We start from the raw sequence: 72,089 nt of genomic DNA, 5'->3' as shown, positions 1-72,089 counted from the left end.
TCAGTGTGTGCCACGCATGTTAAACTGCCAGCGACTGCGCTGCCTCAAATACCGCAGTTACTATGAGTCCACTGAAAGGACATTTCATAATGAACTCCAATCGCTTCCGTATGCATCTTGTGTACTTCAAATGGCACAGCATGAATATTTTCGTTCATGCTTGTAGAGTTACCGTTCAATAAAGACGCTTGATAATTGCTGAGGATGAGGCATGTCAGTGAGTGTGGTGGCAAGCTTGCGAAAGTCAAGATGGGCAGTAAAGTGTAGAGGTCTGCTGTCGTAGAAATAATGATGTCTGATAATTTGAACATTATCTGTTCCTTCATAGAAGGTATGTAGAGTGCGACATTGAACTTTCATTTTGACACGACCCATATGTGTCAACCTGAATGTGATCCTTTAAAGTACAGTAGATATCATAGTGTTATTGTTTCATTGCTGTCCTGATAGGCAGCATTTACGAGAAACGCCTTCCACTTTGGTTGAAATTTAATGAATGGATAGCAGCCATGGAGAAGATGCAGTTTCTGCTGGCCAAAACTTAACTTCAAGAACAATGGTTCTATAATGTAGTATTGTCGCGTGTACACGTGCACCGTTTCTATGATTTAATGCCAGAAGAAGTGGGTGATCCGCATGCTGTGCTGCCAGGTAAAAGTAATGGCGGCACGTCTCAACAATGTTTAGTGCGAGAAAAACAGTTCGGCATGCCTCTACAATTATAAAGCACCCGCCGTTCCACGTGTTATTGAAGTCATATACGCGGACATCATGCCATGAGACGGTTAAGAGCTTCGTACAAGGAGCGCGATAGGCTGTCAAGGACCGGGACATAATAATCTATTATTTTCTTTAAGATGGCCAATACACGTAAAGCAATGATGAAGAAGCAATGATGAACTTCATAGAAGAAATATCGCCAAGTTATTGTTCTGTTTCATGTATTTCAGTTGCGGGGTCCCTCTTAGTGCTAAAAAACTTTTGGTGCCACATCTGGTTCAGAGGTTTGCCTTTTATCAATAGACTAAACTTAATCCTTGTGAATGAGGGAAAGGTTTCTTGTGAAGGAGGGAACATTTTCTTGTAAATCTTAGAACAGCAGTCTTTTTATGCCCGAGAGCCATGCCTAATCTAACTAAGAGTTCGTTGATGGCATCTAGGCCTTGTTGAAGATTCTGCTGTGCGACATTGATGCTTGAGCCGGCTATCCATATGAACAGGTCATGTGCATAAATTTAGTAGCTCAGGGAAGCAGGCAAGACTTTTACTTTTCCACAGCTTTTACTAGATCTATCCAGAAGATAAGACAACAAGGAAGCGTCAGTGTCCCAGCTTTTTTTTTTTTGCGTTGAAGTACATCGCTCACGCTCCGTTGAATGCTGGGCTTCCTTGAATACATTGCCTATTTTTTTTCCTTTCCAAGTCTTGTGTTTGTCGCCTATGACGCGAATGTATCAATAGAAAAGGAGACTCATTTTTGCCGAATGGAAGATATGTTTTGACCATGTGAAGCTCTCGGAATGTGCAAAATTAGATGAAAGTTTTGGTAAATGTTGAGAAGCTGCGTTAAATCCATTAAAAATTGAAAACCACAGAGATAGACACTTTAGTGACTTGGAGTCATATTCGCGCCTTCAGCCTACCCTTCAAGGCGCAGTGCTTTCACGGCAGGGTAGTTAGGTAGTTAGTCAATACTTTCAGTGTATGTATGGATGTGGGAAGACACCTAAATATCTTAAATATATCACGCTATCCTGGGCTCGAGCCCAAGAAGGGTGCATATACAAACGTTTTTTACATATCTATGGTATATTAATGTATTCGAAGACCTGTTCAAGCAAATGTGGAATCGCGTTTTTTTTTTATTTTTGCAAAGAGCGTCTGCGGGTGAGATTTTTCCACGCATGGATGGTCAAAGTAAGCGGACATTCGCTGACGCAATGAAACGTCATTAATTATTACTTTCTTCTCTCGATTATCTTAAGAATATATTGCATTTGATAATTGATTTTGTACTCCTCACAAAGTTCATTCAGCGATTTGTTACAGAGAATTCTTAAGCATGAAATAATTCGTATCGCTCTGCGGTGGCCCGCCTAACTTTGAAGTACGAGTGGAAGATCTGTCTAGAATTCAGTCACTCCTATAGGCCTAAACATTTGATGAAAACGAACTGAAGCTCGACGCAGCTTTGAATGGAAGCATAGCTAAATCAGTTTAAAACCCACATGGGTGACAAGTTAGGCTTAGTAATGACTGGCCACTTGTACCTAAATAAAGGCATTGCTGTTTAGATTGCCTTTTGAGGGTTCGCGTATCTGTTCTCTAACCAGCATGTTGAATAGGAAAAATGAAGTTCTTCTTTTTCTACGTACTTTGTAATTAGCTTTCAAACTGGCGGTATTGTATAATACATCAATATTAATTCTAGGTTTGTTTGTTCCGGTCGCAAAAGTATGTATTTAAGCAACACATATAATTTCTTCAAATGTTATCGACTACCATTATATTTGTCACAGGTCGCAATAAAGTGTGAGGTGTAATACCTCTTGTGTCCTTGCTAAAGTGATACACAACAATATTTTATATTTTATAGATACCAGCGATCTGTGGTGAAATATCTGCGCAATAGAGCATAATGAATTGCGGAACATAACAAACGGAAATTGGTACGCAAGCACTAGACCCAATTTTTATAATGAAGTTGCGAATATATTAGACGCTGCCAAGTAATAGTTTTCTTACGTGTCTTTTCGCGTGCGCCTTGAAATTTCTGGAAGCAAAGTAGTCCCCTCGGGGGGGCTTTATACTTTGCACTTCCGGGACTATACAAAAGCATTGCTCGGGTATACTGAGACATATCAGGTACGTGTTCACATGAAATGATGTGTGATACTTTGACCCTAAGTGTCAATACTTTCTCTGAGCTTTCGAAGGGAGGAACCGACATATATAGCAACAAAGAAAACAAAGCAGTAGCATCGTTGGCATTACAACAGTGCCATTAGTGTCACATGGGACTATGCGTAGCTTAGCTAGGGCACAAAAATAAGAGCTCGTTCGAGCCCACACTGTAGTATGGTAAGAAAGAAAGGTACAACAAAGCTAACAGCTGCCCGGGATGGTTCAAGTTTATCATGAAAGTGGCACTGTAGCCTACCCCCCCCCCCCCCCCCCCCGCGCTTTCTGTTCTCCCGGAGAGCAGGGACAGATAAACATAGGAAGGTGGCGGCCGGTAGGTGGATGATAAACTTTCGTATTCATCATGTTAGTCCACGTGACGGGTTTTCGCAGGACCTACCTGAACTGGCCTTTGCAAGTAAGTTCTGACGCGGGGCCGTGTTTGTAAGACAAAATGCCAGCAAATTGTGATATCGGACATATTAGCCAAGGCGCCCTGCCAATGACAAAGAATGTATACGAATAAAAAGCTGTCTTATTTCGAGCCCTGGTTAGTCGCCCGATTTTATTTTTCACTACGACCGCCATGCAAACAGGCTAAATTCACAATGCTTTGCATTCGTAAGTGCTCCTTGTCATTGGCTGGTTGGCTTCGCTAATATTATATCCAGCGTCACCACTGCCCGCAATTTGCTCTTACGAACAATTCTAGCGTAAAGGTTTTGTGAATACGGGCCCAAGTTATGTGAAATTTGTGGTTGCGTACCGTCGCAACTACAATAACTTTTTGTGTAACGGCCACACTCCTTAATCGGCTTACAAAAGACTCTGCTCTCTTTCACTAAAGTTATTACGCTAAAGTACTTCGTAAGAGAAAATATAATAAATTCTGATGCTGGAAAAATTAGGGATGGCAACCAGTCAAAGGAAAAGAACACTTGCGAATACAAAGCCTTGTGGACTCAGCCCCTGAGTTTTGTTATCGCGAGTTTCCGCGAGGTGACGTTATGATAATTTGATGTTCACGGAGTAGAGAATTGGAATAGGTTTAGTGATTCTAAAGACAGTATTGTTTCTTAATTGGCTGTTAATGGGAAAGAAAGTGCTACTTGTGAAATGTAAATACTTTCGGCAAAAAATAAACTCTGTGCCCCGGTCCTGTCCTACGCAAAAGCTGAACGTCTACAAAGGCTTCGTAGCCAGCCTGGGGTTTAGGACTTGTATGTAAGCAAAATTTGGTTACCTAAAGCTGCTAGAAAAGACAAGTGCCGCGTTCTATCACGACGATGATTGTGTATACCAGAAACAGCGTGTGTCAATCACCAATCGCTCTACGAGTACCCTGTACTGAACAAGTGACCAGCAGAGCATTTGACTTTTTTACAGTTTAAATAGTGAAGATGGCAGGAAGTGCGGTGCCATTTTTGATTATGCAATCCAGTCTCATGCACTTCCCGCGCCAACAGTTAACTAATCTTTGGAAATAAAGTAAAGGTTGAACAGGATACCCTCGGTGCCATTTTGTTCTCTATTAAGCTCAGCAATCAAACAGTGCACTGTGTTACAAAAATGACAATTAAAATTTGAAACTTGTCCTTCAGGAGTTCGAAGTGTTAGTACTATAGTTAGTGTTCGAAGCCACGCCTTACTGCAGGAATGACTTACTACAAGAAACATAAGTTATCTTCTAAGGCTATAGTTTTGCTATCTCCAAGTGCCGGAAGGCAATTGCTTGAGGCAAAAACATGTCATTGTCGTGATGTTCGGGATATTGATCATCAGTAAATGTGAAATAGATGGCCGCTACCAAAAGGTGAAATCATAGCGCCTTTCGCCGTAATCAAGCCGTGCTTCAGTCTGGTGCGCTTGAGATACGCCTAATTAGTTTCATAAAGCTAGCCCACCTTCATCACATTATACATTGAGTGAACGAAGTCGTGCCTGAAGTATCAAACGACTCCGCGTTATCAAGCTCTGGGGAGGATCCTGTACCGTGCAATTATTCGTCACTCGTTTGCGAACACGGAAGATCTTCAGGGAGCAAGTTTGGGCGTGTAAAGCTACTCGCGCTTCATAAAGTTTCTTCGTCCCAACTATAGCGGCAGTGTTTAAACCCTACCATCTAGTTGTGGTTACACTTGCATAGTTCCCACGAGGTCGAGTTCAGATAATTAAACGGAATACCGATTTAGAACGTTCCTTACGCTGCATATTTCTCTTCTGTTCTGACATGTGCGATGCATGAACATTGAATGGGGATACACGCAGCTATAAATAAAAATATAAACACAATTCGTCGCATCGCATTTAGCGGTATTCCAACAAGTTTGCCATTTCATAATAGCTTCTTTTCTCCTAGATTTCAATATCAGCAATTGATCTGCATTTCTGTTATGGCGATATCCGCCTTGTGCGCTGCTGCAATCAGCTTAACAAATGGAGCCACCTACGGCGATCGGTGGCGAAAAGCGTAAGTTACCCATCAACTACGCATTTTTTTTAGCGATTAGCGTTCCTTGCCTAGCTCAGGCATTTTGAGCCTATCTATCTATCCATCTATCAACTATCCTCTTTACGCTGCTCTTCCCAGTAACTGAAGTTGTGTACTATCGTGGACCACTCAGTATGTTCCATGCAAAATAGCCTACTTGTAGGCTATCTGACCTAGTAGACAACTTGGGTCACTGGGTATGGTGCCCGATTCCACTTACATAATGTAACACAAATACATAACATAAACCTAATAATGCAAATATCTATCAATAATAAATTCCCACCACCAAATTATATCTACCATCACATGAATGCGGAACGCATTACCATAGTTATTCATCCCCGAAGAACGTGGCCTGCATAATTTTATTCTTACTCTTAGTGTCAGATCGACATTTGTAGGATTATTTGCACTGTTGATCCACGAATACTCCTTGGTATAGTCAGTAAGAAAGCCCTAGAAACACTGCGACAATTTTAAAATAAATTGCATACGGTGTGAGGTGATCGTCTTCCGTTCCAAGACGATTACATGTAAATGACATCGTCACCCACAAATGGCCCAAATCTTTTCCCCAAAGGAAATTGCCAACATTGATTTCACACTTAGAAACGACCAGCAGGCGCATGGCACATTATTTTTATCTATGAAACGCCAGAATGACGGGTTACATCTTTCTGCTTAGGACCATTTATTGTGTGTTTTGCATTAGCTGCTTACTGAAAAGTTCACTGACCAGCCATTCCTGCGGGAAACTTCCAACGGAAGAAAAGACCGACAAGAAACACTAGCAGCAAGTTCCAAACCGTGTACATGGCACACCCATCTACAACAAATGTGGCGATGAAACAATGAATGACGTTACCTAATTGACAGCGTGACGTGGATTGTATAGTGCACGCTCCGGCAATTCATTCTAAAAGGAAAGTTAGCAGCACTCCTAGCACAAAATCTCTTCATTCTTACTGTCTTTTTTGGCTGTGTGGGAGCTTCACGGCACAGGTCAGAGATGGTCCGCTGAAGAATTTGCGCCCCGAAGCAACAGCTGCAGCAATTGGCCACAAAGTCAATTTCTAGAGAACAAGTAAGAGGACAAAGAACGTAAGAGGCGACGACAGCATCTATGGGCTACGTCGGGAGTGTGAGAGAAAGAGCACTAGCACTTCCGTTCGAGTGTGCCTGATGTGTCACCGAAAGGCACAAAGTAGACGTTGCAGTTGGTCAGGGACCAATGGGCTGGGATAAAAAACACGCCGGTGGCAACCGCTGTAAATGTTTTTCTTCCCACACAGCCACCTGGAAGGAGTGGTGCTGCCTTAACTATAGCGCGCTTCTTTTGTTTCTGAGGTGACTTTGACTGCCAGTTCAAGCATAACGCAAGCCCCTCTGCAATGCTCATGTTTATTTTTACTTATATATATATATGTGGTTGGCGCTTGTCACTTTTATCTTACGGCGCCTGTGACTACCATTCTTAACCATCACAGTCTCAGCATTTCTCTGCTCCACTAAAACTGCAGTATTCTTTTTTTATTTGATTTCTGCTGGGCTTTAGGTACATTTATGTTTTCAGAAGAAAGACCCGTCATAGGCGACAGCATGCCTAGTGAAGTCACAATACCAAGTTCTCCAACATGTTAACATGCTTCCTTTGCTCCAAGCCTGTGTCTCATCGCACTGATGTTTAATAAATCATACATTTATATTTCCACTAGCAAGAATTTTACTCCTTACTTTGTTGTGTTCCACATTTTACCATTGACTTCATTTATGTCTTTTTCCTCGCAGTGCGATTGCGAACAAATCTTAATAAAGAAACATATTAAATCGATGAAATAGGTAATATACATTCAGGTTTCAATCTTTACGGCGAAAGTCTTAGATGGCTCAAGGAACGAATAATATGATGGCTGGCGTAACAACTCCGTCCGGCGTTACGGCACCAAAATTCATAGGGAGTTTAACCCTCGACCTTGCCTGGTAGTCGAACCCACTACTTGTGGTGTTGAGGCGAATTTAATTAAGACCCACGATCTTTGGTGTTAATTAGGGCTAATTAGGCTATTAAGCCGAGGCGAAGAAGCGTCAGCACGACCGGTGGTGTTAATTAGGGGAAATAGAGACAAGCATGATTTAGTGTGGTGCTGCAGGGAAAGTGAATTAGGCGCAGTTAATTAAGGTAGAATTATTAAGGCAATCAAACCCACGACCTTTGGTGGGAGTCGAACCTGCTTGGAGATATTGGCGAACCGGCCATATCTCCAAGTTGGAATCCAATTGACATCGGGAGGGAGGGGAGTCAAATTCACTACCTTTGGTGTTAATTAAGGCGAATGAAGGCACAGCTAATTGAAATAGAGTTAATTAAACCACCTTAACCCATGACCTTTGGTGGGAGTCAAACCCGCGAACTTCGGTGCCAATTAGGGCCAAGTTAATAAGACTCAGTTATATATATATATATATATATATACTATATATATATATATATATATATATATATATATATATATATATATTATAAATATACATTTATATATATTTTAATAAAAAAATAAGGCAGAGGTAATTAGGCCACTCAAACACATGTCATTTGGCGGGAGAAAACAATAGGAAGTAACAATGCATTAGAATGAAAATGTCAAGTAATGCAATGAATGTCTCGTGAGCGGGCAGGCTTTCGCCTTCATCCTGTTTAGCCTATGCTAAAGGACCGTCAATTTTTTAAAATTATTTAGTGGAAGAAGACAGAACAAAACACGGAACGGACGTACTGATGGAAGCAGTTTTACAACTCGATCTGTGTGCGCCTTTTCAAAGTGGTGCGACATTGACACATTTCTGGAAGATTTAAGGGAAGGACAAATCATGAAAATGACAAGTCACCGCATAGGGCACGGTAGAGATGTCTTATCAAGTACACTGCTATCTTCATAATCAAACCTGAAGGAATAGTGACACACTTGCCGCCATGCCCTGAAACCTTGGAAAATGGAAAACCTTGGAACACCCTTCGTTCATGCGCAAGTGTGTTGTATGCAGCCCACATGCAACTCTTGTTTGAAATCTTACTCGCAAAGCAGCGCAATTTGCCTGAAACACAAGACTAATGTTCCAGTTTATCTCTGCTCAAGAAAGCATTATTTTGTCGTAGTGCAGCGTATATTGATGTCTTAGTGACACGCCTCACCTGATGTAATATCGAATACAATTCTTTGCGAAAGTTGACTTTGCAAGCATGTCGTTTATCTTACAGCCGCCCTCAGTTACAGTGATGACACCACACTACACACGACAGCGTTCTACTCTGTCTAGACGTTTATTCTCCAAGAAATGAGCAAACAACATAATGACAGCTTTTCACCAGTTTATGCACAAGAAAACACTTCCAGACAGCTTTCAGGATAGAAGCGTGCCCGGACGTATTCAATAAAGCAGTGCCCGAATTTTTTTAAGCCGCGGAGTCTTAGCTAGCGCTGCGAATAGGTATTAACTAAGTTTTCTTTCTTTTGGCTTTGTATTCCATATGTTATTCAGCCACATGAATGTTGTCACCATCTCATACGACGTTGTCGGCTTCGCAAGTATCCGCTCTGTCGCTGTGTGGGAGCAAATACCTGACGTGGCAATATTTGATCTGACTCTACGACGCATTGACGTGAGTAACTTCACCCTCAACCTTGCCGGTGGCTTTTGTGATTTGACTCTTCCCATACTCCGCTAGCTCTTACACAGGATACACTCTACAAAAATATCAAAGACTCTTTGGCATTCAATAAACCGGCTATGCAAACCCAACCCTACTTACTTCTAAGCTGAGTGCAATAAAATAAAAATAAAAATAAAGAAATAAAGAAGGATGGGTATACAGATAACCTTGGATTCAACAGAGGCTTACCGACTGCGATGAAGTTCACCATCCCAGATGCTGCTGTTGCTGGCATCTGGGATGAATATGATCCTTTGCCACTGTGCTAAGCGTATGTGAAGCTGATTTTGATGTCGCTCAAACATGTTCGCTTTATTTTTTGCCCGTCGGAATATTAATAACGAAACCTTTACTTTTCTGCAGTCTACGTGTCGATATCACATCAGTGCGCCTTACAGAAAGCTCGCGCGGCTGCTATCTATAGGAGTTTTATCACTTGCGCGTTTTATATTTCACTGCCCTTATTGTCACTCCTCGTAACCTGCGCACTCGTCTCGTGCTGTATGTGCGCTACAGCAAAAACTTAAGCAAGGTGATAGCATTTTTATGAAGCTGAGCTCACATGTTCAAGGCACACGGCGCGGGTTACTTGGTCGTTTTACGGCGCTCGCTGTCATGACGTTTCCCGATGAACCTTTGTTCTACAGCATTTTGTCCATCGGCCGCGACTCTGCGGGTTCCATGGGTACTGTGCCCAAATAAAAGGCTATAAATATCACTAACATCTGCATGTTTAGGGTGCATGTTTTATACGAGTGCCACTTAAAATAACTGCGCGCCTCTAGAAACATCTCATTGACATTAGCGCAAGAATGCATAGGACTCTTAGGGCCTTCTTCAGCTCATGAGATACTGTTCTTTTCTGTGGTCCACTTAACGCTTTTGTGACGCCACGGAATTTACTGAGTCCGATGGACTTTTATCTATGAAGTTTAGCAGATGTTGGTACCTTTATTTGGAGCCGCTTACGCCTTTTCAGATATAAATGCAAGCAATGAAGGCTACGGGTATACAAAATTTCACAAAAACACGCTCGGACTTCAAGACCACACACAGAAGTAATTTATACACATATAGTCGAGCCAAAGTAAAAATGCAACACACTCTGTCCTTACGTCAACTCACATAATCACGCTTAGAGAGCTCCCAAATAGTATCACATAAAAAATTTGTGAAGCGCAACATCCACTCAAATATCCTGGCACAGAGTAAAACAAAGGATAAGTTCTAAGGAAGGCATGTGAGCTAAGACGCCGACTGCAACAGTAAAAATAAATCGATTTGTAGTATGGTCACCTTACAATTCATGATGATCTGTCTGTGCTACAGCCTTCACTGCTAGCACGCGACTGAATAATACTGCCTGAAAAGAATGTGTGAGGTTTAGCTTGCGCTTTAAATTACATGGTTAAGCAGACATTCCCTGACTGAGTTCTCAAGCAAACATTTTAAAGCAGGCGTATACGGTCAGTACTAACAACTGAGTCATCCTGATTACTTACATGTGTTATAGCCTTCTTTCAAGCGACGTTGCCAGTATATAAGAAAGTAACCATCACGTGAGCTACAGCTGAATTTTATGCTCCACCAAACATTTGCTCTCAGCACAATGTAGCAGCTCTAGCTGTAGCAGCCTGTTCCATACAGGTGCAGTATGTAGGTGCCCATTTGTCATATTCGCACTGCAAAAGTCATTTCGTCTGAGCGATGTGTGCAAATCGAATAGTGGCACAGAAAAAGAAAGAAGACGACTTCGCAGCAGGCAAAGAAGCAGAAATGTTCACGCTGCAATAATGCTGAAAGAAAAGCTAGGTTCACTTAGACTTGCTTTGCGCTAACTGTACGTTTCTTGTTTCTTTGTTTTTTTCGGGATGTTTGCTAGGTAAGTTGGAAGTTCTTCGATGGTTGTTTGTTTTCATCACCTCAGAGCAGATGACGAGACAGAATATACTGGGCGGTGCGTGTGTGTGTGTTCGTTTTTTCTTCTTTGAGGAACCCGGTCAGTAGCACATTACCTAGTAACCCAAGTTGGCGTCAAAAAGGTTCGTCGAAGAGCAGCACATTCCCAGTGCACTCGTGCGTTTTAATGCGAAAGCATTTTATGCCTTATCACGCGAAAATCTGTCGTAGTCGGTGGCGTGACCGAATGATTGTGCCAAAAACAAGTCCCAAATTGCTGAGATGGAGGTGAAATTTATCAGGGACGTTCGTGTAAACAAATCAAATAATGGCTTTGAAAAGAAAATTCGGTAAATTTTGTTCTGGGTGAGAATTGAATCCGGGATTCCGGGGTGCGAGATGGTTTAGGCTGACTAAATATGTGCCTAGTGCGCGCGTCATTGCACACGTCATGCACGTCGCCGCTATATGGCTGACTAAAGGTGTGGCCTAGTGCGCGCATGATTGGGCACGTGACGGCGCAGCCAATGGGAAAGAGGTGGCGGCACGTTTCGAGTGCACAGAAGGAGTGTATAAAATAAAAAAAATATGGTCCAATTGAACGGCGCTGAGCGGTCCTTCGAGTTATAGAACTCCTCGTGGGCCAGCGAGCGCGTTGAGGCGCTTGGTGCCTTTTCATTTGGCCTTACCGAAGCACAGTTCAAATGGAGGCGAGAGCTTGCGCGGAAAAGGAACGCACAGACAATAACTTTTCCCCAAAGAGACTGCTAATCATTTCGCATTCCCACATTTAAGCAGTCTTCAGTGTCATTGCCGAGTTCTTTTTTTTTTGCTTCATTGAACAGCAGCACATACCCACTAACATATGTTGGCTATCTGGAGGCACCAACGATATTCGATAGCCAGCGTGCTTTTATTTTTTCATCGGAGAATGGCACATAACCAGTGACTCAATTAGCTGTCCGGAAAAAGATTGATTGCAGAGCGGCATATATGTAGATGTAGATCCTCGGGATATATTATCCTGTGCATCCAAACTTTTTTCTTCATTGAATAGTGGCTCATAATCAGTCACCCAGTGGACGTGAAAGGGGTTTGTTGACCCCCAGGACATACCCAATGTATTCTTGGCGCAGGGAACATACGCATACGTGGTACGAATCCTGTTGGAACTCTGTTAGGTTGCACATGTCCTTCAAGAGACCAATCATTTGAGCAAACACAAATTTCTAAGAAGCAAAAGGCTCAGCATTTCGGTCCAACATGCGTGTCTTTTATAACCTATGTAGTGAAATTAGGAAAAATAATAAATTGCAAGTCATCTTCATGGGGTGCAAGAAAATGTTGCATAGTATGCTGATTCAAGATAAAGTCTTTCTTTAGAGTCCTTTTAAGCACATGCCACAACAATATTGCATCTTTACAACTTATGAAGCGATGGTTGTGGTTTCAGATACATGACAAGGGCGCCAATTCACACAACCTCAAGTAATAGACAGCGCCAGAATATACACAGGACCAAACGACGAGTAACGAGACAGACACAGGGCGCATGATGAGTCCTGTGTTAGCATGCCCTCCGTCATACTCTCGGATAAGGATATCAGATTCCTTACTAGATCCCCATTTCGCGCGCAGTAGGCTTGGCGATGTGATGCAAGTGACAGTTTCCTTTTTGTGTTTATTCATGTTCAGCCAGTATACATATTCTGCGCTTTTTGTGAATAAACCTTCAGTATAAAAAATAAAAAGATGCGCCCTGTGTCTGTCTCGTTACTCGTCGTTTGGTCCTGTGTATATTCTGGCGCTGTCTATTACTTGATGATGAAGAACCAACTAGCCCAAAAACACGTCCTTACCAATTCACACAAGTTACAAAAGTACATTTTAGTGCAACGAAGTTTTCTATCGCAGCGTTGAACTATTCGAATTAAAGAAAGTGACTTTGTGCATAAGGTGAAATGCATCTTGTGTACCCCCTGCACAACGACATGTGCTGATACAGCAGAGAATGTAGAGCTGTAAAGGGGTGGTGGGAAAATATATAATAATAAATATTTGTATACGACTTTTCTAAACATTATATAGAGATATAAAGTAGAAAACAGAACCAATATGAAGTGCACAGCGAAATCTAGTTCATATATAAAACCCCACAAACAACGTCGCTCAGAATATTGGGCTGGAACTGGTAGGCTGGGCAAAGCCTTGACGAAATCTCCTCGCATTAATGATCGTAATACTGGTAGTGAAATGTCACGGCAAAAGAAGAAACGACACAATATTTGTCGCACACGCACACACACACACACACACACACACACACACACACACACACACACACACACACACACACACACACGAAAAAAAGAGATTCACCAGACCAAGTCCACAAGCGCATTCGGGTCTAGAGATGTTGCCTCGCCTGATAGCTTCATATGTAGAAGACCACACAAAAGTAACCAATAGTCTATGAAAACATTCAATGTATGTCGTGGCACAAAAGTTGACAGTTACTTTAGCATAGCTAAAAGGATGAATGCGAAAGCCTGCGTGGCCATGAAGACCCTGAATAAATTAATTTGCGTTGTTAAATGCGTTGTTAAATGCATTCAATGTATTTTCCTTCCTATTATTTTTCTCTTCCCTTGTTCTCTTTTTAGGTTGCCTAGACATCGCCACAGGTTGTGCTTGGGTAATGTCATGTTAAACGGTTGTGGCTTGCTCTTTCATTTTCATTTGTCCATTTTCTTGTAACGCAGGCAGAATGAGAGTGACACAGAAATGCAGTTAGACAAATGCACAGCGCTAACTTTCAACATCAGACTTATTTCCAGTTCTCGCAGGCGTACTTATACTCCTCAAAACGTCATAAGGCACATGTACATTACTCGGCAAATATGAGAAAAACCGGAAAAACCACACGCAGACACTTTTGTGGTCACCACTGGCCACAAAACGTACGTCCTTTTAAGCACGTACGTTCAATGCGAACAGATGTATACGAGCTCTTTTATTTATAAAGAAATTTATGGCTTACTAGCACTAATTGTGGCTATGTTCGTAGCTTCCATAGTCACTTCAAGCTTGCTTCTACTGATAACAGTGTGTGAGACATCACCTGAGACGTCACTTGAATTTTGGTGTGATAACGCCGGAGGATAGTCGGATTTTCGACCCAAGAGCCATCCTAAGGCTTTCGCCTTAATAAAATATCTGCAGAAAAACAAAAACAAACCTATTGTTGGCGCAGCTCGCTAAAGCGTGTGGAGTTACGATTGGCGTATAACACCCCGTGCAAAAAGGATGATCGAAAGACCATGCCTAATCGAAACGCTGAGTGGATCCCAAATTTGCTATGGGTGTCTCGGGTGGTTGCCGGTCTGGTTGGCGCCCGCAGTAATTACGGGCCCCTATGTATGCGGCGTGACAGGAGGGGGGTGGGGCGCCTTCCGCGAACTGTGGCAGTCAAGGGGCGACCCCTTGCCACAAATCAAACGGGACCCACGGGTTGCCGCCACCAGAAGCAAGCACTTGCAACGTCACCTGGGAGAGAGGGAGCAGCCGCATGTATCACCGACCAGACTCAGCACATGTCATGTAACTTTGGCGTGATTATTGGCATCGAATAGCCAGTGCATCGAAAGGCCAGTCACGCGGAAATTTTGCGTGTGTTCGCGAGCTTCTTTCAGGCTCGAAAAAGCACTATTAAGTAGCACGTATAGAGCACCAGAAAGCTGTATCAGAGTTTTTCATGTTGCTCTAAAATTTTCACATTGACACTTTCATAATTAGGACGGTACTTCTCAAATTAGATAATTAATTACCAATTGCCTAATTAAATCTCAGTAACGACAACATTACTGGCGGCTACTCCACTGTACTGGAACCAATGTACACTAGGTTTTCTTCGAGATACGCAAATGCTCTTTTTTATTTTGGCTCATGATAGTTGGGACATCCTGTATATAGTATAAGGTTAGTTGTGGTAATAACGTAAACATTGTCGTCTGCAAATAATTCATTCAATTTCCCTTTCAATATTCGGGCCTACGATTCACCATGGATGGTAGCCCCAAAATTTTTGTTTTCTAGTCAAATTTTCAGCTGCTCAATCACCGTAATGATGGTAACCCTCTCTCTCTCTCTCTCAATCTGTGCAAAAGCTGGTTAATACATTTTATGCTGCACGTAAACGCGAAAGAAGTGCCGGCAAGTTTAGACCGTAGTCCTATTAGGAAATTGATGGCGACGTGCTTCTGCCATTACTAAGAAATATCTCCTTATTACTATTGGCAATAAACCCAATACTTCCACTATAACAAAGGCACTCTGTTGTCATATTTTGCCTGCTGGAGTCTCGCATTTACACTGTGCAGTAACATTTTACCATTGCCTTTCCATCGCGATAACATGCTTGCGCAAATACGCATTTCGCTCATTATGGTACCCTTTTTTAATAGCCTAAATATTTATGCCCAATAATAAGTATATCACAAAACATGTGCATAAAAAGTCCCACCATTTCCAGCTTATTTACTTTGAGCACCCGCAACTTGAGTTAGGATCAAATTCCTTAAATAAATCCTAAGTATTGCATTTCATTACAACATTGAAATGGAAAAAAAATTGTAAAGTGCGGAATGCACGAATATTCATCTATTCATCGTCACCGACGAAAGGGCAAATCGCTCATCCTTCTGATAGAATGTTTTCAAGGTCCCAGGCATTTAGGTTCGTTATCCTTCGTAAGGCCATCTGTTGCCTGCTGCTGGTAAAGTTCTTTTCTTCAAAATAGTGTAGAGCAGCACACCTTAATTGTCATCTTCAATCTAGTTAAATCCTCTTTCATCAGAAAAATTTTATACATTCATTGCGTTAATACCTATATTGCTCTGTGCACCTGGGTCAATTTGATTCAATATATTTTTTCTGCATTTGCTTTCAGCTTTTATTTGGAAAGTAAGCCCGGTGCTTTTCTTTGAACAACCATAAAAAGCAATGCCATGCATCGCAGTGTGAATTCTTATGATGGCAACCGCAACATAGCTGGTACCTAGTTTATCCGGTATCTTATAGTAAAACTCGAATGATATGGCGATGTCACTATCGTGTATGCCTTTGTATACAAGGACAGAAAATTTGGTTATATTATACGCCTCTATGGTAGACAAAACACAAGAAAACAGGACAGCAGAAGTAGAACGCATGATTGTTGACTTCAACAGATTTTTATTCACGAATAGAAACACATCAAAACAGCATTCAACCAGAAAATGAAAAGAAAATATAATAGGATACCACAGTGCGTGCCCCAGGACAAGGGAAGGTATAAATGCAATATTATATAATGTCCTCAAAAAAGTCACTACACTGAATAAAATTTCCTCTAAGCATGAATAAAGAATGCGGAGCTCAAATAATAGATGTTCGAAGTCGCAGCTATTTCTCTAGTCTGTCTCGGTAATAAAATATAATAGAAGAGAGAGAGAAAGAGAAATACGTTGATTAAAAAATTTACATGTAATAAACGGCAACCCCAGTGGTTTTTCCGGTGAGGTGCCTAGGTTAGGTTAATTGTTTCGCTCCTTATAAGGTATATCGCAAGCTGTCATATATAGCTTTGCGGTGTTCGGGAGTCCCTCTTGGAAGGATCCAGTCGTTTGGTATGAAGACTGAGCCCTGTAGCACAGCAAGACAGACTCGTTGCTGTGAGGATATGCCAGAACATTTCCATAGCAGATGGTGTGCTGAGGCTGGCGCACCCATGGTGCAAGCTCCACAGGTGAGGTCAAGCGACTTGTCAATGTTGTCAATTGACTTGTCAATGCTTGGAACGCAGGCGTGACTGCCAGGCCGGTGCGTAGACGGCGGAGTGCCACGCGTTCCCGGCGTGGAAGCCCTGCAGGGAGGATGTCATGTCTTTCGGGCTAAAGCGCTTGTAGAGCAAGCTTCCTATGCTGTCGGAGCTGCAGGTGAGTATCGACAGCGTAGACATCTTTTGCCGATCGGGCTGCAATGGAAACGGGGCAAGGAGAATGGGAGTGGGTAATTTTGCTCCCCGCGCAAATGATGGTAACACCTTTGACTTTGTTCATTTCCTCCCACGTTGGTTGGAGGGGGGGGGGGGGGGGCATCATGCGCAGCCATGGCGCCGAAGGTGTCGGGAAAAGAGGAGCTTGTGGCTTCCGACCAACCTGGGCGAGTATTCTTCGTCCTGAAGACGTAGCGTCTACCCTGAGCACCTGGGCACATCATGCGTCCTCCATTAGTTCTTCAAGCGTGTAAAATTGTGCCTCTGAGTAAAGCACAATTAAGTTGGAATATGCTTCGGCTAACCATACGCTATGCATATACATGGACAATGAGCTGCTTCGAGGCGACGACGCATCGTTAGCGTGGTTCGTGTGTAAGGGGAGCCGTACAGAATTTTCAATGTGATGATGTTTTTCGTCATTATAACGAGGGTGTCTTCTCTGAGGCACCACTTACGACTGGTGAGTCTTCGGAGGAGCCCTTGTGTTGCTCGGCAGCGGTTCAGTGTCTGCTAAGTCATGACGTGTGGTTGCCTGTGTCCGATATAGTGAGTCCAAGAATTCTAAGGTCCTGTACTTTTTCGATCGGGCTTCCTTGTATTTGCGGCACATTCGATAAGCCTGCTGCTTCTTCCCTCATCTTCATTGGACCAAGAACAATCTACTGTGTATTTTACGGGGAAAGAGAGAGTCTAAGTGCTGAAAGATGACAGTTGTATCTAGAGCTGCTTGGATGGCATCTTGCGGCTCACCACGTGACCCTCCCGTGGTCAATACTGTGATGTCGTCTGCGTGTATTGAGTTCTGCAACCTGTCTATCTTTGCAAGATGATTCTGCAAGAAGAGTTTTATGACGTTGGTTTGCACCCTGCAATAAATCAAAACGAACGGGCTTTCGTTTTACTATTTAAGCTAGTAAGCAATATATGCTCACGCACATATTATGGTAATAAAGCTTTCTTGTTGACTACTTTATTTCATGTTACTCTTGTGTTAGCAGTTAATGTTCTACCTAATGGTAGCTCTACAATTGAAATTACGTCATTATCTTTTGATTTCATGATGTTCCTCTCATAGTTTTATGGAATTACAACTTCTGTTTATTTGATTTCAATGTTATCTAGATATTGTGTTTGGAATAGTCTTCTAGCTGCGGCGTGAAATATTACCGTTTATTTCCGACCGGGATTGGCACGCGCCGGTTTATTGAAAAGAGTTTGGATCTTATGCTGCGTATTTTGAGCATTTCTGTCGTCGCGTCTACTTCGCAAGGTTAGATGACCACACGAATTGTTTAACAGTATTGTAAGCTACAGTATTGCGAAGAAATACTGCAGCTGCAGCAAATATTTTCAGCTGTGAATACACCTAACATAGAAACTCCTATTAAGCGCGCTGCAAAGCTCTAAATGAGACTTGAACAATATAGCCTTACATGGCTGTTAACGCGTCGCTCATGTATTTACTGCTTCCGTGAGATGTCGTACCAAGGGCTCACTGGCTTTAAATCTCTCCTCGGCGTAGCTGAGAAAGCTGGGCGTAGCGATGAAATATGTAGAAAGCTCGTCAAGAGTGCACGTGCGCGGTGGCTTAGCGGATATGGTGTGGCGCTGCTAAGTACGCGTTCGCGGGATCAACTCCCGGCCACGGCGGCCGCATTTCCATGTTGGGGAAACGTAAGAACTCCCGTGTCTCGTGCATGGATGGATAGATGGATGCTATGAGCGTTCCCTTTGAAACTACGCGGTAGGGCACGCCACCACCCTCTTGTTCTTATTTGGCTTAATCTCCTACCTATCTTTAAAGAAAAAAAGCACACACACAAAGAGTTGTCAGCATGAAACTTTCTGAATCCCTATTGGGAACATTGTTTTTGTACGCCTCCATTGTTCGTGGACTCCGTACTTTTCTGCCTCAATTCGCCTCTTACTAATCTCTAAAGTTGACATGTTTACTCCCCCCTGGTATCCCTCAACCCAAGTGCTTCAAGGACGCCAGAGGAGCCTAAACTGACTGCTGGGTCGGTTCAGGCTGAAGTTTAGACCTTCACATTCTAATAGGACATGTTCCATCGTTTATCTAGTTTTACCGCAGCAAGCACATGCTTCTTCTCCCTTGGTAGACATCACTTTATAACTACGCGTTCGAAGGCATCCTGTTCTCGCTCAGAAAAGTAATGAGCTACCCTTTGAGTTATCGTAAATTGTTTCTTTCCTGATTTAGGTATCTCCTCTTAGGCAGTTACGCTTAGCAGTTTTTTTCCCATTTCCGCCACCCATCAGGTCGTCTCAGCCTCTGTGACTTTGTGTTTGACGTCCTTTGTTGAAATGCTGCTTACTATACCGGTCGCATACTTGCTGGTTTGCTTCCTAGTTCTTTTCCTCCACTTCGAGTCAATGTTTTTTCTTTAAATGTACCTGAACTCTCGCGCAACCCATTTACTTTCTTTGATATTCATACATTTTTTTCTTAAAATCGACTTTACTCGGAGCTTCCAACACTTCAAAACTCATCCAGCCCATATCACCCTGCACAGCTTAATTTGTAGTATTCCCATGTGTGCCAATTGAAGGCGTCCCACTGACCTTTGGTTCTATTGAGTCCTGGTTGTACCCCTGACTTTAAGCAAACAGCCGCAATTGTAACGGTAAGTCTTGGAACCATTAGAGCAAAATTAATCACAATTAATCCGGAGTAAAATGATCAAAATTAATCCGGAGTCCCCCACTACGGCGTGCCCCACAATCAAATCGTGGCTTTGGTCCGTTCATCAGTTCATTTCGTCATAAGTGAGTAATGGAAGACCCATCATGATATTTCCTAAAAAGACCACGACGACTTCATTAAATCAATGATTATGATTTGTATTTTTTTCATTATATTCTTATCGCCCAATTAGCAGCCAGAACATATGCAACGCACTGCGCTCTGAAGCTTATCTTCGTCAGAAGCGCATTTTCTCTAAAAGGACGTTTCTTTCTCAGAATGCTCACAAAGTGCCAGCAACTCAAAAAAAAAAACAACAAATTATTCCGAGAAAACTTGCTCATGCAGAAGAGTTTGTTGTTGAAACTCGTAGGCGTCGCCTTTCACTACACGTGATATGCAACTGACAGCTGTTCAAATGGCGCTTACGCCACAAAAGAAATGTTTTTTTTTCAAAAATGACACGCATTGGAAGCGTTGATCAATAGCACGATGTCTTGTCATTCTATATAGGCAAGTTGCGACATGTGTCATGCGTATCGTCCTTGGTTTACTTCAAAAACTAGCACAGCTTGTGCTGATCGATAAGTGAGGTCTCGCATGATTCTAGGGCAGAGCACTTGTATGTACGAAAAGACGACGGTGTATCTTTTTTCTTTTTTTATTCTTTCTTGATATACAATCTTTTGCGGCCAAGTTCAATATGTATACGATGACGTTTACTTACTATGATGCACTGCACTAGCTAAACATTGGTAACTGCTAGTTGACTCATTTATTGAGCAGAACAGAAGTATGCGGAAGACACAATAATACATTGACTAAACTCCGAATAACCGCGTGCTTTGCAAGTTCACAACTGTTTTATGCACGCGCAAAATATTTCCCGTAATATATGCGAGAATAATTACGGCAATACAGAAAATTCAGAGGTCAGAAATAGTACGAAAGTCCTCCGGTGAAGCAAGAACCATACCTATTTCTTCCATACTGATTTAAAACATTATTAAAGCGTTTACACACAATACGCAAGAAAGTAATTAACACTGGCAATGTGACTGTGGATTGAATGAGCAAATTTGCTAATAGAAGCTATACACGCATTTCGCATTTGTTCTGCGCGCATCGACAGCGATTCTCTAGCCTCGTGGAAACTAATTTCTTACGCTGTCAAATATGTTTATGCGGCGTCTTTCACACTACAGCAAAATTGGCCTTAATCAGTGTTTAAATGTGGCGGAAGCCTGGCGCCCATTCTCGAAGTCACGGACGTACTATCTAAAAGGCACGACTGAACCACCTACCGATGTGTGCCGCCTTGCCGATCTGCACACGAAAACATCCACCCGACTGAACTGCGTGCCATCGTCGAAGTTCTTCCACTCACATATTCACTCACTAGAGTTAAGAGAGCTGTGCTCAATTTCCTTCATAATTAATCGGCAAGCAGGGATTCACGACTGAAGTCAGACTTGTCTTCCTTATTTGTATCCTTGAATTTTATAATACGGACTCTACTTAGCTGAGCTTTGAGTTCTACTAGCTTCTACATTTTCTCGTCCTCTAACTGGTTTTGTCGGATAAAAATTGCCTAGAGCTTGAAAATTTGTAGTTGTCATTGAATTTTTTAGAGATCGAATAACGGTTGTCCATTCAAGTTAAGTGAATAGCATAACGGTGCCGCAGGCGAAACTGCTCAAACCATGCGATATATCACATCAAGCAATCGAAATTCTTTATGAGGGCAAACTCAAAATCGTATACTTATGGGATCTTTACGAAGATCGTCGATGCCCGGCGAAAGCATCATCGCAAATTCTGATAAACACTGGCTTAGTGTCAAAGGCAATCTCTGAAATGGTTACGTTGAAAACAGCCGAGCGCGATATGACAGAAATTTCAAATATATAACCGCTTGTATGCGTCAGAATAAGTAAGGAAGTGAAAGGTCGAACTATGCTGTGTGGTGGCTCATGAAGGCAGCGAAGCCTTTGCGGAAATACGGACTCCGCAACAAATTAGCGAGAAGGAAACACAGGTGATGTTTTTCTTTTTGTCCGAATCTATAACGGTACAGTAAGTTCCCCCGTACACTTACGTTGGCTGCACAGAAATCCGTCGTTTCGTCCCTTACCTCCAACATGCGAGGAAGTTTATCATCGCGGCGGCTATACTAGCTGTATCCCGCGAGTTGACACATGTATGTATAAAAAAAAATTCGGGATTCTTACGTGCCAAAAGCACAATCTGATTCCGCGGAATGCCGTATTTGGGGAGCTCTCGATTAATGTTGACCACTGTGGGTTCTTTAACGTGCGCGAAATGCACGTTACATGAGCGTTTTTGCACTCCGACCTCACCGAAATATAACCGCCGTGGTCGGGATCAAGACCGCAACCTCGAGCTCAGCAGCGCATGCCATAGCCACTGGGCTTCCGCGGCGGACGAGTTGAAATACGTTGTCTTAGAAAGATGCAAGTTTTGGATTAGTTTCGCAGTGTTTCATTATAGTTGGTGGCAATGCTGCCTATGACCGCGACGTTATTATAGCCCTCACGTTCGGTCCTTTTTTTGCCCTTTCTAGCCTCCTTCTACACATTATCTGAGACAAATAGTCTACATGAGTAACTCGGCAGATGTTAAAGAATCATATTAGTACTCTGTATGTCGGTTTATCTGTAAAAGGTAGAGCAGAAGAAATATTTAGTGTCACTTGCAGTGGCAGGTCAGTTCCGTTCACGTCAGCTTAGAATTTCACCGAGTGCGATAAGTTTACCTTCACTAAAATCTATATGGCCACCAGTCTTCTACATTAACGCCAGTGATACTAAAGTTAAACTATATTATGCTTCCTAAGTAAGAAATAAAGCCGTCAAAATGTTTATACAAAAGTATCAAATTCCGACTACACTTCTTAAGCAACGCTTTCTTTTCTTGCTATTCTAATTTACGCAAAGGCAGTAGAATTGGTCTTCATTATTTTTTAATTCTTTGTGCCTTGCAGCAAGTTCACTCGGCATGAAAAAGAAGACTACATCTGCGTAATGAAAATTAATTCGAGACATGAAACCTGAACATGTAATACCAACTTATCAATATCACAAAAAACCACTGACGACGTGATTTCTGTCAACCACGGCTACACTCTCGAGTGTAGTTCTTGTATTCTGCGTGAGATGTGATTTGTTGTGGTACATCTTGCTCTTCTTTTCCTTTCTTTATCTCCTTCTACTTCCTATTCGTTTATTTTTCTGTCTTCTTCAAACGCGTTAGCGCGGTGTCCCTTCTGGGAGACAATTGCGAGCCCTCTTCTCTTTTATTTTTGGGATGTTTAAGTATGTTCAGGTAACTGAGAATAATAATCATGATGGCATACCCCACGTTATTCAACCACGTCGATTTCTTATACGGAGCATTTTTAGACAGGTAAGTGTGGGCCGCCGTGTGCCCATGTCTTCAACATAGCACGTAATTTTCACCGACGAAGTTTCCAGTGGATGCACTACTATTCTGTGTATAAATATAATTCACGACATAAAACCTGTAATATATGTCTCAAGCACACATGCCACTTAGTGGAAAAGCACGTGATATTCGACGGCTTGTTTGCTTTTCTGAATGATTTAACATTTCGGCTACCAAGTTCTTGGTTAACTGATCTTGTGCCCGTTCTTGGCAAATCTTTCAGAATCGAGTGGCAAATTCCCTAAAGTGACAAGTTCTCCAGAATACAAGAGATAGAACGCCTAAATGTGTTTTTATGTATATCGTACTTCTCTTTGCATATACCACTTATCCTCATTCTTATCTCAATAAGCATCCCATATCGCCTAAGTCCTCGTGTCAATGGCGCGTCGCCGTCTCACACTGTGCATCTACATCATTTATCGCTTCTCTTTTGTAATTACTTTTGGGCGCTGTACTGCATAAACATCAACATTGCACGTAAATTATGTTGGACCTGTGCGGCACGACGCCGTAACGTTTCCTTGCCGGAGTGCAACGAGTAAGTTGTCACGCCATCGCTGTGCTACCGCACACTAAACATTTTCACACCCTTAAGGGTGTTAAAATGGGTGTTTTCCGCATTTACACCCCCGTGCACACCCTTTTAGCACCCATTTTGTTAAAAACACCCTATCATATGGGTGTATACGGCACATAAGGTGTGAAGTTGCTCAAAGAAGGGTGTTAAATCGACGTCTGAAGGGTGTTGAACACAAGGATGCATGCATAAATCTGGCCATAAGAACGCGCATACGTCCGCGCAATGAGCCATGTGTCTATGTATGTCATTTTTTTCCAAGATACTGATGTTACTGGCATGACGAGCACTCCAAAACGTTTTACCTTGAAAAGTAGACACATTCACTTGCAATTTCATGAAATATCATTAAATTTAGTTCTCACTGTGATACTACAGTGCAATTAGACACTTTTAATACAAACTGCAGTAATTGAATGAAAACGCGCAAGCAACTCGCAAAATTTTGCAGGAATAAAGCGGTGCCCTTAACAGCCCAACAAAAAGTTGCGAACCCCGGTGAGATGTCTTTTTAAGCGATTCAAGGTAGTAATTAGACACGCAGGCATAAAAATTAGGCTAATTCATTTGTCAACCAACCAAGTCAGACAATCCTGCTTACGTAATTGAAGCCCATCATCGATATAGTTCATAAATGGTTCTTTGAATGCCAAGAACTGATGCCGCTAATTTCTTCAGTGTAATGAATTCTGGACTATGGAAATATGGAAAACCGAAACATGTACTGCGGAAGAGCTCAACTGTCACTCCTTTGGCAGACGCCACGAGTGATGTAAATGCTTGCACCTCACACGTGGCACGACCAATAATGTAGCGCTCTTATCGAGCCACGATCTCGCTGAAACTTTATGCTGTGACCTGGCATGGTCTCCTTGATCTGACCCAGCTGGTATTTTGAATGTACCTGTAGAAGCGCGCTGATCGGCTCACTCACGGTCAAGATTTCTGCGATGCACTCAAAGTCATGCAGCCCAGACATCGTAAAAAAAAAAAAAAAAAAAAACAAAAAAACGTAACGCTCGACACGAATCGTATTCGCCACTCCCAGCTCACCGGTACAGCTAGAGACCACAACGAAGTGGCAGCAAGCACGCGGCCACGCCAACGAGCAAAGCTGTGAGAATAAAGGGGCAACGGCAGATAATTTTTATAGTTCGACTGAGTTCGGCGCAGCGCGTTTTACGCGGCTGCGCCCTCCCAACTGAAAAGCGACTGGAACTGACGCTACGACGCTTTACCGTTGCCTAGACAACCCGGCGCGCGGCAGGGTGGGAAGGCGGAAGCTGCTACGTCACCTCATTGACTCTTGCTTCAAAAGATGCGTTGTCTCTTTTTTGTCTGTGTCCGCGTCTCGCGCTCTGGGAAATAATTTTAAACGTGTGATTGGTTTTATGTGCGGTCTAATCAGAGACGTGGTCCGTGCGTTGTGTATTAATCGTGCCCCACCTCAACTCAAAGCCTTGGCACGCGTTGGAAGATGGATCCACGGAAGCAGATACGAGCAGTTGCAACGTGCCCGGTGTCGGCGGTCGGTATACTACTGTCAGTATGGAAAGTTTCAGGCAAGTGTCCGTTCATTTGGTGTTTCTTTATTTGATTACGTGTTATTGTTGGCTGTAGAAGTATCTCATTGTGATCCGATAGCATATTTCACTAATGTAAGCGCAAAAGCAGTTGCACGCAGTACTACGGCAAGATGGCTACCCCGATTGCCCCCGTGTGACTAGCAAGATGGCTACCTCGATTGCCCCCGTGTGACTAACATTTCTGTGGCCACGTCGGGCGTGGTGCGCCTGCATAATCGCCGCTTTGTTTCTGAGCGCTTGAACTATCGGAAATGTGGTGTTCTTGTGAGTTCAGCGCGGCTTATAACATGGTCGTTCGTTTTGTGTCGAGTAGAAAAAGAAGTGACGACTGGCTTCGCCTTTCGAAAGTACCGGCGCAATGTTAGCTCTCCCTCGCGCGCCCGCGTACTGCTGCTGCTTGCCGGACGCCTTCAGCGTGTTTTGGGCTATCTTTCTCTCTCCGTTTGTGTGTGTGTGTGTGTGGTGTGTGTTCGCGCGCGCGTACGTGTTTTGTAAGCGCTTTACGTGTGCGTCCGTGCGTTTTTTCTGAGCGCTGTGTACGTGCGTTCGTGCATGTTTTTTGAGTGTTTTGTATGTGTGCGTGCGCGCGCGCGCGTGCTTGTATGCGGGTCTCTGTGTGCTTGCGCGTGCGTGTGTTCGTGCGTGTTTTGTGAGCGCTTTGTATGTGCGCGCGTGCCTGTTGTGTGAGTGCTTTGCATGTGTGCGTGCGCGCGCGCGCGTTGCTGCTTTGCGAGCGTTTTGCTTGTGCGCGCGTGCTTGTATGTGGGTCTCTATGTGCTTGCGCGTGCGTGCGTTCGTGCGTGTTTTGTGAGTACTTAGCGTGTGTGCGTGCGCGCGCGCGTACGTGTTTTGTGAGCGCTTTGCGAGTGCGCGTGCTTGTATGCGGGTCTCTATGTGCTTGCGCGTGCGTGCGTTCGTGCGTGCGTGTTTTGTGAGTGCTATGTATGTGCGTGCGCGCGCGCGCGCGTACGTGTTTTGTGAGTTTTCTGCGGGGGCCCGCGTGCTTGTGTGTGTGTGTGTGTGTGTGTGTGTGTGTGTGTGTGTGTGTGTATTGAATAAAGTCGGTAGTTTTACGCGCAATAAACCTCTTCAAAATTGGTGCAGCGGCTGTCCCCGCCCTGAAAACCGAGTTTGGTGTCGAGCCACTCTGGAATATATGGAGGCGCCGGAGGACCAGTGAAAGGTGTAAGTTTCCTCCTTTTTCCCCCCTCTACCCTGATGAATCCACTTCCTTGATTGTTATTGTGAAATAAACGTTTCATCAACAGCATAAATACATGAATCAGAAAACCGGAAAGTGTGTTTCACGATTACACTAATTTCGATCGTGAAACGTGCACCTTGGGTTAGCCCACATTTCCTTGAAGTAGGCAACTGATTAGGAGGCGGCGGCGAGCGAAATGCTGCCGCCCTTTTCGCTAGCACAAAAAATGTTTTGCCTACAAATGCAAAAACGCCCGTGTCTCGTGCATTGCATGGGGGCACGTTGAAAAACCCCTAGGGGTCAGGATCAATCCAGAGTCACCCGCTATCCCGTGCCCTATAATCAAATTGTCGTTTTGACACGTAACACTCCCGAATTCAAGGAGACAACTTCTTAAATTGTGAATAGCTGGTTATTTGCGATATTCGGCATATAGCAATTGATTTAAGCAGCTTTTACTGAAGATATGAAGTGCTAAGATTTAGGTCTCTCTGGGGTGGTTCTCATGCCCTTCGAAAATTGTCCTCTGTAGCCCAATTATAATTCGTAAAAATAGAATTTATAAGGCATGCCCTCGGACTCGAGAATGTGTTTGATTGAGCTGTAGGTTTAATTGAGAAGGTTGCAGTGAGTCGAATTAACTTTTTAATGATTTCTCAGTAGGAGTGTCAAAGTGTAAAAAAAGCGTATGTGTGTGTGTTGTAAATTGTTGAAAGCGAGTCATGTGGTGCAGGTGTGCGTGTGTGTGTGTGTAAGACTTCGCTCCTCGAAAGGGCAGGACTTGTGTAAAGTGACTTGTTGAACAACACTTTGGAAATGTGAACATGGTTTAAATAATAGATTTGAGACCTGCAAGGAGTTGCGACATTCTAACGCATTCCTCTTACATTTACCACGGATTTGCCACTGAATTGTACAACTCTCTGGGGCTGTTTGGCCACAAAAGGCAAGGAAACGATAATTAATCAAATTTGCTTCATTCACACTATAGCCAACATAGTAGCCCAAGTCACTAGTGTGATCGAGTATATATTTGCAATGTGGCACTAAGATTACTCATTACATTCAACTTAGCCGCTTTCATAGCTGGTAATAAACTTAGTGAGCACTAAAAGAAATATTAAACAATAGAAATACCGCTGGCACAGCACTGGCAACAGTGTATGAACAGGCAAACGTATATGTGTGTGGAAATTTCAATGCAATGAACTTTCACTACAACATCTGTGGTATGAGGCTTTTTTTTCTCAGTAAGCTGTACCGAGTCCATACTTTGATTTTTCTCTTGCCAACCAAAATCACCTTTATTGCCAGTGATCTTGTCTCGTTCTGGTAGCATTTTTTTATGTGGAACTAAAAATGTCATTTCTTGCAGGTCATCCAGATGACAGCCTCACAATTCGCAGCCTTTGTGCTCTCCATCAGAAACCCATCAGGGGCAAGCCACTTATGTTTGCCTTCAGACAAGACAACATTGTAAGTAGATATAGGCGTGTAGTCGAATATTCTGAAACAAGTTTCCATTTAATACTGTGAGGCTCCTTTGATAGCCTTAGGTTCATATTTTGTGCAGTTGTGTGTATGCAGTTTTTTAGATATTGCCGATGGCACAGTGCACATTGCAGATATGACGACTATGAAGTATATACTTGCAATTTCATGATTGCCTTTCATAATGTTTTTCTTTTGTGCAAGGATATTCAGAGATTGGGGCATTTCAGCATCATATTCTGTATTGTGCATTCAGTGCTCATTTCAAGTTACCCTTCTCCTACCAATTTATTTGCGGGAAAAGAGTATTTGTTTACCCTCTGCAATGCGATTCTTATTTGCTCATTACGTCAAACTCCTCTATCTTTAATTATCACATAATTATCACAACCTCAAAATTTCGGCTGTTAATGTTTTGAAAACAGTATCAAAATCAAAATGTGCTAGATTGCTATCAAGACTGCAAGGGAATTGATGAAATTGCAAGAAACCGTGGCTTCTTATGGTAGTTGAAAACCTCTTTTCAGCAAACCATCTGCCTATTTCGTTTACTGAGCTGCTCATGAAATTCGCAAGCATGTTTGATTTAACACAGTCATTACAGGAGAAGAGAAAAAAAAGATTAACAGGAGCACTTTTCATGAGGATGCAATGCATTTGGATATTCTCCAGGTGGCAAAATGTACATTTAGGAGAGAGAGTGACCTGGAATTGGAGAGGGTGGGGCAGGGAGCCAATTTGCAGCCATTGTGACTCATGCATGTAGTGGCAACACAGGATGAGAAATAGTTGTGGCACTGCGGTCTAGTAAATAGGTCAGCACTTACATAAACTCCCCCACAGTGAGGGGGAAATGTAGGATATGTTGCCCAATAAAGATGGTGCTTTTAGGAGACAGCAGGAAATTTTAGGATCTAGTTGAGCAGCTACAATATGAAGGACCACGTAAATTGTAGGAAGCCAACATAAACTGAGTAGAAGGACATACGTCACTGTTCAGAGCACGAAGTAGAAATTCGGAGCATCAGGAAAGATTGTAAGTATAAGTAAGGGAATAGTACTTGTCAGCGTATTGCCTAGCTAACAAGGGCAAAAAATAGTTGGCAGGACGTTCTATATTTTCCAGGGAAATGTGCTGAAACACTGATTCTTACTCAGTCAGTAAAGAAATATACAATAAATAAAAATAACTACGTATGCAGAAAAGGCCTTATAGACTGCAGTGGAGAGTTGGACATTGTTGAGCTAGATGCAAGTACTGCTTTGCTACTGTAATGCAGGGCAGGTGAGAATGCAGTTGGGGGTTTCGTCATTTTCGTCTGTTGTGCACTCTCTCTGTACAATAGTGCTCTTCGTCTCGGAGTGTATAAATGTTGCATTCAAAACAATTCTCATCCCTTGAGCACAGCAGTCTTATTGTGTCTTCTCCCATGAAGTCTTCTGCTGCAGTGCTTCTGAAGTGTAATGCGCAACTAAATTGCAGATTTTATATTGTGAGTTTTATATTGCGGTCACATCCATGCTCCTGGAGAAATGCCCATTGCTAAGAGATGTCGTTGGTAGAGTCTACATTTTATGCTCTTATTTTCCATAGTGAAAAGGCTACTGTATATTCATTTTTGCTTCTATGCCATTTTGTATTTACGATGACTTAGTGATCACGGTTTCTAAATTTGAAAACTGGAACTTTTGCCCAATTGAGCTGTGCCTTGTGTTCGGTCACAATAATTAGGGGTGTTGTTTTCAGAAGCTTGTTGCCTTATCGAATTCCGCGCAGTGTATAGGATCGTAATGAAATGTAGAGTCAACTCTCATGATTCTGTTATTTTGCTAATGCAGGAAGCAGGATTCCAGCACAGCCATCTCCTGCATTTATGGTCAAGATGCTCAGACAATGGAGTCCCTGTTCCTTGTGGTTAACCGTGAACAGTATTCTCGCTTTTATGAAAGTTGAAGGTGATTTCCTGCATAAATTAGGATTTTCCAGCTCAAATGTATACACTTTATTCTAATTTGAAGCAACTAATATGTGCTGTTTAATACTTTTATACTGTTTGATACAATCATTTCTTGTTGGAAAATATTAACCATGATGTTTAACATTTATTTATGCATTACTGGCTGATGCATGATGGCCTGTGTTTAAAAAATGTGAACTCACACATTTGAAGCTTCATTCAGTAACCAGAGTATGGCTGATTTAATAAACATTATTTGCTCATTTATGTATAAGCCCTAATCTTCCATTATCGCACCAAGTACAAATAATTTAGAAATTGGTAATATATATCATCCGCATGTGGCCAGTAGAGTACCTTAATGAACAGTGGTTTGTTTTTATAAGGCCGCCATTTATACGGCACTTCGCACCTAAACAGTAATAAATCTGGCATATGTAGGCTGTTTGCAGTAGAAAAAAAAACATTTTTAAGCAACATATTTTATAACAGACCATGCAGTGCCTTCGCATTACAGAATTTAAGGAAACCAGAATTGTAATCGGAAAATCTGCTACACAGCATTTTTAGCTCAGAGAACTCTATTTACATTTGAAAAAAAAATGGTTTAGGTGGGAAAAAAATTTTCTTGCTCAAGGAATCTTGTTGAGGAGCGAAAATTCATCTTGATGCTCCTGGATCAAGCCTTATTTAAAGCAAGTTCATGTGTGAAACATACAGTGTTTCAGTATATCAAAAATGTGCGCCAGTCAAGCTTTATATCGACTTTCCAAATCAGCTTTTCACAATGATTTGCCATGACATTGGTGTACAAAATAACAGGGTGTGTTTCTTGTGTGCGTGCTCTACTTCCCTAATTGACCTTTGCAATATATATATTTTTTTGAAGGCCACCAAAACTAAAATTTTTGTACCTGAAATTTAATATTGAAAATTTATTCCTTCAAGTGGCACCAAACAGGCTGTTTTAGGGTTACCATATATACAGGTTGTTTCAGTTAACTTAAGCTAAACAATAAATAAATGCAAATGCTACGTAGCTGGACAGAACCAACGTAATGTTGTTCGCCGTCGCTTGGAGATACTCAGACTATTTTTTGTACTCGGCCTAATTCGATAATTAGACCTAATTATTTATTCAACTTCTCAATTATTAGATGAAAAGTGTCAATGAGTAAATTGTAGAGCAACATGAGAAACTCCCAATACAGCTTTCTGTTGCTCAATACGTGAGACATAAAATGGTTTTTCCGAGTGTGAAAGAAGCCCGTGAATATACGCAAACTTTTCGTCCGACTGGCCACTCGAGGCACTTTATGTGTACTCGCGGGCATCTTTCACCCTCGGAAAAACACTTTTGTGTTGCACGTATTGAGCAACAGAAAGCTGTATCGGGAGTTTCTCATGTTGCTCTATACAATCTTCTAATTGACACTTGTCATCTAATTATAATAGTTGAGAAGTTGAATAAATAATTAAGTCTAATTAGGCGGAGTACAAAATATAGTCTGAGTATCCGCAAGCGACGGCAAACAATATTACTTTAGTTCTGTCCACCTACGGAGTATTTGCATATTTTTAAAGTTTGTCCCAAGTTATCTGAAACACCCTGTATATAGGACAGATTTGATCAGTTATATTAAAAAAACATTTTTGTAGGAAATGTAAATTTTCATGTACTTACAAATGTATTTGGTGATTGCACATTTTAGGTTGTTATGTATGTATTATGTAGTTATGTATTCTAGCATGGAATAAATATATTTACTTTCCTTGAAAATGCAGTATCATATATGTCTTGCTGGTTCGTATTACATTTTATATGGATATGTAAAGCGTAATAACCATTGATGTAGATATACACGCTCAGAAGTTATAGTTTGCTAGGTTGCATTTGTGCAGTGAAGACAGGTTTGGCCCTGAATTGCTAATATTTAATGTCATCAACAGGAAGAGAGCGGTGTGGATCAGAGAACAAACGGGGGTAGACGATATTCTAGTTGACATTAAGCGGAAGAAATGGAGCTGGGCAGGCCATGTAATACGTAGGATGGATAACCGGTGGACCATTAGGGTTACAGAATGGATACCAAGAGAAGGGAAGCGCAGTCGAGGACGGCAGAAAGTCAGGTGGGATGATGAGGTTAGGAAATTCGCAGGCGCAAGTTGGAATACGCTAGCGCAAGACAGGGGTAATTGGAGATCGCAGGGAGAGGCCTTCGTCCTGCAGTGGACATAAATATAGGCTGATGATGATGATGAATGTCATCCACACGTATAAATGTTGTGTACGCTTATCGAAACTTTTTAAGCTTGGCTATCGGACGCCGTGCTTGGTAGCTGAACTTGAACCTTCTGGCACACACGAGTTATGCCTGGATCGCTCTATATCGTCATATTTCAAGGTATGTACAGCTGAGCCTGCCTTCCCTATACTGTAGAAATACAGGGTGTACACCCTTTCAACACCTATGAAAATGGGTGTTAATGAGGACTAACGCCCTAACACCCTTCATAATTTTTGCTGGACACCCTTCCTCTAGGGTGCTATAATAGCACCCCAACTGTAGGGTGTAGGAAACAGCACCCTTAGGGTGTCCGTCTGGCGACAAACTGATTTACACCCTTAAGGGTGTTAAAATGTTTAGTGTGCGTCGTTGTCACCGTAGTAGTAGGCTCAATGCTTTCGTCACACACACTCTCTCGTTACAGACGCCACTGCTCGCCTTAAATTAACATGTTCGTCCGTCTAATAGCGCTTTGTGAAAACCCAAATGATGCCATCAAACTGCAAATTGCGTTCCATAACATTGGTTCTCCGAGTGCGTGGGTTCTGCATAATTCTTTTTTCTTAGCTTGCATGCTACGCTTCTAATGGGGTCTATAGCAGTTATTCGTTTCACCGCACATTTCGTAAGCATGTGAGAGCGCAAATGCAGAATGTGATGATGTGAGAGCAATTCTGCTGCAATTTGGGACAGTTATGTGGCAACCTACCATGGCAAATAAGTTCCCGCTCCTTTAGAAGGGCCGCTTACTTCAGCAGCGCTAAGATGCTCTCCTGAACGCAAATGAGTTAGGATATGACAGTCACAAAATTTACTTTTCCTTCTTGTTGAGCCCCTCTCTAGCGCACCTAACAACAATGACAGTGAGTGCTGGCCGTTATTGCTCTCTTTTCGTTTCGTACATGTGTTTTAGCATCTAACCGGGTGACATTTATTCATGATGTGCTCGCAAATTGTGCTCGCTTATTGCTCGGCTGAAGGCTGCATGGGAACTTGGTGCATCCCATAACTATATATACGGACCGTTTTTTGTTTATTTTTCTGTTTCATGCATGTGTTGCGAATTTCTGCTAGAGTTGCGCATAAATGCATTAGGCGTTAGTGACATAAGGAATAACACCTGTAATTATGCATTGTTCTTGAAGGGCCAACCACTGTTAAGACGTCATCTCACACTATATACGCTATACTAATTCGACACAAAGGCAACATTTTTCATGACAGCATTATTTATTTATGAGTTATATGATGTTTCTGTGACCTTTAAAAGAAGCAACTCACACGGTTTGTCTTCACACCATTTTTTTTTGCAATTCCTGGCTAGGCGACATAAATAAATGCTGGCGCTGAGAATTATTACTGATTACTTAATGCGCACCCTTACATGTCATGATGCAGCCTCTGAAGATTCAGAGCAAGGAAAGGTTGTGTCAATTTGTACAAGCAAACAAGAAGGGAGTAAAAAAGAAGCTGTGCATAAATATCCTAATCAGTCTTAGCGAAGATCGCTCCAATTTCATTCGCACAGTAACACTCAGCGGGGAAAAAAAAAAGGGGGGGGGGATTTATCTGAACCAACGCATCCAAAACAAAAAATCGAATGCCTTCTTTCGCACCACAAGAATAGCACATTATGTTGGGCGTCTTACGTATGTGGGACGCTTGACGACGCAAACATCAACGTGCGCTATCTGTGACTGCATCAGTGTACACTACAGCTCTCCGTAGTTAACGTTCATTACCTCATAGCGGCTGGGAGGCTAGGGAAACAGTTCATTGGTTGACTCGGTGGCAACCTAAGCTTGAAGGTGCACGAACATCTAGGATGGCGGTGGAGCGGAACAATAAGAACGTCTTCATTGATATGGGACGCCTGGTCCAGAATGTGAGCATTTGCTGACCCGTAAACGCAAAGCGCAACAATGGCGTTTGGCGGCCATGAGCAGCGAGCAGCGTGCTGGACGTTACATGCGAAAGCGGAAAGCACTAATTCAATACATTCCTGTAGTGCTTACTAATGAGCCAGGCAGGCGGTTCTATAGGCAAAGCATGTTCTAGACACGTAAGATTGGGAACAAGTGAGAATGCATGTGAAGCTGAATGCGAACATAGAGCATGCAGTCTGCACGCAGTAAAATGGAAAGAGCGGGGACTGTATTCAGAAAACGTTCTTGCGCTAGCAGAATTTGTAAGAAAAAAAACCCGTTCATCTGGAGTGTGAACGTATTGCCGCGAAGTTTCATACCGATCGCGCTTGGCACAACGCGACAACATAAGTAGCCAAGACTGCCGACTACTCAGAAAGAATTAGAAAATAAATCAGAAAAATTAAACGAACAAACACTTCTATGAATTCGATCCCGTGTCTATTTTCTATGTATGTTTGAAAGCTATGTTTTCTTGAAACAGTATACAAATATCTTTCTTCCTTTATTCATTTCTCTGCCCTGCAAGAAATGCACCCAAATCGCAAATGCACTCAGAAATGTTACTGTAATATAGGGGTCTAAAAAATTTTCGAAACAATAAAATCACTACACGCTATTCAAAAATTAGAGTACTTTTTGAATAATTCGTGTCGCCGACTGCACACGATTTAACATCACATTTCATATATTTATTATTTGCTACCTACATTACACATGAGGGCATTGCAGCAGGGTGGTTAAAGAAACAAGATGTGGTCTGCCCCGAGTGACAGTGCGATGCATCCAAACGCTGCAGATCTAGAAACACATACTCCTTCTGAAATATATTCCCAATGACTTTCCACATAAAAAAGAATAATAAGAATAATCAATAATAGTATGATACATACCACACGCTGCGTAACAGAAAAGAAGAGTACAAAGCAGGAATTTAAGCAATAAAGCGGTAACTTTCAACCCATCCACAGGGGACATGGCGTACTAGGCCACGTTGCATCGCTAAAAGAGTCTGACCTTTCGGGCAAAACGAGAATTATTCGCTACAAGACTTGCTTTAGACATCACAATCGTCAATTTGTATTTTTGGCACTACTTATAGATGTATACGCAGCATCTGTGTCCTCTCTTCGGATTACATCTGTATAAGTTTTATTGCAGCAGAGCTGAAAGCATAGTCGACCGTTACAACTTGATGTGCTTTCTAAGTGCATTTTTTTTCGCTCGTTCATCTCCTCCGATAACAAGCATTTCGGTTCTGTCGCGAAGGTATGCATTTCTACACAGATGTTATTTGGCCTATAATATTACCTTCATAAGCATTATTTGAAAATGCATGATGGATTATGCTCCAAACAGCCCTTCTTGCGAACAGTTATTCCTGATGCTCCCTCTGTGCTTTTATTAAATCATATTTTATAATGTGCAATGTAATGACATAAATTTTGTGACGTCCTAAATGTCAGGATATACAAATTCTTCCATGTTAAATGTGAGAAAGCTGTACATTTTTCGCACAGTATTCGAAAATATTAGATATTCGATTCCGTCTGATTCTATTCGCTTTTAGGACAATTCGACTCTTATTCGATTTCGCCTTCTTTCTTCTTTTTTCTGGGGTTTTACGAGCCAAAACCAGTTCTGATTGTGAGGCGCGCCATAGTGGAGGGCTCCGGATTAATTTGGGCCACCTGGGGTTCTTTAACGTGCACTACAACGCAAGCACACGGGCGTTTTTGCATTTCGCCTCCATCGAAATGCGGCCGCCGCGGCCGGGATTTGATCCCGCGCTCTCGTGCTCATCAGCGCAACGCCTTAGCTGACTGAGCCACCCCGGCGGGTTCGATTTCGTCTTCAAGGCTACTATTCGCATACCACTACTTGTTTTTTTTTTTCGGTAAGATTTGCCGCAAGGCCATATAGGAATAAAAAAAAAACAAAACACAGCCTCTAACTCTGCATTGTTCACAAACTGCGTCAATATCTCTGGAAGTTATTGTCCTTGAGTCAAAGGGCTAATTTTCACACACATCTGACTTAATTTCAGCCTTTGTTGAGCTCTCTACAGTAAAGTAATATATGTGACAACTGCCAATTTAGTCCTTAACAGAAGTACCCTTTGAAACAGATTGGTTTGAATTACATTCTTTTTGTGCAATAAACAACTTCCACTTTTGGACCTAAGCAAACAAAATATGCGGACTTTCATCGCCGCGGAAGTTGTGATAACTAATGCGGTAGTACTAGTTAACTATATTGTACATCTTTTAAGCCAAGTTTTCGCTTAAATTATTCAAAAACGTAACGTATACCCACGCTGCACCCTTAGTAGGCGGTAGTATCGTTCGTAGTTGAATTGTAGTGAAACCATAAGGTACGTCAACCTAAGGCTGAAAAGAGCAACCAAAAAAAGAGGAGAGGTTGAAAGATTACCGCCTATAATTACAACGCAGTCACATCCTGCGATGCGGAGGATGACGTGCCTCCGTCACGAACAGCTGCTCCCAACTACAACATCGAACGTTTGCGCACCGCTTCGGTAATGAAAAGAGGACGGGTGGGGCCTGTAATCCGGAGCCCGGAGAGGTGCCGTAATAAATTTTTCTTCGATGGCCAAAGCGTTGGGCCAGCCTCATCTACCTGAAGAGCTCATTAGTCTTGGGTTAAGATTTCACACTAACGTCCTGAGATGGCGGGGCATCACGCGTTATGCCGCAGCTGACCGCGTGAAGTATCGGTGAAAAATAGAACTGCAAAAGAGCTAGTTATTAAAAAAGGTGGTCATTATGGACGCCTTTCTTACTGTTTTAGTTTTTATTAGTTATTACAGTTAGCGCAAGTAAAGTCGCGGGCTCCGTTTGAGCGGTGAATGAAATTTTATGCGTACGTGTCAAATGCACCATTGAGCGAAATGCGGTTCCACTAACGTGAAACCTGGGGAAGTGCGAAGCATGCAGTGATGCACCGCTAATGGGCTCATACTGCCTTAAGCAATGGCTCAAAACTCGGCAAACGCGGACCTCCCCGTTACGACGACAGAAGAGAAGTGAATTTCTACGCTGGAATGTCGAGCGGCAACGCAGACAGCTGTGGAAGACGACGATGACGAACGCGGGAGCGGTCGGCGCGTACACTCTTAATCTGGTTCACATAAGTTCCAGCTAGTAAGCGGAACTTCTTTGCAAAAAAAGTTCCACTTACTTAAGCGTAACTTTCGCCCCAGATAAAATCTAAAATAGGCGCAACATTGTCCTCAGTTATTTTTACTTTGTTGTATACGCAGCAGCGTTCCATTTAATTCCTAGCTGGATCATAGTCCCAGTAGTTCTATCTAGTTATATACGTAGCACTATATACGTAGCACTATCTACGTAGCACATACTATTTGGAACAACGTTTCGTATACATTTTCTGTAATTTTACCTGTAATTGTGTTCCACAAAAACATATCTGGGCAGCATTGCAGTAAAGCAACAAGTTTTATAATCAATGTTCTTATCGTATTATACTGAAAAATAATCTTGAGATTGTCGGTTCAGGTAAACAACGAGTGTATAAGAAAAGTCAATGCTGACTTGTCTGATATAAATGTCATATAGGTTAGCTATACCAGACATAAGGGTGACGCCAACCATTTTCTGCATAAGCAGATTCCACGAGATGGCCCATCATTAAGTCAGCCATATATTCATTGTGCTTAAAAATGGCAACATAAATTTTTATGTGCATCTGGAAACAGCCAGGGTATCAATGAGTGCTCAATAGCATCAATGAAATCAATTATAAAGTCTTCGGAAGGACCGCAGTAAATATATTTGCATTGTGATGTCAAGCTTAGGATTTCGTGTAGATGCATGCTGACATTATCCCATATTAAAACACATCGTAATGCTACACAATCTATGTGAGGTTACAATCACAATAGCTGATGACAATGCTTTACGTGGTCATGATATGAAAGCTGAACCCTATTTCTGAATGCAATGAACCCTAAGAAATGCTACTCACCGAGGAACAGTCCTGCTAACAAAGCCTGCATGTTCTGGCTTGTAATGGTAAGTAAAGAAGGATGGAAAATTATTTTAAACACTTTATTCCACAGAAAACTTCCTACAGCATGGTTAGGTGCAAAAAATACAGTACATATGCATATTACAAGGCCAACCTCCACACACAAAGAATAAAGCATAGTACACAACTATACAGAAGTCTGTGCGGCAAGAACATCAATACACTTGCAATAAACAGGAAAAACAGTAAAAATAAAAAGTAAAACAAGCATTCGCATGCAGTATTCAGTTTGATCATTTACTAGTTATGTACATTTGCAAAGTTGTCAATTCTCAATGCAGGTGAGCAGTGTACACTAGCTAAGTATTCATATCAGCCAAGAAAAAATAGTAAAAAATGACCTTGTCTGAGGCTTCATCACAAAAGAGCAGTCAGCTAGCTGTATCTTCAGTTCCCAGCCTGGCTAGCCTTCTGGCTTGTCTTTGAGAGGTAGCTCTTGAGCTGCTTCAACAAAGCTTTTAGCCTATGTGACATAAAGCATTGCTGAAATGTGCCACTCTTTACTAATATGGTTTGCAGCAACAATGAGTTCTGAGGTGAAACAAAATGCTGCAACTTCTCGTGAACAATTCTTTATATTTAGCACTCACTGCCCATTCTATGCCACTATTGAGCCCAGCATGAATGAGACGAAAGCACGAAATATATATGAAAAATCTCGAAGTTTTGAAACATGGACCAAGTGCCGCATATTTCAATGTATTTTTCTTGATGTGACCCTATCGAAAATTTCAGAAGCAGAACATCTGATCTGATCCACCCCATTTCTCCGACCCATAAATAGGCTGTATGGGGCTAGGTCGACATGCGTGTAGACGCAGGCTGGCGGCAACATGCCTTCTTCCTAATGCGAGATCGCATACTGTGCCACTATCGTGGCATCCGATAAAGAGCGCATTGTCCACCTCGGATTCATGAAGGAAAAAATTTAAAGTTCTAGTCGGCACCATGACAGTAAGCTCGTTATTAAGTTAACAGCACTGGACCATAACATGTTCACAAAAGACCACTCAATGCTTTACATATACATATAACGCCCTTCTAGCAGGCATAGCGTCTCTCCTGTTACGAGTGCTCGATCAACTATAGTTCGAGATTGATTGGCAGAATGTGCCACATAAAAGCGCTACATGGCACAGAAATTAGGCTCATATGAGATGCTTGCGTATTCATGCGGCCTGCTACTGCGCGCCCAAACTCTGTTCAGCCCTCGGCGATAGCAGAAAATTTCAAGCGACAGAACAAAGACCGAGTTGAAAGCCAGCGAGAAGAATGGCGGAAAGCATGCAAGAGATCTCGATTTGTTCTCCACCTTGTCGCTTATTTAGGAGTATAAACACTTACCAGCTCACTTCTGTGAAGTGGCCGTCGAATGAAACGTCCGAAGCGTCGAAGGCAAACTTGCTAACGATAGTCCCAAAACTTCCGGAACTCCCTACAAGATTGATCAAAACTTTGAAAACCCACCACTATTGCACATTTATCGGCAAAGAAAATGGCTGGCTTGTAGCGTTCAGTGTCACAGTTTGTGCGGAACTAGTGAATCACTTGTCACCGTAACTTCGTAGCCGCCATAACACTCCGCCGTGACACTCCGCCAGTGAAAGTTTGTCGGTTAGAGCGCACGCACAAATGCGCTGCAGGCAGACACGGCAGCGCTTTGCCAGCGCCAGTCAAGCCTTTGGCGTGTTTCGACCCGTTGCAGTTACTGATATTGTTCCTTATTCGAAGAAAGGGCTCATGGGAAGGACAAAGAAAAGGAGATCCTCGGTTAAAGGCTACACAGACGCGCATAAATTATATAGCTGGAACATGAAATCCGGATAAGGCGTTGCTTCACAGTCGTAAATGGAAGAAATCCCAAAACACGAAATTCGGTAATTGGAACAAATCACTGGTTTTGGATAAGTTTGACTCGTTCCATTTAACTAAGCAAAAAATAAGAGAAAAGACAGCTACTGTTTCGGATAAAACTCGCGATTGAACTCGGATCCACATAAAATTCCCGCCCGTTGCGGTTGAATTATGTAGAGCATTGTTTTAATTGAAACCTATGTGGAACAAGATTAAGAGTGTAGGAGCCTCGGCACGCGCTCGTGCCTAGTGCATGCATGCCGCTTGCTTACCGTGACAACGACGACGACAGAAGACTCCGACCAGCCTAGCGCGTAGTGCCGAGTGCGTGCTTCTTGCTTGCCGTCACAACGACGACGACAGCAGACTCCGACCAGCCGAGCGCATAGTGCCGAGCGCGTGCTTCTTGCTTACCGTGCCAACGACGACGACAGGAGACTCCGACCAGCCGAGCGCATAGCGCCGAGCGCGTGCTTCTTGCTTACCGTGCCAACGACGACGACAGGAGACTCCGACCAGCCGAGCGCATAGCGCCGAGCGCGTGCTTCTTGCTTACCGTGACAACGACGACGACAGGAGACTCCGACCAGCCGAGCGCATAGTGCCGAGCACGTGCTTCTTGTTACCGTGACAACGACGACGACAGGAGACTCCGACCAGCCGAGCGCATAGTGCCGAGCACGTGCTTCTTGCTTACCGTGACAACGACGACGACAGGAGACTCCGACCAGCCGAGCGCATAGGGCCGAGCGCGTGCTTCTTGCTTACCGTGACAACGACGACGACAGGAGACTCCGAACAGCCGAGCGCATAGTGCCGAGCGCGTGCTTCTTGCTTACCGTGACTACGAAGCCGACAGGAGACTCCGACCAGCCTAGCGCATAGTGCCGAGCGCGTGCTTCTTGCTTACCGTGACAACGACGACGACAGGAGACTCCGACCAGCCGAGCGCATAGTGCCGAGCGCGTGCTTATTGCTTACCGTGACTACGACGACGAAAGGAGACTCCGACCAGCCGAGCGCATAGTGCCAGCCGAGCGTGTGCTTCTTGCTTACCGTGACTACGACGACGAAAGGAGACTCCGCCCAGCCGAGCGCATAGTGCCGAGCGTGTGCTTCTTGCTTACCGTGACTACGACGACGAAAGGAGACTCCGCCCAGCCGAGCGCATAGTGCCGAGCGCGTGCTTCTTGCTTACCGTGACTACGAAGCCGACAGGAGACTCCGACCAGCCTAGCGCATAGTGCCGAGCGCGTGCTTCTTGCTTACCGTGACAACGACGACGACAGGAGACTCCGACCAGCCGAGCGCATAGTGCCGAGCGCGTGCTTCTTGCTTACCGTGACTACGACGACGAAAGGAGACTCCGACCAGCCGAGCGCATAGTGCCGAGCGCGTGCCGCTTGCTTACTGTGACGGCGATGACAGGAGACGCCGACAGGCCGAGCGAAGGTGCTTCGCAATTAAAATATGCTGATCCCACACACTGTGGGAATCAATTATCGATTAGCTATTGATTGGCTATCGATGGGCTATCGCAAGGTAGTGGCCACTTATTTGGGCTAGGCTAAGCACTACCAAGTCATCCCCAGCATTTCCCAAAATTTATTGATTATTCATCGATTATCGATTCACTATTGATTGTGTATTGATTAGCTATTGATGACTGACTCGGCTTAAGTAGTCCCAACCATGCTTAGCTATATTTAGCCAGGCACAGCTTCGCTACTTCACAGGGGTACGTGCCGTTGCTCTTGGACCCTTTCTGCACAACCGCCAGGATCGGCCCACATTTTCTGGTCGACGTTACGGGCCAACGCTCGGCTTAAACAGCTCCGCTGGTAAATACAACTTCTGTAAAGCACTTTGCCTTCAATACCAACAACAGATACCACGAACTCTGGCGCATTGTAAACCCCAGTTATCCCAGCAGAAATGGGGGACGTGTGTAGAGGGTCTACATGCTCAGGTAGGTGGGGAATGCATGGTCTTCTGCGTCCACATAAAATGACAAAAGGACCGCAAACACCTAATGATGGTAGCCATTATGCGAATCTTTTGCCGGCCGATTGCGTAAAATTTGTCACAAGACTAAAGAAGAATGCATCTACAAGAAAGACTTGTTCAAGGTGCCGAGCAAGGTCACGTCGCGACTTCGATTCCGCAGTTCAAACGACTCCCCCAGGGTGGATTCAATCTGAATAATGAAAGCCTAATGATATACAGGATCATGGTGAGGCAGTGAGACGCACTACGTTGAACTTGCCTCAGCGGGATCTTGAGGCTGCTGTTGTAAACGTGGGAACGCTGTATATATCGGCGATAGCTAAAAAGGTAGGTTTCGAGGTGAGTGCACCAAGATGCCTCGTGTTATAAGTATTCAAATTCAAGGACACTGATTATCGGTTTCTACACATCATATCATAACATTGTAATTGGCATTACAGCGTTGTGAGGTGTTCGCGCTAACAAGCTTATTTAATCACTTTTACTTTTAAGCGCACGAAAAAGGACGGCACACAGAGGTACGACGCGGACACAGCGCTATAGAGTCTATAGAGTAGCGTTGTGTCCGCGTCGTACCTCTGTGTCTCGTCCCTTTTCGTGCGCTAAAAAGTAAAAGTCATGGAATACGAACATGCCCAAACTTACGCTCTTTCAAGTTATTTATTGAAACATGGGTGCTCTCAACTATCGTCAGTAAATCTATTTCGCGTGTCAAAAACAGTCTCGTAGTTATTTTTTTGTACACCACAAAATAAAGGGCGGGAAATTTGAGCATTATTGATATTTATTACGATACGTAAGAAACGCTATCACAACTCATTTGCAAATTGATAATGAGGAGGAGAAGGAGTGTTTCAAGCGCACCTAGTCTTGCAAATGTTGGCGGCAATTTCTGCTCGCGATCGCCACTTATCAACTAAAAGACCGTCAACATACAACTGGAAACACAAGGGCATGTGGCAAAACAAGGGATTATTACTCATGGAAGGATCGATTCAAATACAATGGGAACAGACAGCGCGCCATCCATTCACCATCGACTTACAAAGCTCACCATTCACACAGTAGTTCTGCATGATGGACGACTTAAGAAGGAGCCGTAGCTCATCTCTTTTAAATATCCAATGTCCTTTCGGGCCCAAAATTTTACGTACACTTGTGCGTGGGTTAAGGTGACCAGATGTCCCAGTTTAGACAGGACATATTCCCGTTTTGCCGCCGTTGTCCCGCCGTCCCGCGGCTTACGTGTGGAATGGTATTTCGTTCGGCTTTTGCCTCTCCGGATGCCGAGTTGTCCCGAAATACCTGCACCGTGGTGAGGAATCGGTTGTTCGCTTTTAGGGTGTGGTGGCGCTACCTTAAAAAATTTTAGAGGCAGGCCACAAAGCAGGACATTGCGCGAATTAAGCCGCAGCACCTGGGACCTTATAATGGTTCGGAAAACTAACCGTTCGCTTGCTTTCGGGCGATTGATCACAATGGGCCTTTTGCTAACAAAAGTGCGATTCTCGTAAATCACGCGAGGGCCAGGGACAGGCTCACTTACCGAACCGTTGTAAGATTTTGGACCTCCTAGAACGCACAACCCCTTTTACGGGTCGTACATTTTCCCGAGCCAGTTGCAATGGAGTTATCAATTCGTTGATTTACGAACCGTAACCAAACCAAAGTGCACTGACGACGACGTCCTAATGACGTCTTGCTTGTGACGCATGTGGTGTTGGAAACACGTCGAATAATGCTGAAAAGCGAAAACAAATTTACCCAAGAGGTTGAAAAAGGGTTTCGCTGTACGCAAACCAAACATGGAATAAATGTTTAATGTAATAAATGGTATATCTCCTACACCGCCTACCCTACACCCCGCCCCACCCCCTTTGCCCTGTCCCGCTTTGGCGTTCCATGAATCTGGTCCCAATAGCTAGTGTGGGGCCATCGCATAATTTCGAGATTCTGTGCATGTATTACCACTATACGTTCTGCGATAAATTCAGGACAGTTACAAAGATTGGTCGATGTGACCGTGAGCTGGGCAATGTACGCACGCCTTTGAAACTCTATGTCCTGTCTTTCCCCGCCCTGGCCTTGTGGGGATCCGAGAAAGAAGGACGACTTCAGTTCTGTGAAGTCCCTTATTCTCGCAACATTGGCACGGAGGGGAACACAAGGTACGCAAGTGGCTTTAGATAGCTTCCTTCGTAGCTATATTTGTGCCCTGAGACGCGCTTTCTTTTCTTTCTTTTTTTTGTAGATTTGAACTGCAACGATTAGCATGCAACTCACGGAGGTGTCTGCCAACTACGCCGATATAGAATGGCAGCCACTTAAAAACGGCGGTAAAATCTTTCTGACTACCTACACCTCTTCGCAAAGATTTTAAGGAGTTATGAAGGGGTGTAATTACTCAACACAAACATGTAATATGTATGGCAGCGCTGCAACATGACGCCAAGAAAACTCAGTGTTAAAGTTTCTTTCACATCACCGAGAATTTAGATGGTGATATCCATTTCCAATATCATCATCATCATCATCATCATCATCAGCCTATATTTATGTCCACTGCAGGACGAAGGCCTCTCCCTGCGATCTCCAATTACCCCTGTCCTGCGCCAGCGTATTCCAACTTGCGCCTGCGAATTTCCTAACCTCATCATCCCACCTGACTTTCTGCCGTCCTCGACTGCGCTTCCCTTCTCTTGGTATCCATTCTGTAACCCTAATGGTCCACCGGTTATCCATCCTACGCATTACATGGCCTGCCCAGCTCCATTTCTTCCGCTTAATGTCAACTAGAATATCGTCTACCCCCGTTTGTTCCCTGATCCACACCGCTCTCTTCCTGTCTCTCAACGTTACTCCTAAGATTTTTCGTTCCATTGCTCTTTGTGCGGTCCTTAACTTGTTCTCGAGCTTCTTTGTTAACCTCCAAGTTTCTGCCCCGTATGTTAGCACCGGTAGAATGCAATGATTGTACACTTTTCTTTTCAACGACAGTGGTAAGTTCCCAGTCAGGATTTGGCAATGCCTGCCGTATGCACTCCAACCCAATTTTATTCTTCTGTAAATTTCTTTCTCATGATCAGGGTCCCCTGTGAGTAATTGACCTAGATAAACATATTCCTTTACAGATTCTAGAGGCTGACGGGCGATCCTGAATTCTTGTTCCCTTGCCAGGCTATTGAACATTATCTTTGTCTTCTGCATATTCATCTTCAACCCAATTCTTGCACTTTCTCGATGAAGGTCCTCAATCATATGTTGTAATTCCTCTCCATTGTTGCTCAATAGGACAATGTCATCTGCAAACCGAAGGTTGCTAAGATATTCGCCATCGATCCTCACTCCTAATCCTTCCCAGTCTAAGAGCTTGAATACTTCTTCTAAGCATGCAGTGAATAGCATTGGAGAGATTGTGTCTCCTTGCCTGACCCCTTTCTTGATAGGTATCTTTCTACTTTTCTTGTGGAGAACCAAGGTAGCTGTGGAATCCTTGTAGATATTTGCCAAGATATTCACGTATGCCTCCTCCACTCCTTGATTACGCAATGCCTCTATGACTGCTGATATCTCTACTGAATCGAATGCCTTTTCATAATCTATGAAAGCCATATAGAGAGGTTGATTGTACTCCGCAGATTTCTCGATTACCTGATTGATGGCATGGATATTGTCCATCGTAGAATACCCCTTCCTGAAGCCAGCCTGTTCTCTTGGTTGACTGAAGTCAAGTGTTGTCCTGATTCTATTGGAAATTATCTTGGTGAATATTTTATACAATACTGAAAGCAAGCTAATGGGTCTATAATTGTTCAATTCTTTAACGTCTCCCTTCTTATGGATAAGTATAATGTTGGCGTTCTTCCAGCTCTCTGGTACACTTGAAGTTGTGAGGCATTTCGTATAAAGGGCCGCAAGCTTTTCAAGCATGATATATCCTCCATCTTTGATTAAATCTACTGTTATTCCATCTTCTCCAGGCGCTTTTCCCCTGGTCATATCTTTCAAGGCCCTTCTAACTTCATCGCTAGTTATAGAAGGAGCTTCTGTATCCGGTTCATCACTATTTCGAATGGAAGAAGCTTGGCTGTTTTGGCTACTGTACAGGTCAGTATAGAATTCTTCTGCTGCTTTTACTATGTCATCGAAATTGCTGAGGATATTACCATGCTTATCTTTCAGTGCATACATCTTGCCTTGTCCTATGCCTAGTTTTCTTCTTACTGATTTCATGCTGCGTCCATATTTTACGGCTTCCTCAATTTTTCCCACGTTATAATTTCGAATATCCCTTACTTTCTTCTTGTTGATCAGTTTTGACAGTTCAGCGAATTCTATCTGATCTCTTGAGTTGGACACTTTCATGTTTCGTCGTTTCTTTATTAGGTCCTTTGTTTCTTGGGAGAGCTTCCCTACAGGTTGCTTTGGTGCCTTACCTCCCACTTCAATTGCTGCTTCCAAGATCAGCCTAGTTACGGTTTCATTCATTAGCTCTATGTTATCTTCATCTTCCTGTTCTAAAGCTGCATATTTGTTTGCGAGCACCAGCCTGAATTGGTCTGCTTTTACCCTTACTGCCTCTAGGTTGGCCTGTTTCCTCTTGACTAATTTCACTCTCTCTCTCTCTTCAAATTGAGAGAAATCCTAGACCTCACTAACCTATGGTCACTGCACCTAACCTTACCTAACACTTCTACATCCTGCACTATGCTTGGATCGGCAGAGAGTATGAAATCTATTTCATTCCTTGTTTCTCCATTAGGGCTTTTCCAGGTCCACTTCCTGTTGCTGCGCTTCCTAAAGAAGGTATTCATTATTCGTAGCCTATTCCTTTCCGCGAATTCTACTAACATCTCTCCTCTTGCATTCCTAGAATCGATGCCGTAGTTGCCAATGGCTTGCTCACCAACCTGCTTTTTGCCCACTTTTGCATTGAAGTCGCCCATGACTAAAGTATACTGAGTTTGCACCTTTCTCATTGCTAGTTCAACATCTTCATAAAACTGTTCTATTTCTTCATCATCATGACTAGAGGTTGGGGCATAGGCTTGTACTACCTTCATTTTGTACCTGCTATTCAGCTTTATTACGACGACTGCTACCCTTTCATTAATGCTGTAGAATTCATCAATGTTGCCCGCTATGTTGTTATGCACTAGAATCCTACCCCGGATTCTTTCTTATCTTGAAGACCTCTGTAGCAGAGGACGTGGCCGTTAGTCAGTACTGTGTAAGCCTCACCAGTTCTTCTAACCTCACTAAGGCCAATAATATCCCAGGAAATGTCTGATAATTCTTCAAATAGTCCTGCTAAGCTAGCCTCACTCGAGAGGGTGCGCGTGTTGAACGTTGCCAGGTTCAGTTTCCATTGGCGGCCTGCCTTGACCCAGAGATTCTTAGCACCCTCTGCCGCGTAGCAGGTCTGTCCGCCGCCTTGGTCAGGTGCTCCGCAGCCACTGGGAACTGAGGGCCACGGGTTAATTGTCGGAGTCATGAGGGAGGTAGTGGCCGAATACTGCACCAGGGAGGCCAATTCCTGTTCTGGTGAGGGAGTAACTTTGATGAAGCTTAGTGGGCCTGCCTAGTTTGGTTGCACCTGAACTAGTATAGCCCCACTAGCTCTCGGCAATATGTATTTTTTTTTCTTTTGCCGGTGTCAGGCACCACTCCATGCCTGAAAATGTAGTGGAATGGAGCAGGATTCGAACTTACGACCTTCAGATTTGAAGTCGGGTGTTCTACCTCTACTCCACGCCACCACTCTATTTCCAATATACGATCAACTTATTGTTTCCGACACCTACCGCAAGTATAAGACAGTGAAATATGAGATCTTTTATTAATGTAAATATTGCCCACCACAATTCCGCGAATATTCGTCCTCGCCCCAAAAACTGTCCGCTCCATCCATGAAGAGCATTCTTTTGCAATCAGCCCCAACCTCAGTTGCATATGAATAGCTTCCTCCACAAATTGCTTCCCCATAAGGCAAAAACCAAGGAAAAGGCATCACTCTCGAACTATACTCACGAGAGTGAATGATGCGCTTTTCGCTTCCTGTCATATACGCATATATCCGAGTTTGTACGCCACTGCCACATTGAAAAAACGGGTTACTGCACTCTCGCAAAGTGAGTGCCACCACTGAGACCATCTAAGCAAATGTGAAAACCTTCTAAACACAGTGCGTCAGCGATATGATGACAGAACCCAACTAACAATCAAATTGATGCGTTTTTATATTCCGATAAAAATCGCCCATACATTTACTCGTAAGATTTGCGGAATACTGGTATTGCTGAGGCGGGACGCTTTCAATAGCCTCCCGGGAGAACATTTTACGTGTCTCATTTTCGCCAAACGACCATGCCCTTGCAGTATACCCAGACACCAGTACGGATGCGGCCGCTAGAATACATCAACTCGAGTTTATCAGCTATTCTTGCCTAACTGCGTTTCAAGCTCGAATGACGCGTGTGCTGCGTCTGCACTTTCGTAATAAAACACGGTCGTGGCCCCAGCTGAATTGTTTCGCAATGAAAAAGCGCCGTCACCGTCGTCCTCGACATTGACGCATGACCACACCCGCGACAGCTTCAACGCTCGTCTGTATCGGGCACGTAAGTGTCTCCCCGTGTCCTCTGGTGAGGCACCAACGAAGCCCACGCGATCTTGTCTTGGTCGGGATTACGCAAATTGCAGCGTGTTTGGTCGAATGTCATATCGCTTTCTCTGAATGTTAACAGCCAGCTATCCGGCACTGCCGGCCTTCTGCGACGGATTATGCTAGGGAGCCCTCATATTCGCACATGCTCAGGCGCTGACGTGCGTCTGAAGGCTTCTTATATTGTGATATCCTAAGTGGGCTTTATGCATCTTCGTGGCAATGTTCATTGAAGCGGAAAGCACCACTCTCCGGGCACATTACAAACGGAATCGCATTTGGTTCGAAAACCCCGCCTTCGCCTTCCCAGCTGGAGCGGTTTCTTGAGCCGGATTATTGTATTTTGCGTGATCAGCTGAGTATGACAGAATGATTGCAAGTGCTCCCACAGCTTTTTTTTGTGTCAGGCTGAATTTATCCCGTGTAATATCCCATGGTGGATTATAATTATCACAAATCCATGGAAGAATTTATTCGGGTCCATTTTACGCGTCATATATATTTCCTTAGGAAAAGTACCCAGTGACTCTTTCGTGCGAAATAGCCTCGGGTGGAGTGAATAGAGCAAATGGTCGAAGCGGGAAATTGTAAGTAGCTTCAACAGCCGTTGACAGTTGTCAACATTGTTATCGTTTACGTACGACTAGAGGCACCCTAACTCGTTTAGGTTGGTGTGTTACTGACAAGTGGCTACTCCTTTTTGTATTCGTGTTGACCCGCAAATTATGACTGAGAGACACAGAACTCGATGGAGAAAACATATTGTGCTATGTTATTTTGAGCGTTCAGTTGCGCATCTGGAAGATGAAGAATAATGTTTGCGATGAGAACTTAGCTGACTTGACCTTCGACGTTTGCGAAAAAGATATCCTGCAGTGCCTGTAATTTTTTATGTTTAGATATCAGTCATGAAAATTGTATTACGTCGAATGCTGTTTCAATAATCAAGGACTTCGGTGAGCATTTCATCTTTCACTAAGCAGCTCAGCAAGCTGTCATTTCAGAGCAAAGTTCTGCGGAATTGTAGCATTGAATACACTGCTTGGATGACGAGATACTAAGAAAGCATTGACGCGCACTAACGCTAATACGTCAATAAACTATTATTACACTCCCAAGAAAAACAGACGAACAATTCTCTCAGCGCAGAGCTCATGTAGTGTGACATCAGCAATTTCCCGCAATGAACATTCGTTTGCCTGCTTTTTTCATCAAACAGTTGCGCTCAAACTCTACGAAGAAATGGGCAAGAAGCTAGCAGTTATAGGGCTGTTTAATGAGGGAAGCTATGCTGGTAAAAAAATCTATTCAAGCAAAAAAGATTGACACGTGTAATATAGTAATTAAACGAGAATCATTGATTCCGTTTTATTGGAGGACGAAAAGTCTTGCTTAGATAAAAAGTTATGACGTTATCTTATTTCTGGTGCATGGAACTTCCTTTCTGTGTGACATAGTAATGCATTTTGTGGAATTCGAAATATGTACAGTGCGGTCCACTGAAAGAGAACACCCTAATGTGCGGCTCTCACTAGGCTGGCGCTGTAGCTACAAGTGCCCACAGAAGCTGCGTCAATGCAATGCACATGTATGGAAAGGTAACAACATCAACAAGCACAAGTCATCTGGCGCAAAGCCAGGGAATTGTGCGACTGTCCGAGTGAAAAATTCACACGTGCTCTACACTCGCTTGTTTCCTTTAACACTGGACCGTACTGTACATGGACATACTTAAGCAGTCTCAGACTCCCTACGTCTAAGTAGGCTATAATTTGTTTGGTTCAGCTGTATAGTGCTCTAAAGCTGTATACGGTCATTATTGTCTTGTAAGAAGATTATGCATTTTTTTCGAGGTCGTTCAAAATTTTGCAATTTATATATGCCTGACTCAGAAAATCGTGGTGCGTCAATTTATATCGCTTTCTTCCGTTTATTATACCGGCGAGGTTGTCTTGTGGTCAGGCTAATAGGTTTTGAAAGCTAGTACAAAACAATCGTATTTTCGGTTCCAATCATTAAGCAGCATAATGTCCCCACACCTACCCGCTCAACGTGTCGGCCGCGTGGTCTCTGACATTACCTCTAACTCAGCAGGACAAGGTCCAAGCACCTACCTGCCCAATTTGTCAACTGCGTCACCTTTCAGATTTCCCCTAATTCAGCAGCACAATGTCTAAGCTCCTACCTGCCCAACGTGTTGGCCGCGTGGCCTTTGACAGTACCTGTAATTCAGCAGGACAACGTCCAAGCACCTACCTGCCCAACTTGTTGGCCGCGCGGCCTTTGACAGTGCCTGTAATTCAGCAGGACAACGTCCAAGCACCTACGTGCCCAACGTGTTGGCCGCGTGGCCTTTGACAGTACCTGTAATTCAGCAGGACAACGTCCAAGCACCTACCTGCCCAACGTGTTGGCCACGTGGCCTTTGCCAGTACCTGTAATTCAGCAGGACAACGTCCAAGCACCTACCTGCCCAACGTGTTGGTCGCGTGGCCTTTGACAGTACCTGTAATTCAGCAGGATTCACTCTCACGAGTGAAGCCGACGGGAGCGGACGTGTCGAGTCGAGGTGCGATTTCAGCGCAGCAGGAGCAGCGTGCCAAAGAGATAAGTTTTGTTATTTTATATTTCACTTTTTGGTTTTTTTAGGAGGGTTAGCTTAGCCAAGCAATCTTTATAAATTATTTTAAGGCTTTCTCACTTTCTTGGTCTTCTCGCTTAGATAAAAGTAGGTAAAGAATTTTTTTTCCCACATCTACGCCTTGTTAGTACGAGATGATGGTTGGTACTAGGGGGAACCCACGCGTGCGTTGTTCTGAGTGCGAGCGTTCCTACGCGCTGGAAGAAACGCGGTTTAAGTCAGCACGCGAAGCGAATGGTGCAGATTTTATCTGTAGGATGTGTGTGCTAGGGTCGCGGCTAGACCGCCTAGAGCAAGACAAAGATAAGTTAGCTAAGCGGGTTGGAAAGCTAGAAAAGGAACTTGAAATCGAGCAGAAGCAGAGGAAGGAGGCAGAAGAAAAGCTAGCTAACGCAGAAATCCAGCTGAGCGCCACCATTCTGCAAAGCAATGATGAACGCATCGAGGCGAGCACCGCGAACGGAGCTGGCTCCGATGCGAGTGCAGAGACAGCCGAACCCGCCACGCCGGGAAGCAGTGGCGGAAACGTCAGTGATAATCACGAAGGGGATACCACTGACGCGGCCGGGGAAGAAAACAAAGCCAAGGGCAAGGATAAGAAAGGAGGGGAGGGCATTGTGACTTCGGGGGCAGCTTTCGGCGGTGAGGGGAAGGAAAGCGTCGAGTTGTCTTTGTTGGGGATTCCAACATGCGTAAAGTAGAACCGGCGATAGCAGAGAGGGTAGGGGCAGACGAACGAGTCCAGGTTAGCGCGCTTCCCGGAAAGCCGATTAGAGAGGTGATAGCGAAGGCCAAGGAACGCATGTGGGACACAATGGAGGAGAGACACCTAGTGGTGATAATGGGCGGAGTGATTGACGTACTGAACGGACGAGGAGCAGGAATCACAAAGCAAATAGCCAAAGGGGTCACCGACCTGCGGAATGTTTCAAAAGAAGTACAAATCGCGGTGTGCACGGTGCCAGAGGTTGAAAGGCAGGGTTATAAAATTGAAAGGGCAGTTCTTGCAGTAAACAGGGAAATTTGGACTCTAGCTAAAGCAATGAATTTTACGGTCATTGACATCAACCGAGAAGTGCACCGAGCAGGCCGCGAAGGCGCTTTTGTGCGTGACGGGATACATTTTAGTGAAAGTGTAGCAACACCGGTCGGAAGTCGATTCGCGGCACGAGCTGTAGCTTTTTTAGGCGGGCCCCAGGCAATCAGGAAGCAGGATTGAGTATTGAACATAGCGAAACACCAGTAAAGGGCAGAATTAGGCGACCAGGAGTCAGGAAAAGACGCAGAAAGGATAAGAATAGAGAAGGTAAAATTTGCTACATTAACATGCAGGGTGGTCGTAAGCAGGAAAAATGGCTGGAAATTCAAACGCAACTGAATGATGAAGCGATTAGCGTGTACGCCTTGACCGAAACGCATCTACGAGATTTGGAGCAGCCGCCTGTTATTGACAACTTTGTATGGGAAGGGTGCAACAGAATGACCGGGTCAAGGAAAGGCGGAGGCGTAGGCGTACTAATTAGGCGAGGTCTGAAGTGGCGAAGGGTAAACGAGACATGTAAAGAGCATTTATGGATTAGTGGTACATGGCAAGGTAAAAAGACGTGGCTGGGAGTAGCTTACCTATGGACAGGTAGTGATAGCAGGGAAAAAAATAAGGAATTGGTCGATTGCATTAGAAGCGATATTAATGAGTTCAGTAACTCGGGCCAGGTGATATTAGTGGGAGATATGAACGCGCACATGGACGATTTAGACGGATATACTGATTACAACGGCTCTCTAGTGCTGGATTTGTGTGATGAACAGAACCTTATAGTAGTTAACAGGGAGAATAAGTGTCATGGACAGGTAACGTGGCAATGCGGAAACAGGCAGTCATGTATCGACTACGCCTTAGTCTCAGAAATGGTCTACGAACAACTGGAACAAATGATAATAGACGAAAATGGAAAAAATAGCCTGGGAAGCGATCATAGACGTTTAGCATTAAAGTTTGGGAGAGATACCAGCGCAGAACATGAACCAATAGCCTCAGAGTTTTTAAAAATGAATGACGAGCAAATAACAGAGATCGCAAACAACATAGAGAAGAAAATTGAGGCTTTTCCTACAGCAGTCTGGGAATATAAGGAACTGGTGGAGGTTATGCAGCATGAAATAAGGCGGACACGGCAATACAATTGTTGGATTGGAAAGAGGAAACCACGTAAGTGGTGGAACAAGGAAATTAAACAAGCTATAGAAGAGCGTAAAGAGGCATCTAGGGTTCATCGAGAAGCCAAAAAGTTGGGATTACAAGAAGAAGAGGTGCTCCTTAGATGGAATACATACAGAGAAAAGAAAAGGGTTGCGAGTGAGCTCGTGCAAGAGAAAATTAAATGCGCAAGTGAACGTTGGGTGCATAACATTCACAAAAGAGACAAAGGCGCCCCAAAAAGATTCTGGAACCATATAAAAGCACTCGGAGCTCCAACTAGAAACTCGCAAACGGCTATAAGGGATGAAGACGGTAACATCTATGAAGGCGATGATGCGCTGCGGTACATCACAGACGTTATCAGGCATAACTTCGGTACGAGAAAAAGTGTAGTTCAGACAACAGATCCAGCAACAACAGAGAGGCTTGAGAGATCAAAATTCAGCATAGAAAGCTTCTATTGGAAAAAGGCAGCAGAAAATGTCCCTAACAACACGGCAGCAGGACCCGATGAAATCCCAATACAGCTAATCAAAAACCTCGGTCCAAAAAGCAAGGCACTGCTGACTAATGCCATAGAGCAAGTGATTAGAACAAAGAATATTCCCGTTGGATGGCGTGAAAGCAAGATGAATCTCATCTACAAAGGCAAAGGAGATAAGGATAAGACGAGCTCGTACAGGCCAGTTACAGTAACGTCGGTGATATATAGAATGGCAATGCAAGCCATAAAATTAGAACTGTCGAAGTGGGTGGAGGAAAACGGTGTATTGGGGGAACTACAGAATGGGTTCAGGCCAGGCAGACGCTTAGAAGACAATATGTTTGTACTAACTCAGTGCATAGAGATTTCAGTAGCTCAGAAAAGACCTTTATGGGTAGCATTTCTAGATATTAAAGGAGCTTATGACAACGTAGACAGGGAATTGTTGTGGGATATTCTTCAATACGAAGGCATAGATGACGATTTCGTGGAGCTGCTGAGGGAGATATATCGAGACAACCAAGTACAAGTGGCATGGGAAGGCCGAAAAGGAAATGAAATGGTGGGAATTCACCAAGGATTGAAGCAAGGATGCCCTCTGTCACCATTGTTGTTCACGCTTTACGTCAAGGGCATAGAAAGACGACTGGAAAACAGCGAATTAGGTTTTGATTTATCCTACATGCGTAATGGACAAATGGTGCAACAGAAGGTCCCTGGATTGATGTACGCAGACGACATTGTGCTACTAGCGGACAATAAAAAAGATTTACAGATACTTGCGAATATCTGTGGGAACGCAGCGACAAATCTAGGCCTTAAGTTTAGCACAGAGAAATCAGGGATTATGATCTTTAATGAACACACGAGTAACTTCGTGGTGTCAATTCAACAGCAAGTAATACCCATAGTGAAGCAATATAAGTACCTCGGCGTACACATAAACGAAGGAAAGAATTACTCAAGCAACCACCAAGATAATCTGAAAATAAAGGGGAAGCGGAATGCAGCATTAATGAAACACAGAGCACTGTGGGGCCACAATAAGTATGAGGTGGTGCGTGGAATCTGGAAAGGAGTAATGGTGCCAGCGCTAACATTCGCAAATGCCATTATATGCTTAAAATCGGATATATTGGCGGGTTTAGAAGTTAACCAAAGATCAGTAGGCCGGTTGGCTTTGGGAGCACACGGTAATACGACAAATGAGGCAGTGCATGGAGACATGGGTTGGGCCTCTTTTGAAGTCAGAGAAGCACAAAGCAAAATTAGTTTTGAAGAAAGGCTCAGGAACATGGATGAAAATAAATGGGCGGCTAAAGTGCACAAGTATCTCTACATGAAAAGCGTGGACACAGAATGGAGGAAGAGGTCAAGGAAGTTGGCAACCAAGTACAGGATAATCGAAACTGTAAATAGACAACCAGGGGTCATCAGAAAGAAAGTGAGAGAAATAGAGACCGTGAATTGGATGCAAAGAATGGAAACGAAAAGGACAATGGAGATTTACAAGAATGAGAAGAAAGAAATTAGAAGGGAAAATCTGTACGATAACACAAAGGGCAGTGCCTTGCTATTTGAGGCTCGAGCCGGTTGCCTAAGGACGAAAACATATCGGAACAAATATTCGGAACTAGATGAGACATGTGTATGCTGCAGTAAAGATCCAGAGACCACTCAGCACATCCTAATGGAATGCGACGGGATCCACCCAGCGAGAACCGTAGGTAACGTGCAACTCCCAGAAGCGCTTGGGTTTAAAGTGGAAGGAAACATAAACAGATCAGCCGTAGAGATCAGCAAGAGACGATTAGAGTACTGGTGGAAAAAAAGCAGGGAAAAGATGGATACGACCTGATCTCTTAAAATCATAGGCAGCGGTACAAGCTAAATTTTTGAAAAAGGTATACAAAAATGCGAGATAAAGAACATGTGTAGTATTCCTGATTAAATCAAGCAGGCTAGGTGACTATTTGTCGCCACCCCGTTTCAAAGGGGATGCCAATAAATCATCATCATCATCATCATCAGCATGATGCAGTCAGAGATAAACTTAGCGTCGCAACAGGCGTTCAGAGACGCATGGCTCGGTAGTACGTTTATCGATCCCAACGGGAGTGGTCGCGATGAAGTTGGCTCACTTTGTCATAGTAAGTATCATCCATCGAACTGAAGCCTACAAGAGTGGAATTCATCGCAGAAATTCCACGCTTGCGCGGCTGTGGCGACCACGAGTTCGGCATGTAGGGCCCAGAAATGGTGTGAAGAGACTCGAGCATCAAGACTGTGGGTTAACTGACCCCTTTCACCACGACGGACTGTGTTCAGCTCCGTAGGGAGCGAAAGCGCGGGAGGTTTATGCAAGCGCAGGAGCCCCAACGACGCTCGAGCGTCGCAAGGCAGTCTCGGGCGCCAACAGTATGGTGGTCATTTCTCCTCCCTAGTGCCCATATATTTTCTGCTTATATTAAATGCGAAGCATTTCTTGGTGAACACTTGCCACTTTGACACTATCATCTATCTATCTATCTATCTATCTATCTATCTATCTATCTATCTATCTATCTATCTATCTATCTATCTATCTATCTATCTATCTATCTATCTATCTATCTATCTATCTATCTATCTGTCTGTCTATCTATCTATCTATCTATCTATCTATCTATCTGTCTATCTATCTATCTATCTATCTATCTATCTATCTATCTATCTAGCTGCCTACATCTTGGTGCTCTCATGGTCGTTTCGTCTACTTGGTAGGTACCAAAATTGGCATAGTGTGACAAGAGTGTATGACGAACATAAATGATAGGTCATGACATGAACATCATGACCTGTGTGTCAAGTAGATCATGAAACAACCGCCTTCGTATTGGTGCTCTCATCGTCGTTTTGTTAACTTGGTATGTAACTGGAATGGGTTCGGACATGGGTGCTAAGTGAAGGAAACACTAAAGGATGATAGTAGAAGTCATAGTCATGAGCATGACCAAGCATGAATGGTAATGATTCAGCGAAAGATGATTAACACTCAAAAACCACTGGAAAAGGCTCAAGGTTGATGGTCGAAGGCATAGTGATGAGCATGGCTAAGGCTTTCGCCTTAAGGTCTCATGATCATTATCATCATCAACCTATATTTATGTCCACAGCAGGACGAAGGTCTCTCCCTGTGATCTCCAATTCCCCCTGTCTTGCTCTAGCTGATTCCAACTTGCACCAGCAAATTTCCAAACTTCATCACCCCATCTAGTTTTCTGCAGTCCTCAGCTGCGCTTCCTTTCGCTTGGTATCCATTCTGTAACTCTAATCATCCACCTGTTATCCATCCTACGCATTACATGGCCAGCCCAGCTCCATTTTTTTCTCCTAATGTCAGCTAGAATATCGGCTATGCGCGTTTGTTCTCTGATCCACATCATTCTCTTCCTGTCTCTTAACGTTAGGCCTAACATTTTTTGTTCCGTCGCTCTTGTGCGGTCCTTAACTTGTTCTCGAGCTTCTTTGTTAACCTGTAAGTTTCTGCCCCATATGTCTCTGTTAAGGTCTCTTAGCCGTAGCTAAAGGGACTCCTGAGGACTCATGACATGTAGGTTGTGTCATGTAGGTCATGAAATAGCTGCCTGCTTCTTCGTGCTCTCGTGGTCGTTTCGTTAACTTGGTTGGCACCCCGCGCACACTGCTTCGCATAACATCTATTCCCAAAGGGTCTGGGACCTGCTGGCTTTTTTTACCTAGAGGGAAATCTGGCGCTGCAGTGCTGTGGTATGCATGGGAATGCCGGTATATTGTGACTTCGGATTGGCATTGTTCTCGGAGAGCCAAAACGCCTTGAGGACGCGCCTGGCTAGCACCGTTCCGTCTGTCACAATGACTCAATTCGTGCTGAATCAGCACGTAAAAAGATGTTTTAGCTTTACTATTACACAACAACATGTTTTGTTTAATTTTGAGGACTGATTATTGGATGTACAGTTCTATGAAACGTAAAAAAGTATCAGATGGCCGCTTAAGTTGGAGGACAGACGACAAGACTCTCACTCGTTTTGGAGCAACTTGTCGACTTTTCTTGCTTTTTTTTTCGCTTGATTTCTCATTGTAGGTGAGTAAACCTTATGGAGAGATGTAATATCGGTGACTGAAAGCCTCTTATGTTGATTTTATTTTAAGAACGCATTATTTGTGTTGCCATATCCACGTTTTAGACGAAGCTTTGTACAACACCAGCCAACACAAGCCTCGCAGACACATATCCCGTCATTAACATGACAGCACAGCGCCCTTTAGGAAACTCCCATAGACGGTGGCGCCAGATTTCCCTCTAGGTGTTATAGTGAGAAACTCTATGCTAGTGCCCAAACAGCCTTTAAGAAACCCGCAAGCCCCCTAAGAATAGGGAGCAAGTATGATTACCAGATAAGACAATATATGACCCCTACTAGCTGTAACATAAGTTAAGCACGTAAGCTTTCTAATGCGTGATTGAATGCAAGTTAATGTGTATTTGGTCACGTGATTTGTGTACTCTTTCGCGCATACACCCTCTGAAGCACGCACAAGACGTTTCGCGTACCCGCAGCGGCTCTGTCTCTGAGGCAGCCCGCCTGATTAAAAGAAATTTAATTTTGCAAGAATGCTGATTCACTCAGGAACAAAAAAAATGAAAATAAAAAATGTCCGACGCATATGATACTTCGCAATGCGAAATGTGAGCGCCGTTGTAAACGTGTTTTCATTTCGCGATATATTGAAGCAAAGAATTTGAGATCGGAATCACCGCACCAACTGGTACTGGGCCAGGGCCATCAGTGCCTTCGCAGAGGCACTGATGGGGCAGTATGGAAACGCTGGCATGATGAGCGGCATCGGACCCAGCTGTGGAAGAAGACGAAAACGAAAGCGCTAGTAGTGGCACGAGCCCGTTCGCGCGGTTACCCTATAGGGACGCTGATGCTCAACCCTATAGGACGCTGATGCTCAACTAATTAAGAGCTGCGCTCTAAAACAACAACCCAACAACAAGAAAACAAAAAAAAAACTCTAGAAAGTCGAATGGGCAAAAGCGACAGCGGGCGACAAGTATTAAATAAAGCATCAAGTATACTGGGACAGTCAAAGGCACAATTTTTTTATTCTTTTTTTATGTCCACATTGGATTTCTTCCCGCAGGCGCCCTATGTAAGTGCGGAAAATTTGTTGTGGATAATGTGACGTACAATACAGTGGCTTGACTACATGATCTGCTTAAACATGTTCCTCGGAAATATGTACAGCTATTCTGCATTCCTTCGGAACTGCCTCTGGACTTTTCTGCCGTTTGATGTGAAACGTCGTTTTTTTACACTCAATTCACATCAAGCTATGTTCACCATCACGGTAGGCATCCCATCGTCTCACGAGATTTCCTCTGACTCACCTGTCCGTAAGCACCCACCACTCTTTATCTTTTTTATATATCTTGCTTGCAGTTTATTTCTGCCTTCCTTCTCCTTCCCCCGATAATCAGGCGCGGTAGAATGGTTGTCTCTTGTGTGCCATTTTCCCCTTTATTCTTTCTTTTGCCCGTGAAACTTCTCGCTATAGCTACCTAATCGTTAAATAAAAAAATGAAAATGGCTGAATCTTGTAAACCATCCGCCGATTTAGAAAATAGCGTGGTCTATGGAGTACGAGTGTTTTGATGTCACGTAAAGGAGATCTACGTAGCTAGATATCAGGTCTCGGGTGCTTCGCCGGATGAGCGGCGAAAAATTGAAAAAGTAAATTTGGCCTTTAAGACGTGTAGGGCTTAAAGGGCTCCAGCAACACTAGCAGTGCATTCTAACTTTTCGTAGTTGTTTCGCTTCCGCATCCCACGCCCGCCAGTACGATTGCGCGGCGATAAGTAAGTGCGATCGCGAGCAGCCAGTCCGTTCATCCCCGTGAGTAGGAATCGAAACCGTTTTACTTGATTGCTCCGCAGAGGGGCATCGGCACTTATTCGAGGTATTTTTCCCGAGAATGGTAGTATGCGCTTCTTCCCATCCCTTGGCATTCATGACTGTTATTCGTTTTTTTTTTCTGTTTTCAAAGCTGCATGTTGTATAAGGCGCACTCGTTCTCCGCTTTACAGGGGTGGAAGGTACGTAGACGACGACACACATAAGAGAGGTACACACACAATGCACCTACGTCTACGCGCCTTTCACCTCTGAATACGCTAAACCAACACGCCCAGTTTTCCATCCTAACGCTTTACAATGGCCGTTGTCTAAGATGAGTGCGCGTTCTTCACATACTACTTGCTTTCGCATTTACAATACGAAGCACCCTTTGTGTTCGTTCGTTGTGTTGAGCATCCTCTAGCATTGGATGCCTACACATTCACCTTTTTCGCTCTTGCTATACCCCGCGCAGGATGGGCTACCAGTGTTTTGCGTCTGCAACGGCAGGCAAGTCACGTTTGAAAATTCAAATAAATTTTGCAGTTTCATGTGCTTTTAGCAACGCAGTGGCAATGAGAGATGTCACATGTACAGCGGAAGGCTCCCAAGTCCGTATTCAGAACATGTTCGTAGGCCACAATTGTTCATAGTAAAAAGTTTTAGCCAATCTTCATGCCGCGCATATTATTGGTGAAGGCAACCAGCCAATGGAAATGAGCACATACGAATTAAAAGCTTTTCGAATTTGCCCCATGTTGACTTCCACCTCCTGTTGTTTATGAACGGTAAACATGAATTTTTGTTCCCTAGCCAGATTGTTGAACATTATCTTTGTCTTCGGCATAATAATGTTCCACCCTACTCTCACACTTTCTCGGTTAGGGTACTCAATCATTTTCTGCAATTGATCCCCAGTGTTGCTGTATAGGACAATGTCATCTGCAAAGCGAAGGTTTTTTAGACATTCACCGTTGATTCTGACTCCTAAGCCTTCCCAGCCTAATAAACTGAATTCTTCTTCTAAGTATGCAGTGAATAGCATTGGATAGATTGCATTTCCTTGCTTGACTCCATTCCTGATTGTAATTTTCAACTTTTTTGTGGAGAAGCAAGGTAGCTGTGGCATGTTTGTAGATATTTTGTACGACAAATTCAAGTATTCCTCCTCTGCTCCTTGATTACGCAATACCTCCATGACTGCTGGTACCTCTCTAAATCAAATTCCTTTTCATAATCATGAAAACCATATACAGGGTAATTGTACTTCGCAGATTTCTCGATTACCTGATTGATGACATGGGTTTGATCCATCATAGAATATACTTTTCTGAAGTCAGTCTAATATCTTGGTTGATTGAAGTCAAGTGTTGCCCTGATTCTATTGGAAATTATCTTGGTCAATGTTTTATACCACGAAGATAGCAAGCTTTGTGGCCTATAATTGTTCTAATTGTTTTAATAATGGCCTACAATTGTTCCATTCTCTAACGTCTCCCTTTTTATGTACTGATGTGATTTTGGCATTTTTCCAGCTCTCTGGTACACTTGAAGTCATAAGGCATTGCGTACAAATAGCCACAAGCAGCTGGAGCATAATGTCTTCTTTTTCGAATAAATCGACTGTTATACCATCTTCTCCTGCCGCTTTTCTCCTGAAAATGTCTGTAAATGAAACCTGGCAACATTGTACACGTGACACCTCTCGAGTGGCGCTTGCTTAGAAGGGATTTTTGAGAAATTATCACGCATTGCGGGGATATTATTGGCCTTAGTGAGCTTAGAAGAACTGGTGAGACTTATGCACTGCTGACTAATGACCACGCCCTCCGCTGCATCGGTCTTCCAGATAAATGGGAATAAGAGGTAAGATTTCTGATTCATAAGGACATAGCGAGAAATATTGGTGAATTCTACAGCATTTATGAAAGGATAGCAGTCGACGTAATAAAGCTGAATAGGAGATATAGAATACCGGTAGTACAATCCCACGCTCCAACCTCCAGTCATAATAATGGAGTAGAAGATATGGAATTAGCAATGAGAAAAGTGCAGACTAAGTATACTGTAGTCATGGGAGACTTGGGAGACTTCAATGCAAAATTTGGGCTAAAGCAGGCTAGGTAACAAGCAATTAGCAACTATGCATCGATTGTAGTGATAGTAGAGGGGAGACCTTGGTTGGATTCGCGGACAGGAATAGACTGCGAATAATAAATACCTTCTTCAGGAAGCGCAGTAACAGGAAGCGGACCTAGAAAAACCCTAATGCGGAAACAATAAATGAAATACATTTCATACTCTCTACCGATCCACGCAAAGTGCGGGATGTAGAAGCGTTACGTAAGATAAAGGACAGAAAGATACGTTAGAGAGGTCTAGGATTGATATAGATTTGAAAAAAAAGAAGAGTAATAATAGTCAAGAAGAAAGAGGCCAACCTAGACGCAGTAAGGGTAGAAGCAGACGAATCAGGCTATTGCTCCCAAACAAATATGCATCTTTAGAAGACCAAGAGGAGGATAACATACAGGTAATTATTGAAACCGTGTCTAGGCCTGATTTTTGAAGCAGCAGTGGAAGTGGGAAGTAAGACATAAAGGTAACCAGTAGGTAAGCTCTCCTAAGGGCCAAAGGACCTAATAAAAAAGCGTCAATACATGAAAGTGTCTAAATCAAGAGATCAGTTAGAATTTTCAGAAATGTCAACGCTGATAAACAACAAAAAGATAGGCGATGCTCGTAATTATACCAAGGGAAAGATTGAAGAAGCAGTAAAAAAGTCGCAGTTTCGCCCGAAGCGCAAAGCATCGATTGCGACCGCAAATTACTAGACAGCTATACGACATAAGGATAGTAGTTTTATCCGCCGTGTAAACTCGCAAACATTTGCTTACTAACTAAATTAATAAGCATGGTGTCACGCGTGCGCAGGCAAACATAAAAAAAATCACCGCTCAGCACTCCGTACAGATGGTTAACCAGCGACGCGGAAACTTGTGGCCCCAGTGTTTATGACTGGGTTAATACCGACGGTTCATTAAAGTATTTCTCAATCATTGGTTATGTCGTTGTGTTTCTTAATGAGTTTATACGCACGTTCGGCTCCGACGGAGAGAACAGCGTCACTGACGGTACGCCCGCAGTCCCCCGTTGTCGCTTGCGTTCGATGTCTCGAGTTTGCTCGTTGGCGTGGTTACCAGCATGCGCCCGCCATTGCCGCTTGCAATTCTTCGAAATTTAATTGCTTCAAAATTAAATCTGTCCGTTACATAAGACAATGAATGGCTCATGCCCCCTTAAGCAATGGCTCCTACCCCCGTAAACGCGGCCTCCCCTTACGACGACAGAAGATAAGTGAAATTCAACGCTGGAATGATGAGTGGCAACGGAGCCAGCTGCGGAAGACGACGAAGACAACGCGGGAGCAGTGGCACGAGTGCGTGCCGAGCACGAGCACGAACGCAACGTGAGGGGCGCCAACGAACCAGCTACGGAAGAAGACAACGCTCCAGCCAATACTGATGATGATAGTTTTCTGTAAAGAGGTGACGGACAGGCGCTTTTTTCGTTTCGCCTAGCCGTATAAAGCTGCGCTAAAAAACTTAGCACTCGATGAGCCAGGACACTCACTGTCAAACGCTGGCGTGAGGAAGCGCGGCTGCAGCGAGCGAATTGATCTCCGTGCTACATCTCGCATCAGCGGGAACTAAACGGTGAGGGCACAGCATATATGAGACCAGTGAGAAGAAAACTTGGCACAGGACAGGGCAAGATGTATGCAGTGAAAGATAAGCAGAGTAATGTAATTTCCAATTTCGATGATATAGTAAAAGCAGCAGACGAATTTTATACTGAGCTGTACAATACCGAGAACAGCCATGAAGCCTTCATATGAAGTAGTGATGAACAAGATACAGACGCTCTTTTTAGAACCAGCGATAAACTTAGAAGGGCCTTGCAAAATTGAAAATATAAGCCATGCTAAAGTGAGCCTTTAGAAAAGGAAACCTTTCAACAACCTGCTTCAAGAAGCCCCACGAAGCCCGTCGGCACATCTCCGACAGATGACGACAGAATTACTAAGGCGAAAGCCTTATATATCTCATCGTTCAGTTGACCTTTAACATCCTTGAGCGAAAATAGCTTTGTGGAAGCGAAATCGTACGCGTTGACGACTCGGTGCAGTGATTCCCTTACTACACCGACCCGAAATCGTGCCTTACCTATTTGCAAACTCTCACGCAACAATTGTGATGTTGTGCAGGTCACTGTCGTCATCGCCTTCTATGAGTGGGCAAGCAACGCTCACGCAAGAGTTATGATGGTGAGCGGGTAAATCAAGCAACGCTCACGCAACAATTTTGATGGTGCGTCGGTCACCATTGTGATCATAGTAATTAAGATGGAATAAATTATCGCACTCGAACCCACGACCTTCGGTGGCAGTCGTATACTCAGCCCATTTTGCAGTCGAACCCACCACCTCTGGCGTTAAGGCGAAGTTATTTAGGGCACAGCCAATTAATATAGAGGTAAATAAAGCAATCTAACTGAAGGGCAATTATGGCACAGTTAATTAAGGTGGCGCCAATTGTGGCACTCGAACCCGCGATATTTGGTGGGAAAAAACAAGTAATCTGAAGTAACAACGCATTCGAATGAGAATGTTAGATAATTTAATGAATCTTTCCAGCGCGCATGCTTTCACCTCTTTGGCGTATGCTAAAGTGACGGTCAATTTTTACTGGAATGTAGTTCTTTTGGCGAAGTTGAAAGATCTCTCGTTGAAAGGGGTCGTTAGCTTCACTAAATAAGAACAACCGGGAGATCAGCTGCCTAACAAAAAATTGGAGGACACTTAAGTTTCGCCTTTAAGAGTGGAAAGCGATATTGTTATCGGGCTCCGTTCGCATCACATTTTTGTTTATGAGTAGGCTTCACTGCAACACACAAGCTGAGAAAGCCAACTTACAAAGACCAAGCTTACACTGATTCCCCTAAAGTCGACTTCACTTTTAAACACAAATGCATTGCTGGGAAGGCATCTTTACAAAAACAATTTAAGCCGTCTTATAGCAAAATGAGAAGGCCCTTGGACCTTTCTTTAGTGTTTTATTAATTGTTTGCTCTTGCCCCGAGGAACGCGCGTGTCCAAAATTTAGAAAGGCTCGGTTTTCAACATTCCGCTCAATGTTGCCTGGAACCAAACTGCAGCCAAACACCATCAGAATTGGAGGACGCTCAAGCTTCGCCTTCAAAAGTGGAACACGATAGCATTCAAGGATCCCTGGCTTCTTATCATGCTTTTTATTCGTATATTCAAATTACGATCCGACGCTTTCACGCCTGTAGGTTGTGGTTAAGTCGTACTTTGCGATTTTTCTAACGGATGTTACTTTGAGAAACTGAATTTTTGTTCACTAACGCCTTGCGCCACTAAACTAAAACTAAAGCTGTGTACGGTTAAAGTATTGAGGCAGGGGTACGCTTAAGTACTTGAATTCTTGCTTCTACTGAACACCTGCGAGGCATTGCCACGAGGGTTGGGTACGTGCGTTTGTGGCCATGGGCGATGGTGGGAAGTTCTAACCATGTCCGCTAACAAGAATTTCTTTTTTTTTTCTAAGTGAAATAGCATAGAGACGAATGGTCTGCCCATCCGTGATCAGGGGATTCATATTAATGAAAGAACGACGAGCGCCAGAAATGCAATTTTTAAAACTCGCCTAGCGTTCCAAAGTGTCATTCTCAGCAGAGACGGCGCATAGTCAATTCCACGTGTGACAACATTTGTAAGAGTCGCACGGTCACGGCCATCCGTCAGCTACATACACTTACAGGTCGGCGATGTGAATTTCACAATGGAGGTTGGTGGGTGTTCGTATTACTTTACGCCAGCAATCAAACTGAAGCGTAAATGGATGGTAGGTGTAATTTAATTGTTATTTTATTAAAACATATTCAATGACAAAAACATATTCAAAACCAATAGGTACACCGGCCAGAAGGTGACGAGGCACTCTCTGCGCTCTGCATGCCATTATTTAAATATCTTCACTTTTTGTTGTCCTCTGCATGTGTACGATCTCACGCACCCATTAGTATAGGACGCCGTACATTTTTCAAAGTGTTTACGAGCGGAAATTTTATCTATGATGCAAAACTTCAGAAGCGACTCAAAATCTTTTTTTTTCGGATTGTTTGATAAATCCTAATCTCTAAACCCCCTTATTTATTACATCGTTAACTGAATTTTGAATATTACTTGTATTACAGTTCTACTTTCTGAACGGAATTACTATAATATGCGGACATCATTTGCACTATAAATAAAAGGAGTATTTGCCTTATAACGAAGTTTCGCTGAATAACAATTGAACTAATTACTCTACAGCTCATATTGCAATTTACGAATTGTAGCGGTGACTTCGAAAGTCATATCCGCTCAGAACGAATTGTGAGGATGATACCAGTTCCGAGATATGCATTCGCAAAATTTGTGTTCCTGTAACGTTTGAGCATCATTCCATAAAAAGGCATTTTGTTAAAAAAGTGAGGGGAATTTTGCATATTTAGTGCAAGTGGACAGCATTTATCTCAAAGCAGGTTCTAGTTGCATAATTAGTTCCAAAGCATGCGACTTGCGCGATCGGCTGGCTTCAATTTGTGTATTGCAATCAACGCGCTGAAGTAATTAGTTAGAAAGTTGAATATTTAAATTTCGTCCAATATTAAGTTATTCATTTTGTAAGTATAATATCCACCTCTACGAGTAACCTAGTTCGATGTGTAGATTGGGGCTCTATGCCTCAGGTAATATAAAAATGTTAACATTAAGATAGCGCCTACTATTTACGTGCTATTCAAGGTGGGGTTCTTTTTGCGGTTTAACTATTATTAGAGATGGCATCTGTATACCGGAAGTGCTTAACCTAACGTTTCCGGGACACCCACTTCACTTAGTTAAGACTTTTACATTACCGACAGCCCCCATACCATGCAAAATAAGCCCTTGGGAAGCCACGGCAGTTGCAGGCTTTTCTGCCCTCTTTGGACTTCTCCTGTGGCGCTTAGTTGATGTACCAGACTGATGAGCGCTAGGAATGCTTGCAAAAAAGCTTGAACGTCACGCTCGCTATCCTGTCGGCCTACGTCCCCGGAAGAAACCTTCAAGCTGCTTGGGTTTTCCTGTTTAGCTTCAAGAAGGTCAGCTAGGGCATCTGATGTTCGGAAGCCTCTCAAGTTAGTGCTTTATTATAATATGCTCAAATATATCCTTTTTTTAATGTTGTTACCCCGCCATCAAGTTAATTAGGTTCTCAGCATCGTGGGTGTATCGCTAAAGCAGTATTCAGATTTCCTGAGGTATATCTGCAAAAATGCTTTCTATATCAGTGACGCACACTTGAAGAGGAGAGTAATAATAGTGGTCCAAAAGTCAATTAAAGGCGAATTTCCTACCCTCTACAAATTCTTGTAGCGTTGCTCAACAAAGAAGTGTTTTCTTTGTTTTTATTTTTTAAATAAGCTCAATAGGTCCATTTCTTATTCAAATTTTATTTTAGTTGCCCCCTTGCGGCCAGTCGGCCTTCTTTCTCTGCCACCTTTTTTTTTTGAGGACTTGATACTTTGTAGTATGTTTACAGCACAAATGTATTAATGCTAAGTATGCTATCAAGCCTTCGCTGAAGGTTGATTTGTCATGGAACTTATCGCTAGCTCATATTTCTTCCATCCTGATCCTCCAGCTCTTCTTCAAGTAACCTAAATGTCTCCGATACCATTATGGCGCGTGCAGCATTTGCGTTCAGACGAAGCCGGTATTCATAAACATTACTTGCCGCTTGAAATATTAGGCTTTTAGAAAGAAAGGCGGAAGCTTATAAGTGCTGTACTGGCTCAGTTCTGAAGAAGCCTGTCAAGGACGCTCTCGAATCCATTTCACAAATCTGCATATAGCGACATGTAACGCACGCAGGTAGCCGGGAAATGTCACGTGCTTTCTATTCATCTGCTTCGGACTTCGAATAATTTGTCTAGATGTCGGGCTTTGTAACATTCAACAGATTTTACGAAATAAACCCTGACGAATGGTGCAGATGCGATGCCCGACAATATTCAACGTCGGATCTCGACGCTGCCATTTTACAATACAACGCGATGAACCTAATTTCCGGATGCAAAATAATGATTTAGATGCGCAGGGTGTCCCATAAAAAAGAGGGGGCTTTGAGATACGAGGACGCGACCAACAATGTTTTTAGTGGCACGAGCACCGAGTGACACTACTTGTTTCTTGCGCAGCAACTTCCGGTTAGGCACCGACTTCTGGTTTGTCACCAGAGGTGGGCCGAAATTCAAAATAAATCATTGAAAAATAAAAACGGGTAGAGATCGATGGTTCTCCTTATGTAGGGTTTTCCCTTGGGCTTGTTGGTTTTCCATTAAGACTGTGTATCATTGCGCGCAAAACGACATGGACAAAAGAGGGAACACGTATAACACACACGAAGCGCAAACTATCAACAGATTTATCTGTTGATAGTTTGCGCTTCGTGTGTGTTATACGTGTTCCCTCTGTTGTCCATGTCGTTTTGCGCGCAATGATAGACATTCTCCTTATGGTTGCTGATTGATATGACATAAGGGCACAGGTTTGGTACAGTAAAGAGGTAATTAAGTGTCAGGTTTAATTAGAAACAATTAAGGAACGTCTAATGGCCGTACACCAAAGCACACAATCGTACTCTTAGATACACACTGCATCAGTACAGGTTTGGTTTCATGTTCTTGGCGGTTTCATTCGTACGCTCCTCCGAGTTCGGTTTCGCCGTGGAGGAAGGAAACGTAGGAGAGGCCCCGACCAGCATGGACGTGTTGGAGAAAGTGTGGCGCAAGTCACGCACTGTTTTTCGCAATGCAGCACTGTAACTGGTACCCCAAGCGTAAACATTGCAATAGCAACCACGCTCCTAAAACTCTCGCTGCTGCTCTCGGCCTCTGAAAAGTGAGACAAGATTTCTCCGCCGGTGTCTTTTTCGCAACACATTTTGTTCTCGAGAAAAGCTGACTTTGGAGTGTGGTGTGTAAGCTTGAAAGTTTTGCTTTGGGTCTGTGTGTCAGCCAGCAACAGATACACTCAAGCAATCACGGCGCGCGACTTCACCGTCTTCTTCAACGTACCGCGGAAAAACACAGAGCGCGTCTGCTTCACTAAAGCTGCTACAAGAGATTCGTAGGCTTTGTTTTGACGTGCGTCGGCAGCACATACTTCCGGCGGCTGGTAACAATGCAAGTTCAAAGCTCGCGCCTATCTGTTCCGGTGAGCTGTTTGGAGACGCAAAGTGAGATGGCACACCAACATGGCAGCACTTGCGGCTTCAAAAACGTGCCGCCAGGACCTCTCCTATTTTGTTTCTTTGCTCCAGGGGTTTCCCGCCCGTTCTGTTCGCCATGGAAGTAGACGACGAGGAGGCCGGGCCTAGTGTAGTGTAGTGTAGTATACATCGTTTGCATCAAAAATTCCCCAGCATTCTCTGTGTCTATGTTGTACTTCAATTTAAGAACACAAAGTTACACAAGGAAAACACAAAGTTAACCAAAACAATACACCAGGGTACACCAACGCCGACGTGCGAGAGTGCCACTAGCAAACAGCTAAGTCAAGAATTAGGGTCATTTTTCCCTTTTTAATTCCTATTGTCCTCTTCGTGGCTCGGTCTTCCTACCATCTACCGCGCTTTGCCGTTCTTATATTTTCGCTGTTGGTTTGCAGAAACTCTAGAATTCTTTTTTATTGAATTAATAATCACTAAAGCACATTACCTAATGGAATCAATAGCGCAAATAATGGCGTAAGCTCGAATGTCAAACTGAGCATGTCACATTTTAACATATTATATATTCGACAGTTTCCAGTTCGCTACAGTTTCCCTAGTTATTTTTTGCCGCTTTTCACAGTTGTGCAGCAAAACTCGAGAAGGAATGCGAGGTGAGTGCCCAGCTTTGAGCCTCGAGTGCGTGACAACAGCGCTATCGAGGGGGTTTTCGGACAGTTAACTTGACATACTCAATAACTGACTTGGTGGCCGCGCGAAATGGACAGGTTGGTGGTGCACCTGTTGGGTGCGGCTATAAGTATAAGCAGCCGCGTGCCGGTGTGTGCTAGAGCAGTGCGCACCAGCTTAACACGGCGATTAGGCGCCTGACTTTAGCGAAGGAGCAATTTGCGACATAAATTATCCTTGATGATTATTTAAGTCATGCGAAGTATATGTTCAAACAGTGGTGACGACGGTATCACGACAATGGTGAGATTACGACAATACGACTAAATGAGGATCATGGAATGATGACACACTTCAGTGATGACGATGATATGACAACAATGGTGTGACGACTATAACCTGACAACGATGTTGTGACGACGACTGCATAATTACCATGAGATGATGCTGGAGTGCAGACGATGGTAAGACGACGGCTGCGTGACGATCATGACATGACAACCATGTTCTGACGACAATTGCCTAATGACCATTTGCCGATGGCACTGAAGTGATTACGACGGTATCACGATGATGATAGGAAGGCGCGGCTTGACGATGACTTGATGCCGACATTGACGTGATGCCAATGTAGGATGACGACGAGGTAACAAAATGGGTCGACGACCGTGCAATCTTTACGACAAAATGAGGACGATGGAACCACCACGACAGCATGACAGTGACGGCAGAACGATGACAATGACATGACCACGAGAAGATCACAATGTCATGAAAGCAATGAAATGACGGAAAAAGGAACTTGGCAGCACTGCGTTAACATGTTTTTGCTGAAACATCTGAAACAGTTCGAAATTTCAGATCCTTTCATTGTTCGCAAATCGGATAGACTGGTCCAGTTTTTCAAGAAAAAACCGGACCTCGATCGGACACGCCTTTTCCGTTGATGTCGAGGACCTTTTTTACTCTGTACCCCAGCATGAATTACTAGCATCTGTTAAACAGTGTATTGCTGAAAACAACGAGGTCGCCTTCCAGAACACAGTGGGTAACTTTATAACTTTGTTAGAGGCCTACTTACACTCCACTTTTGTATTCTATGACAAAAAAATTCTTTTTGCAGAGGAAGGGCATTTGCATTGGCTCATGTGTGGCGCCAATTTTATGCGACATTTTTTTTTATCCGAGGTCGACCGCACACTTCATCATGCTTTTAAAGAAGGCGGGAAGGTTTTACGCGTTTTTAGATCTGTAGGTGATTTTTAAATTTTTCTAGAGCCACAGGCGGGGGAGGGGGGGGGGGAGCTTATTGGCACCAAGTTGGAGTGATTTTAAATCAGTTTAATCGGCATGATAAGGGATTAACCATCACCCATGAACTTCCCACGCAGAACTGCCTTTAGTTTTTAGACATTAATTTTAGTTTTTCTAGCTAACATGTGTGCTGGTCTTATAAACCTCGGGCTAGGAAGGGGATCCTACCTTTTGACTCATCTCACTGTAAGATATCGAAAAGAGCCATATCATCTCTTTGCCTCAAGTCCTCGCTTAGGAAATAGTGCCACCACACGATGCAAGACAGTTTCCAAGCGCAGGTGCTGCACCTATGGAGTGGTTTATGAAATTCCTTTGCTCTTTGGCAAACGTTATATCGGTCAAACAGGAAGGTGTGTTAATGACCGATTTAGTGAACATGCCTTGAATATTAAAAAGAAGGAGCGAGCGCATTTGGCGGATCACGTGATCATGTGAGGAATTATTGTTTGACGCGAGTATTCTTGGTAGGAACCACAATGAACAGGCCCGCTTGATACTGGAAGCGTATCCCATAAAAAAGAGGGGTGAGGTTGGCATCAGTGAACCTTCTTTAAGTCTCTGCGCAAAATAATTTGGATACCTCGACGCGCATGTATTTCAGGCATTTCTTATTCATTCTCCTTATCATGCTTATATATATATTTTTTCATTTTCCTTATGGTGCCTTATGGTGGTT

Source organism: Dermacentor silvarum, chromosome 2 (assembly GCF_013339745.2).
Source record: "Dermacentor silvarum isolate Dsil-2018 chromosome 2, BIME_Dsil_1.4, whole genome shotgun sequence".
Lineage (NCBI taxonomy): Eukaryota > Metazoa > Arthropoda > Arachnida > Ixodida > Ixodidae > Dermacentor > Dermacentor silvarum.
The sequence above is the reverse complement of the archived record's forward strand: the minus strand, read 5'-3'. Positions refer to the sequence as shown.